Below are 60,948 nucleotides of genomic sequence, written 5' to 3'. Positions count from 1 at the left end.
ACACATTTTTAGACCTGCTTGCCAAACAGCTTGCAAGTCAGTCAGAAGGTCACACCAAGCAAACAAGGGTACACACCACAGATTCACATAGAGTCAAAACTGTTGTAGCGTGGGGTTAGTGATTTCAGTAAGTGATTTCAGCTTTCTGACATAGCAGACAGGAGACAGCTTCTTCATGTAACACTCTTTATTCAGGCAAACAAGACTAGAGACTGAGGAGAGGGAAGCTACATTTATAGGGACAGAAGACGGGCTAGAAAGGATACATTTTGGAGGGAACAATCTCAAGCAATCACAAAGCTGCCTTTTGGTGCGAACTAATAAGACTGAGGATCCAAATACAGCAGCTTAAATGAACCAATAGTAGCTGTTCCTTCTGCAACAGAAAGGCAGTTACTTTACCCTAATGCGAATACAGACAATAGTAATACAGATATAAAAAACATTGAATCAATACAGAACAAAACCCCATTGGGTTCAATGGCAGCTGGGATTGCTAAAGTCACTTTCCACAGATTCCTGCCCACTTTTTGTTTTTTGCCACGCACATACCGGTAAATTGCAGGCTAACTGTACTTGTGTAATCTCACAGAGCAACATTAGTGAGTTTTGTAATTTTTGGTGTTAATTTCAGAACACAGAGCATAATTTCAGAACTTCAGAAAATAATAATTTCAGAACTTCAGAAAACATAGCAGTGAAGGAGGGCTTCCAGTAAGAAGGGAGTAGAGCTTTAGGCCTTGCATAATTTGCTGATTCTTCCATCACAATTCTATGCAATTCCACCTTTAATCCCAGCTTTTAAAGCATTTCCTTTCAACATGTGTCAGACATAGTAGGTATCCTATGACCACTAAAGAATTTCTATTGTTTCTGAAAATGTAATTTGGAAAAATCGAATTCTTTTATAAGTTACTGGAAATGATATGATTATCTCATGAATCCGGCTTCCTAGACAGATTTGTGTTGATTAGTTGAGGTGAAGTATCTCAAATACTTGGTGTAGCTATTGATGTCGTTTTTATATGCTTTGTGTCTTAATATCATTACAATAAAATAATGGGGAAATAATATTCAAAGCAGCCGGTTGAAAGGAAGCTGTAATCAAATCATACATATTAACTCTTCCATTGTCTCCTGAGGCAGATGGATGCCAACCACATAACAAATTAAGACATGTGTTTTATTATGTACAGCAAGTCCATATTAAATTGTTATAATTTTGATAAAGCATACTTGTTTCTGCTTCACCAGAAAGGAGCTAGATGCATCTGACAAAGTTCTCTCACAGACCTCCCTAACTGCTCCCAGGTTAGAGGGTTTAAGAGTCATTTCTTGCTCCTATGTGAAATAAACAAAATAAGGTCTTATATATATAATACCTGTTCATCAATGTACAAAGCAGACACGTATACAAGTGTATGGGCCCACATGTGTGAAGCAGCACAGGAGGACAGGCCTCAAAACCATTTTGACTCTCAAACTGACAAAATGTTTCTCTGCAAGCAGGGAGGGGGTGAGAGAACCTTCCCATTGCCTCAGGAATTTAAATGATTACCATCTCAAAGGAATGGCCAGACAATCAGGCATTATCACATAAACTGGCAGACAGAAAGTAAACAAGGGCACTCAGATTCTGTTGAAATTGTTGGAGACCGCCTTTTTGTGTGATGTATCTGTGGGGTGGGCTTTGGGCTGCACATCTTCTGTGATGTATGTGTGTTGCTTCTGGGGGTGGTCTTGAACTCCAGTGTGGGCAATTTCAAATTTCTATATAAGTCCAGGCGTTCCTTTGTTCGCAGTCTTTTTCCTGCTCTCCTGTATGTGGGGAAAAACGCCCTGTTGCAACACCTTTAGTAAAGCTTTAGTCAACCTTACTAGCTGCTTTGCTTCTAAACATTGGCCTCTGTTATTTACTCCTACCGATGGAGAACCTGCAAAGGACTCTATGAGGGCTCTTCTTGTGTACCCCATAAGGGAATAAGAGCAGATTTTGTTTATTACATATGCTTTCTGAGTCTTGCTTTATTTTCAGTCCTGGGTCCAGTTCAGTCTCCAGTTCTAATAGCAGAGATGAAGGAACTTCTTGCTGGGAAGTCAAGCAGCGGAGGCGACTGAGGCAAAAATCAAGGGGAAAGGCATTGGGAAGGATAGGGAAGGCAAGTGAGTGTGGGAATGGGAAGGCAAGGGAGGAGGAGGAGGCAAGGCAGAAGAGGAAGCTGCTGTTCCGCTGTTCCATTGCAGCTCTACACGGCAGGGTTGTCATAACTGCTGTGTAAAGTGATGGCAGCAGCAGGGCAGTATCTTGCTGCCTCCCGGGCGCTTGGCGAGTAGACCAGTAAGCCTATTCACCGAAGCCACTCAGAAGGGCAACAACTGAAAGAGGAAGAGAAGCCGCTGCCACTGCCCCTTTGCACAGCAGCGATAGTGACCCTGCCTTGTAAAGCAGCAGTAGGGCAGCAACTTTCTCTTCCCCATCAGCGCTGCTTCTTTCGATGTCAGAAGAGGCTTAACCTGTTGAATTTCTGCCTATAAAATATGACAGAGGCGGGACAAGCGCATTACTGTATAAGGAAGAAAAAAGCAGGGATTCATATTGCCATGGAATAGTGAGGTGTGGAGGCTTATTGATATTAAGTGCACTCATCATCACAGGGAAGCCCACAATGCCCCGTTTGAAGTTGCTCTTCAAAGTATCAGCCTAAGGGCCTTTCCAAAGCACACCTATTAGAGAGAATCTTAGCCTTTGGCTTCCATCTGGTGGCTGTGTGCAGTAACAACCACTATGAAATCAGGCTTATTTCTGCCCTTGTAAATTCATCTACCAAAATGTTGTTTTCTTATGGGCAGAAAGCTGAGACTTACATGTTTTGGGTTCTGTTTGAGTCAGCGGGCTGCAGCGGGCCTTTAGGAAGCTGTGACGGGCCCTGGCAGGCATACCCATAGCCAGAGTGGGCCTCGCAGGGCCTACCCACAGCCACTGTGGGCCCGGTGGCAACCTTTGCCCATGTCAAACAAGGCCGCCTCTGCGTCGATCGAGCTTCCAGCTCCCTACAACGCGAGGCGAAGCCTGCCGTCTTCTCTCCCCAAGTCAAGATCAAACATGCCTGCCAAATTGGACATGGCACAAAGAGATAGAAAAGTGACCAGCGTTATTACATTATATAACAGACAAGGGCGAATTCATATAATGACATAGAATTATAACAAACAAGAGGTGTGGGGAGCGGTGTTATCAGTTTGCTCTGGTTCTTATTGTGTATTTTGTGTCTGTTATCTTGTATTTTTATATTGTGAACCGCCCCGAGATCTACGGATGAAGGGCGGTACACAAATTTAATAAATTTAATAAATAACAACAACAATGGAAAGCCGCCGCTGACCATGGCGGAACCATTAGTGCCCTTTGACCATCTGACGGTAAAAGCGTTGGACTTTGCAATGTATACCGGAAAGGCGTAGAGAAGAGCGCGTCGGGCGGAGGCCCTAACCGCCGCCGGAAGTGACGCGAGAAAGAGGATGTGGCGGTTCTGACCGTGGCGGCGGTAGCAGCCGCAACAATATCAGACGCCGGGCAAAGAACCTAGGGAGGTTTCTGTCGCGCTGCATGCCGGGAGACAATGGACTAAGTGGGAGTTGGGCTGGAACAAGACGCTTCTTTGGAGAGGGGGGGCATCTCTGGAGTGAAGGAGACGGAGGAGAGCGTCGAGAGGCGCGGGGGGGAGTTCCAGATGGATTCGCCCTGATGGCGGTTGCCGCGGGAGGCCCCGAGTAACCCTCCTAGCCCCGTCTGGCCTGGCCATGCCCGGCCCAGCTGCCCCTGTAGGAGGCCTGAGGTAAGAAATGCCGCCGCCGCTTCCGCCGTTGCCGCTCTCGGGTCACTCCGGGGCTCGGCAGCCGGAAAGGTAAGGCGGAGCCTCCCAGCCCGGCGGCGTCCGCCGACCACCCCACACTTCCCGCCCTCTTTCCTCCTCATTTCTCTGGTCTCTTCTTACCCCCCCCTTTATTTACCAGGCACACTTCTCCATGGAAACGGGCCCCCTCCCGTCCTATGAAACACGGGCCCTTGGGTCTGTTTCTTCTCCCATTAAAATAAAGGGGCCGGTCGCCATGAAAAGGAAGCGTCTGCCGGGTGGGGAGTTGGGGGGAACTTCGTAACTTCTCGCCTTCTGTGGGGATTGTGTCCTTTTGACGTGTGGCTTGGGGAAAAAACATGAGAGGAGGCGGCGGGGCTGTGTGGGCTAAGAAAGAAGAGGTAAGGTATTTAAACACTTACTTTCCCCCTCAGTTGATGCTTTGGGGGGAGGGAACACTCACACAGATATACCCCCTCTCTCTGCAAAGTTAAAAGTGTGAGAGAAGGTGGTGGGAGAAAGAGGAGGTAAGATAATGAAACAACTTTTCTTTTCCCCTCAGTGAGGGACCATTCCCCCCCCCCCCCTTCCAATCCTCTGCAAAGTTAGGGGAATGAAACCACAAGGATATTGTTACCACTCTTAAGACTCCTAGTTCAGATAACTTTCGTTGTGTATTAGCCCCATTTGATGTTGTGATTTGAAGAACTTCATTCAGTATGGTGCTTCTTATTGGCTTTTGTGATAATGAGCCCTGAAGAGCATAATGGAATGCTATAAAACTATAATGACTCTGGGTGTTCCAGTTTTCAGGGTAGTGTTTTTGAAGTACAACAACTGTTAGGTTTGAATAGCTTTTATATCTTACTCCAGTCCATTAAATGACATTTATATCTTACTTCAGTCCATTGTTCTTTAAGATTTTGATTTAAGTTTCTACTTGGGCTAAAACATGGCATTTTAATATTTCTGGCCACTGTAAACAAAGGAAAAAAGTTTTTGTCTCTTGGTAGAGAACAACATGGCTGTCTAACGATCAAATTTCCTGTGAAGTACACTTACGTTTTTGTTGACAACAATAATTCATTGTTGGGGTTTTGAAAAGCTGGTCTAGGTTCTTTTCTCACCACCCTGAGGTTTTTTTTTTAAAAAAAAACAAAACATGCTATTTGTATCGATCACACACACACATAGAAAGAGAGAGAGAGAAACACAAATACTTAGTTATATGGCAGAAAGAATTCACATGTGAACTTGCTGTAAGAGATCAGGCATTGTTTATACTGTGTTGTTTGTTCTAAAACCTTAATTTGTGACCAAAGATGGAGTATGAAGAATGTAATAAATATTGCCATAGTGTAGGTGTAACAACCAAATTATGACTAACTTTTTTAATATGACAAAACTAATCTCTAATTTAGAGGCATGTGAAAGTGAAATGGATGCTTCCAGGTCAACAATAGAAAAGTTCCAGCATGAATAATGTGTAAGAAGGCTTTAATATTTAAAATAGGTAAGGACACTCCAGAGCACTTGGTATGCCATTGGGCTGTGAGGCTGACATAACACTTACATGACTTTGTCCTAGTGGCTTGTTTTCTTTAATGTAACACCTATTGTTATTTGTTTACATAAAATCTACTTTATAGCTGTACTGTCGTAATATTGTAGGGTTTTTGTTTATAAGAGAAAGAAGCTTTCGAACACACACAACCTCTCTTACTAGGATCAATTTCCACAAATGTGTTTATTTTAAAGATTTTTTATTTTAAATGCTTTTCAGGGAGGGCAAGGGTCCTTTCAAGATAGCTCACAGTCCATGTACTAGAATACAGCAGAATAATTTTATCAATATAAGCATTAAAGCCACTTTTTAAAAACAACATAGAATAAAAATAGATACAGTGAGAATCAAGATAAATATTCCCCATAATTGTTTCACATTACCTGAGATAGTGTTTACAATTTGTTCTTGGATACTTCTCTGATGGCTCAAGTGGCATTTTTAATTTCTTGTGCTTAAGTAAATATTAAGCATTTGCAGTTAAGTACATGCCCATATGATGTGAAACTCAGTTTTCCAAGAAGAAAGTTTCCACATGGGACCATTTGGCCCTTATCGCTTGGCCCTCCATCCAGACATAGTGGACTGCTGCACTCTGGACTACACTGGTTCTTTATTCAAAAGGTAGTGAACACTGTGCACTGTTTTCAGTTCCCAATGTCAAACAGGCATCGGAAAGGGAGTATTATGAGAAAGGAGAAAGCCTACAAAATTCTAAGCTATTTCCTTCTCTTTCATGCTATACCGCAGAGATAGGCTGAATTTAGTTTTTCCATTCCAGCATTCTGATATTACAAAGAGCCCTTCTAGAGCAGGCCAACAGGTCCATCAGCTTTAGCATCCTGTTACCATAGTGCCCAATCAGGTGCCTATGGGACAAGCAGGATGTGAGCATAAAAGCACTGTTCCAACTTGTGATTCCCACCATCTAGTACTGAATGGCATACTGCCTCTGACAGTGGAGATAAGTCATAATCATCCTTATAGTATTTATGGCCTTGTTATCCAAAAATGTGTCTAATCACCTTTTAAAGCCATCCAAGTTGGGGGCTATAACAACATCTTGGTGGAGTGAATTTCATAGTTTCATTATGTGCAGTGTGAAGAAGTGCTTTCTTTCGTCTGTCTTGGGTGTACATGGTATGACTTGAGGCCTCTATTATTAAGCTTCTGTGTCTGACTATTGCCAAGGTAATGGCGAGTATCCAACTAAACAGTTCTGCTGGCACAATAACTTTTGACTTCACAACAGAACTTCCTTTTCTCTTTCTGCATATCCCCTAAATATGTTCAGGGGCTTTCCCCAACCCTCTGTTGCTGATTTAAGTGACAGCAAGGGAAAGTTCCATTGTACAGCCCAAAGTACTTGTGCCAGTGGAGCAGTTTAGTTGGAAACTAGGCCTGGGCAATATAGCGACATCTCGCCCAGGACTGGTGTGAGGGGCAGACCGTGATGACAGCTTCACTCAGCTGTCGACTGTTGAGCAGGTCATGCACAGTAACAGAAGCATCTGCGGTTGAATACTGATAGCTTTTATTGAAAGATACAGATTATGTACAAAAACAGAAGCCTTTCACTTTGTTCTACCCACCACCTTGCTATACTCTTACTGCAGATTGCTCTCACTTCTCACTTCAGAGTGCAACTGCCTGCTCCAAACTGAGAGCAAATTGCTTTTATCTCAACTCAGCTCCCAATGTCCTTGAACCTAGACACAACAACAGGTGTATTTGCCCTGAGCCAAGTACTCCCAATTAACTGTTGCTGAAGGTGTGGTATATTGCTGGTGAAACCATCACAGCTCCTGAGTCCATCTCCCTCCAGTGCCCAGCCCTCTGAGAGAGAAACAAGCTGTAGCCAGGCGCTGCAGACAGATGGACTCAGGAGAGGCAGCGGTTTCACTAGTGATGTACTGCTGAATGAAACCATCTGAAACCGCCATTGCAGTCTGCCCTCATACTGGCAGAGGGAGAAACAAGCTGCTTCGGTGAGACACCGATACAGCTTCTTCCTCTCTCAGTTTCTTTAAACTGCTTGGGTAAGGAGCACGCTGCTGCCCTTGCCTGAGCCAAGCAGTTTTATGGAGCCCCCAAACCACCACTGGCTCTCACGAGCCAGCGGTGTGGTGGGGGCTCTGTTAAAGTGCTCCCCCCAGCTGAGAGATCCCCAGCCCTGCTCCTGCTTGTATGCATGGCTGCTCAACTGAGGAGGTGTGGACTCTGACACCCTTTTCCATTGAGGGGTGCACTGCTAGCCGCTCTCTAGTGGAGAAGTTTAAAGGAACCGTAGGTGAGCAGCAGACTGGTGAGAGCTGAGCCAGTTTTTCCCTGTGCCTCCCAGGCTGGAGCCAGTGCAGCTTGTTCAGTATCGTGATTTATCACCAAACTGTGATGTTTGGCTGATGATAAATCACGATGTTGAAAATCTAACGTCGCCCAACCCTATTGGATACTGCCTGATACTTTTGTATAGGTAGCTGCCCCATACGGTACACTGATTTCTATCCCTTGCAAATAAAACGTGTTTTGTACAAAAATATAAGGGTTTTGTTTTTGCTGTTTTCTCTTGTTTCACAACTACACTTACAGTAATCGATTTTTTTTATATATCGCAGGACAGCGTTGCCTATTAGGATCACTTGCTCACATTCATTGGTAGAAGGAAGTCTTCTTCTACAGCAGTTACTTGGGGGGAATAATTATCATAAAGCCAAAATTGGCTACTGATTCCTGCCAGTTGCATATTGTCATGGGCTCTGCCTGGATGTAGTTTGTGTGGCTATAATTCCACAAGATGTTCCACTTTAAAATGGAACGTTGTTGAACTGAAGCAGACAACCGCTAAAGAAATGTAATATCCTGTGTTCACATTTCCATTACAAGCGACTGGAGGACAGCGGTAATGATTTCAACACTTCGAGCTTATACAGTGATGGTTTAGATAGAATCTAGTGATACATTATAGATGAGGTAAGCTTATGCTGGCTAAGCTAAGAACAGCATGACTTGTTTCTTTGTATATGTAAAGGTAAAGGGACCCCTGACCATTAGGTCCAGTCGTGGCCGACTCGGGGGTTGCGGTGCTCATCTCGCATTACTGGCCGAGAGCCGGTGTACAGCTTCCGGGTCATGTGGTCAGCATGACTAAGCCACTTCTGGTGAACCAGAGCAGCGCGCAGAAACACCATTTACCTTCCCGCTGGAGTGGTACCTATTTATCTACTTGCACTTTGATGTGCTTTCAAACTGCTAGGTGGGCAGGAGCTGGGACCGAGCAACGGGAGCTCACCTCGGCGTGGGGATTCGAACCGCCAACCTTCTGATCAGCAAGTCCTAGGCTCTATGGTTTAACCCACATCTAAAACTTAATAAATTGAGAAGTAAATTTTAAGCCTTAATGTCTGTCAAAGAAAACTTCTTTAACCCATCAACATGAATTTTTGCCAAATTATGTTGCGAAAATAAGCCATTGGGACTCAATTTTCTCGCCTCTCGATCCCTCAGCAAACCTTGATACTCCCCCTTCTCTCTCCCCCCTTCCCTCTCCCCCCCTAAAGTTTTTTGGGAGTGTGGGAAGACATGAGATACCAGTACTTTTTCTTATGTGTGTGTGTGAAAATCACCTGAAGGGACTGGTGAGAATTGTTGTTGTTCACCCTGAGACCTCTGGGAACAACAACAACAACAACAATAATAATAGGATTTTGTCTCATGGTAGTGTAAGGATAATCAGTTCTGTGGACTGTAATTTTGAGTCTGAGCTCCAGCAAAAGTTTGTACACGCTAGGACCCCTTCAATCTATTTCTGATGCCACAATTTCTGATGCCAGTATGCTTCTGCTTTAAAGCTGTTTAGGGTACAGAAGTGCTACTGTATAGGAAATAGCTGCAATAACTCAGATGCATACCTGTCTGTGAATGAGGTGTATTTGCATGGATACATTTGATAAGTATTGAAGTTTGACCTTGGTTGACTATGTTTCCACTAGAGGGGTAATGCAAGAGAATAAATTATGTAAAGCTCATCTGAAAACTAGTGAATGAAACTTTACAAAAGATTTAAGAATATCAGATTTTATATTAGGTTACTGATAAGACTTGCAATTTTAATATACCTATACTGAAATAATTAATGGTTAATATTGAGCATACTTCTCTTCTTCTGCACTTTCTCACTCCCTCTTCAGCTCCTTGTATCCCATCAGTTGCTCTGGAGGTTTGACAGACCTCCATAGCAGATTTAGAAAGGGGAGGGGGCTGACAGTGTTTGAAATTAGCCAGGTGCAAAGGTGTGTTTTACTACTGGCACGAGTCCAGTTGTGACATAGGAGATTTCTGGGTACCCGGTTGGTGATCACAGTTCAAAAAACTGCCTTACTCGATAGTTAATACCATTTCCATTTCCACTGTGTGTTTCTCCCTGCATACAGGGACAAGTGTAAGATCAACCTACAGTCAAGCAATGTAGTTGAGATCATAGAATTGTAATGTTGGAAGGGACCCCAAGAGTTATTTAGTCCTGGCTAATAGACATTCTGTTGTGGTTACCACAACCTAGATTCAAAGTGCCATTATGTGCCTAGCTTATATACCTGAGTTTCTAACACAGGGGATTGAAGAGTGGAAGCCCCTTGCACTTGCTCTCATGATCTTGATTGTGGCCCACTATTTTATGCAAAAATACTAGGAGATGAGCACAGCAAAATATTTCTATTTAAGTTTTTCTGAAATACTTGTGAAATACAATGTTTATCTGGTACTGTATAGGGAATTAAAGCAAATTAATGTTTAAACCAAGAAGTAATATGTATTACTACATATGGAAAGTGACTTTTAAATCAAGGATACCTTTGTGTTACATGCATTTGAGCTGTTCTGAATGGATTTTCACAGTGAAATTTCCTTGCAGTAGCTATTTCCATTTATTATTGAGTGTGAAGAAATGAGAGCTGTCCAGAAGAAAAACATTTTAATGCTTTAGAGAGATAAGGATTGTTTCTGGTATTTATGTGCAGTTTTAATTTGAAATGGATAAATAAATAAATATGCCCAAGCAACAATTTAGAGGTTGTAAAGGTAAAGGGACCCCTGACCATTAGGTCCAGTCGTGTCCGACTCTGGGGTTGTGGTGCTCATCTTGCATTATTGGCCAAAGGAGCCGGCGTACAGCTTCCATTACCTTTCATTAAGAAGAAAAATGTGAAGCTGCCAGAAATTATTATATAAAAAAGAAATGTATTCCAAAACACAAGAAGTCTGTTATAGTATTGAGATGAGGTTAGGGATGAAGGGGGGTGGGAGAAGAATTTCACTTGTGATCATGTTTAGCTCTTGGCTTTTGAAGGCATATGAGTAAACTTGTTTACAAGTAGCTTTCACTTCAAAGACAGGCACTTTTGTCGTTATTAGTAATTGTAATGCTTATTACATAACTCCTGTGAGGAAAGCATTTGAACAAGTAGAAAAAGATTTGGGGATTACTTTAAGTTGTGAGTTTGCTTTAGCTCTATTATAGATGCATCTTTTGCTGACTTAGTATATGAAATTTTCTACAAGTTGAATTATTGGGTGAAGTCATTAATAATAAGAAGCTTTGATTAACATTAATACATTTGGGGCTAGAGAATCAAGTTAACCATATTTAAATAGCATAACTCAGTGAATTCCAAGAGAGCTCTAGTGTTGCAAAGCATTTCTGAAGAGAACACAAAATTATAGCTTTCAGGAGTTTGGGTCATTGTAACTTGCAGAACTGGGTGGGGTGCTTTGAATTTTAAACAGTTTTTATTTGTCCTTTGTATACATTTTATTTGTCAAGGGATTGGCTCTAGTATTGAAAGTATAAAATGCTTTGAAATGAAATGTAGTGCATACTCACAAGAAATCCTTTGTGCAGACAACATATTGCACAAATTGTCATAATTGGCAGGAGAAGAGAGAACTCTTGCGCTACATGTTTTCATTATCTGAATGAGGTATACCAATGATTTTCTACTGCTGTTACAGTAACCTTATTAAGTAAGAAGGACATGGGGAATGAGTTGCTTTTGTTTATACATAGGGCCTAAACTTTTTAGGCTTCGTAGTCAAAACTAACACCACAGATCTATTGTTGTCAGTGCACAGTTCTAAGGAAGGGCTTCAGCTGTGGTATCCTCCAGAAGGTCTGGCTTATTGTTAACTTGCAAACACAGTCAGTGACAAGAACCTGGGAGAGGAGGATGGAATGTTAGGAAATGGATATGTGTATAATATAAAAATAAAGTAACTTCTGCTTTAACAGGTTAGGGCAAAACAATATGGCAGCCTTGTTTACTTTCTTACAAAATTCTCATTTTTAACACCATGTACTTCAACATTATTTCTGTACGAGCCATGTGTGCTCCAGCAATAGTAAAAACTATCTGTGCTTCTGTTGCATGTATCTTGACTTTTTCCAGCTTCAGTAGGAGCGTGCCTGCCGTTATAGGCAAAGCACTACCACCCATGTGTACAAGGAAGGTAGTGGTAAACTTTTGAACTTCACTGAGTGCAAATATATTATCTTTGGACATTAAAGGTTGAACTGAATCTAATAGTGGATAACACTTTGGAGCTGTTGTAGCTTTAATTTTATCTGTCGTTGCAGGTTGGGCTGAGATAACTTGCAGTACACTTGATTGTTATACCCCTATTGCAGGATGGAGGGCTGTACTGAGAGATAATAGCTTGTAGTAGTAGTAGTAGTAGTAGTAGTAGTTGTTGTTGTTTAGTCGTGTCCGACTCTTCATGACCCCATGGAACAGAGCATGCCAGGCACTCCTGTCTTCCACTGCCTCCCGCAGTTTGATCAAACTCAAGTTAGCTACGAGAACACTGTCCAACCATCTTGTCCTCTGTCGTCCCCTTCTCCTTGTGCCCTCAATCTATTCCAACATCAGGGTCTTTTCCAGGGAGTCTTCTCATGAGGTGGCCAAAGTATTGGCCCTGTCCTTCCAGTGAGCACTCAGGGCTGATTTCCTTAAGAATGGATAGGTTTGATCTTCTTGCAGTCCATGGGACTCTCAAGAGTCTCCTCCAGCACCATAATTCAAAAGCATCAATTCTTCGGTGATCAGTAGTAGTCCACTGTAATACTGCTGTTCAGATGTGAGGCTACCAAAAATACCCCTTATCTCTTGGGTTGCGGCAAAGATCAGTCTGCTTAAATTGTCCCCTTAGGCTTCCTCCCAGATTAAAACAAGTACTCAGTTGTATGCAGAAGCCGCAAGTGCCATTAACTTGCATGCAGAACGGTTGCAGTTTTTAGTCTTCAAACATTTGGGACATAAAGTAAGACCCAAGTGTGTCTTTGTTGGTAACTTGTGTTTTTCCCCTGCCCTCAGCCACGGATTCAGGTAGCACACACCAGGAATATACTGCAACACTTTGACCCACTTGTAGTATCATAAGTCTTTGAATATTATAAATAAAATAACTGAATGAAAGTGTTGTAGGTGGCTTATCTGTGAATTGATAAATTATGTCCCATGTAGTTAGGGCAAGTCTCATATACCAAAGGAATTTGTGGTTCATCAATAGGAATTTTGGGGCAGAGGCATGTTCTTTTAATAGCATCTTCAGATTGGATGTTAAGATGAACAACTAAAGTGAAGTGTTTTACTGTATATTGTAAAACACAGTAAATTGTTTCCAGGTTTCTCTTATGTTATAGTTGACAGCATTTTGAACTCAGCATGTTGAAGTAACTTGCTCCTTTTTTCTTGTAGGTGCAAAGTAACCTTCATAAAAGACTGAACCATGGAACCAGATATCATCCGAATGTATTCTTCATCACCACCACCACTAGATAATGGAGCAGAGGAGGAGGATGAAGATGAGTTTGGTGATTTTGGTGGGTTTTCCGATGCTGGAAGTACTGGAGCCTTTGACTTTGCATCAGATTACTCCAGTTCAAAGGAAGAACATAAACCTTCATGTAACTCTGATTACTCAGGCAGTGTAGATGGCATTATAGCTTTTACTACTGTTAAAGAGTTTCCTCTTGATAGTAACAAAGAAAAATGTGAGTGTAGAAGTTTGGGTACTTCACTTGATGATATTTATGCGGAAGAAGTTAGAACTGGAAAATTAGAGTCGTCATACTCTGAAATTATTTGGACTGATATGAAAGTTTCAAGTCAGGACCACCAAGTAGACAGCTGTAATGGTGAGAAACAGCCATGTCCAGAAGTTCTAACAAATGGGTTTGCAGCACTGGACACAGCAAATTCTCAGGAAGCTGAAGATACAGATGGTATCAGTGACTCAAAGGGATTAAAAATAATTAGCACTAATAGCTCTGAATTAAGTTTGGAGTCTATACCCACCACAGCAGAGGATTTTGCAGACTTTGCCACGTTCTCAAATAAACAAACAAGCCTGGTTGACGAAACAGGAAATAAAATATGCACAAATTCTAATGAAAGAGAAGTGCTTTGTGTACAGGAAAGCAATATTATAAATGGTGAGGGGGAATCTATGAAGAAAGCAACTTCAGATAGAAGCTGTGAATATGGACAGATTTGCATTTCAAAAATTAATTTAGCGATCAATGAAGACTTCAGGGCTAAAGAGGACTGCACATCACTCGAACATAATGCCTTTATTTCTTCCATACACGCAACTGTGAATTCAGTAGGCACAACTGAAAGTATTGGAGGAAGAGAGGAGTGTGACACTGGAAATAGTAAAGAACATACCTTTTTAAGGACCAATGATAATGCAGATACATTAAGCCTTAATGTAGGTGGAGTTCAGAGTCTTGGCTCTCATCCTACAGAAGAGAACGTATATGTTTCCGAAATAGTTAAGAATGGTGAAAGTGACATTGGGCATGCGTCATGCAGTGGTTTAAATGAAGATGATTTTGGTGACTTTGGCACAGTCAGCAATGGATCCCTTGCTTTTACTCAAGTTTCTGCCAGCCAAGAACACTTTCAAAGCCCTTCTGAAGAAACCAGTAAAAGAAGTAATGCATGTGGTGACTTCACAGATAGAAGTGATGTTCACCAGCAATCATCCAAGGGGGCTCCTCAATCAAAAGAGATTTCAAATGAGGAGGAATGTTGCACAGATGATGCTGGTTCTAGCATGACAGTTCAGCCACTTGCAGAATTGGAAAATGGAAATGACAGTGAGTTTGGAGACTTTGGCTTAGGGGTAAAAAGGTTTCCAGACTCTGATGAGTTTTCAGCCTTCAGTTCTGCTGGTTGTAACCAAGCTACAGAGTGGAATGCTTTTGAGGCTGAGCAAAAAGAGAGCTGCTTGTGGGCTGCTTTTGAAGATGAGCAGGTGGTGGAACCTCATGCCAGAAAAGATGTGTGGCCATCAGATAGGACAGACACAACTTTTGATGATGAAGATTCAGTGACTCATACACCTAACAGTGTTTCTGTAGCCTCTCTGCATGGAACCGGTAGTGGGAAGTTGCAGGACTTGCCGGCTTCAGCTCGGGTAACTACCAAAGTTTGCTACTGATGCTTATGATTTGCTTTTACAATTTGCTTTATTATGTAAAATGCACACACTTCATTTTACCTGTTACATTTGCATCCCAATACTATGCATGTTTATGTGGGAGTTAGTCCTTCCAGCAAAATTCCATTTAAGCTTGAGGCTCTTTGAAAGTGCCTCAGCATGCACATGCATTGAGCAGGGGGGTGTTGCCTGTTTTCCTTTCCAGCTGCAATTCTTCACAGGGCAACAAATGCATCTTTAGCAGAAAATCTATTTTCTGCATTAACTCTGGTTGACCCCACAACCTCAGAAGCAGCTCCAGGGGTGGAGCATAAAGTCCAGCAGAAGGAGAGGGGCTAGTGTGGGAAACCTAGCGGGTCTACTTTGAATCATAACTACTATGTTGAGTTGGTTTACTCCCAGGTTGCACCACTACTGTAATTTTCCAAGAACACTAATTTTAGCTATACTTGGGAACACATGCAGCACAGGTGATAAATCTTTGCAGTCCTGATGTCTGTATTAAATCATTAGAATTTTGGGTGGCAAAGATACTTTCAGCCCAGTTTGACTTTCTGTGCTGTTGGTGCAACACACACATACAAAGCTTCTTTAAGTTCTAACTGCTCTGTAACCAGACAATCCTAGTCATGTTTCATGGGATCAATTCCAATCTGTTACCTCCGAGGATGTGGACAGGCTGCTTGGACGAGTGAAACCAACCACCTGTCTCCTTGATCCTTTCCCATCCTGGCTAATAAAAGCGAGCTGGAAAGGGCTGGGCGATGGGCTCCGTGGGGTGGTGAATGCTTCCCTCTGCGAGGGAGTCTTCCCGACCCACTGAAAGTTGTGGGGCTACCTTTGAAGGTGACCCGGAAACTACAACTAATCCAGAATGCGGCACTGCGGCAGCTAGACTGGTGGCTGGGAGTGGCCGCCGGGACCACATAACACCGGTCCTGAGAGATCTACATTGGCTCCCAGTACGTTTCCGAGCACAATTCAAAGTGTTGGTGCTGACCTTTAAAGCCCTAAACGGCCTCGGTCCTGTATACCTGAAGGAGCGTCTCCACCCCCATCGTTCAGCCCGGACACTGAGATCCAGCGCTGAGGGCCTTTTCGGTAGTGGCGCCCACCCTGTGGAACACCCTTCCATCAGATGTCAAGGAAATAAGCAGCTATCCTATTTTTAAGAGACACCTGAAGGCAGCCCCGTTTAGGGACATTTTTAATATTTAATGCTGTATTGTTTTAACATTCGTTTGGGAGCCATCCAGAGTGGCTGGGGAAGCTCAGCCAGATGGGCAAGGTACAAATAAATTATTATTATTATTATTTATTTGACGGAAGGGCATTTGATAATTTGTGATTTACTTTTTTTGTTATATACAAATAAGGATGCTCTTTCATTTTAAAAACTAGCCAAGTTTTGAAAGCATAGCAGATAGAGGTTATGCAGCTTAAAGTTTAATCAAGCATCTACGTGAGAGCCATTCAAGGTAGAAGCAAGCTATAGAACTGAATCTGAAGAGGAAATAGGATTAAAGTTGTGTTAAACTCAAGAGACATTGTGCATAGGAAAAGTGCTGGCTACAAGTGCAAAATTTTCCACAAAAACTTGGATTTAGGGTCACTTTTCTCTCAAAAACCAGTAGTAGAAGATGTTTTCTGCTAGCAGGATGCACATTTTGGATCCAAGCCGTTTTAATAGAATTTCAATTTCCATGTGTTCCATTAGCATAGTAACCTTTGTACATAATTTATTTAGCTGAAAGTCCTGTTTCAGAAATGAAAGACTGTTTAAAACCAGTTCTCTCTCCCTCTCTCTCTCTCTCTCTCTCTCTCTCACACACACACACACACACACACATACACCCTACCCCTCATGGTAGCTGCAAAAATCACTGAGGTCAAGATCCAGAATAAAATATATGAGGAGGAGCAGGAAATTGTAAAAAGGATGCAACCGAAGACATAGCAGTCTAAATTTCGAAGAGAGAGGGAGGTCAGCATAGAGAGAAAGACACGGATAGTGTGAGAAGCTGGTGGTCCCTTACTCTATCTGTCTTAATCCATGCAAACCACTCTCAAAAACCTGAGTTGCAACAAGTTACAGTGTTTTGTGTTTATCTGTTGCTTAACTGAGCTCTGGGTATACTTCTATGGCATTTACAGTAGTACTAATCAATAAAATAAGTCCCATTTTATCATTGTCAATTTATTTTTATACCACATTTTCCAGAAGTAAATTTGTCCTAAAAACAGTTCACACAAAAATTAAAGTCTTAATGCAGTAATACAATAATAACAATACATAATAAGATATACAGCATCACTGCTACATAATTAATTACCAACAATTTACAGTTCATTTAACACACATAAACATTTAAGTAAGTCCTGTATACAGCTTGCCAGTAAGTCAAGTCAAAGTATCCATTAAGCCAGAGGTTCCCAACCTTTTTGGTATAGTGACCCGCATGTCCAAATTTACTCAGTATAGTGACCCATTGATTTATTGCCTCCTGAATTTTGGGCTTCCAGAACTACTCATATCATAGTCAATTTTAAATTTGCTCCCTATCCTCCCTCTTCCTGTGCCCCATCCCCCTTTCTATGTTGAATTTGCGATTAACTTTTTATTTAAGGGATTTGAATTTTAAAAAGTTAATAAAAATTAAAAATACATAAAAAATTAAGTGTTTATTTTACAGGTGTTGTTTCATACTTGGAGTTTTTAAGCATTAAAACCAAGGTGGTGAGGCATAAGATAGTAATTGCTGCTGCTTCCCCCCTGCTGCAAAAATCCAAACCCACATCATGCTTACTATGGGAGGTCAACTATGTTCTGCTGTTACTCATTGTAGAGCTCAAACAATATAGATTTTCTGTACAGACACCCACACTTCTTTCTGCTACTTTCTAATAACAGGGTACAATCCCTTGTACTAGGAAAATATAAAAGGTGGCCACATTACTCTTGCATGCAAATAGAGCGCACACACAGGCACTCGCCATATGCATACAGACTGCAGACACACATACCCCCCTCTTTCATATGTTTTTATATATACCTCACATACAGAGAAGCACATACAGTATATGCCTCCCTCTCTGCCCATGTGCATTCATACCCCCCCACACCACACAAACCTCTCCTTCTCTGCCCAAGTACATCTCTTGTCCCCACCGCACTCACATACATACACATCCCTTTCTTTCACATGCACACACGCACCACCAATGCACAATAATTGTGCATACATACTGTTCTCAATCACAAAACACAACATTGCTTGAGAAAAAAACCCCAACCCTGTTAGAAAAGGGGCAAAGGAAGCTCCTGCCACTAGCTGCGCCTGGCTGGCAGCAGCAGCATCCTGAGCATGCGGGGAAAGCCTCACCTCCTTTCCGCCCCAGCCTTCCTTTAAAAAAGTAAGTGGCTGGCAGGCAGCAGTGGCATGAGCAAAGATGACAGTACTCCTCACTGGAGCATTCTGACAGGGAAAAAGCACTGAAACCTGCAACCGATTTGCACTTTCAGTTCATGACCCTTCAGCAACCTAAAGCTGTTCTCTGGGTGTAGACCCTGAATGGTCAGGTTGATCATTCCCCCACCAGCATACCATAAGGGACAAAGATGCCTTGGTATGGGCTGGCCTTGCTTAACAACAGTGGGTTGCAGGCATGCTTCTCCCCCAAAGGATATGAGTAGATGCATATCTACTCATCAGTGAGTCATCACAGCCCTCTTTAACAGTTCTGGTCACTAATTTTGGGGCATGGGTGACCCAATTTTATTTTTCCTCTTTCAAAGCAATTGATCAACTGCTGTCAAATCTGAGAGTCCAACTTCATGTGGCTATCCGATATTGGATTGGGACACTGAAGGGCTGCTGAGACTCGTGATGTTGTCAAGCATTGTGAAATGCTGTTTAGAGAACTGATGAAAGTCAGTGTTGACATGGTGACTGTATGACACCCATATTCTGAGCAAAATGCAGTGCCTCATAAAGCATGGCAGCTGCTTTATCTCAGGCATACATAGTTGTTCTTTACCAATAGTTACTGTAGTGTAAAGCATGCAGAACAGTTAACTTGTGATTGCTTTCTGTTACGCTTATTTAATGCAGAGTGTGATCATTATGAAAATTTGGCCTTTGCACAGTGCACGCTTGAAGTTTGCTGCCTTGACACAAAAGCTAGATGGGATTCTTAAAAGCAAAATAAAAATCTTAATATGGAATCTTTAAAGGAGTAACTTTGTGGCACTGTATTTCCAATTAAGTGGTTAAAAGTTATCAGCCCTTCTAAAGATAATACGGTAATATGATTTTTCTCTTTGAAACTTAATGCATTTTCATCTTTAACCTCTCCCCACAGACATAACGTGATTTCATGAGCAAAGGATGTTTGTATGTCCTCATATCTGACTGAAGTGTTGATGCCAACAACTCTCCTGAAATCAATTTAAGACAGGAGTAAAAATAGGAAAGAGGCAAAGCACAAAGGCTGCTGAGATTATTATTATTAATTATTACTTCTATTATTATTTCAATGCCGCTTTATATTTTATAGAACAAATTTCAAAGCAGTTTACATCACATTAAAACATCAAATACAACAATCTAGGAAAAAACCAAATCCAAGCTTCATAAACTAATTCTGTGGAAATTAAAAGCGTTGTTAACACTCACAGGCATCCACAGAACTTGAATGGCCAAAGTCATTGAGCAAAAAATTGTGTTTGGCAGGATACTTTGTGTCTCTTTGTCCTTGACTTTGCAGTTCATATCTGCGGGTGCAGGTTAGGGGACGGTGCCCTTCTCAACTCAGATTTGGGAGTTGGAAAAGGGGGCAGGGAACTTATCCAAAGTGTGGGAACTCACTTGCCCAACTCTCTAGCTTGAAATGTAGAGAGAGAGATTGCTTTGGTGCTGGGCTGCCACCCCAACAGGTGTGTCTTCACAGCACCAAAATAGGATCTTCATTCTTCATTCCAGAGATGAGTTGCACCTCCAGACTGGAGAAAGAAACGGGGGTTTGTCTTGTTGCCCTCACCAGGGAGCAATAGGGCACATGTGAGTGGAATTGAGGCCCACTGATTAGTTATTTCCCAAAGCTCTATCCATTTATTTGCTTGCTTGCTTGCTTTGTTTGTTTGATCTGTGCTTAGGAAATAATATCTAAAGTTTGTAATTTCATATTCTCCTGACTTTGAAAAGCAGTAATTTGCATAATTTTCAACAAGTTGGTTTTGTCTGTTCTGATGCAGACAAAGCTGCTAAGTCGTCTAGAACGAATATTTGAAGCCTGTTTTCCTCCTGTAACTGTCTCTGAAATGGAAGAGGAGATTGCTCCTTTAAATCTCTTGTTGGAAATGAGTAATAAACCTGGGAGGACAGAGGAGGCCTTGTCACAAAGGTATGGACCATTTTTTAATGTGATAGATACATAGAAGCATGTAAGCTTCCAGTGATGTTTTCTGAGGGTGTACAACAGTAATCTTCTAATGGCTGCAAACATCAGTGGATTTTTAGTTACTGCTTGCATTTTGTTTTCTTTAACAAAGCATAATTCAATGTGGTTAGTTTTTAGTGTCTGCTTTTGCTGCCACAGAATAATCTACTTGGTGGGTTTTTGTTGTACTTTTAAGTGATGTGGAAATGAGGTAGTTAAATAGGATGTGGCTTATTACTTACAGTTATATTATTTATTAATACGTTGAATTCCAAGTAGACATCATTTTGTTTGCTGCAGACATCATTTTCTAATTATAAGTTAGAAAAATAATTGTTCTGAGAACCTTATACCACTGTTATCTCCCTAGAGGTTTGGTGTTTGGGCATGTGTTTAATGGGGAATGTTGTTATATGCCAGTAATTTAAAGATGTGGAATGAAGTGGTTAAAACTGCTGAGTTCTAGCATTTCCCCCTCTTCACTGTTTCACTTGATGTATAACTGACTATGTAGGGAACTGCTAGATGTGTGGACAGAGCTTCAGGATATCCACGATGCATATGGATTGAAATATCAGTGGGGTGGCTCCCTCAGCAACAAAAAACTCCTCTGCTCTCTGGGAATCGACACAAGAAACATCGTGAGTTATCCGCAAAGCCAACTAAGCAACAATTTCTTCCATTCTGTTGGTACACAAAATAAGTGTGCGATATTATTCCTAAGAATGTCGTTGTTTATATTAAAATGTATTTATTCTATCAGTTGCCCAAAATCTCTTACTCTTGCGTGACATACAAGAATGACAAACAATTTAAAATTGTCCATGTAATTTTACATAGCAGCAGTAATCTTATATAGTAGCAGTTATGCTAAAATAATCATTTCTAAATTTGAGAATAAGTCTAAAAATCATGACAAGCAGCAAGTAATAATAACTGCTGCACCCAGTAGTTAGGGACTCTTCAGAGTGGGGGTGAGTGGGATTCCGGAGGCTGATGAGGAAGGGATAGTCTCATGTCATGAGTTGAACACAGCTCACATGACATTGACTGCAACCCAAAGATTGTAAGTTACTGCATGAAAATGGCTAACCATTGACCCAAAATTGAGTTGAGGCTAACTGGACTTCACAAATAAAATGTTTCAGTCTAATCAGATGGAAATTTCTTTTGTCTTAGCTCTTTACAGGTAACAAGAAGCAACCTGTTATAGTGCCCATGTATGCAGCAGGATTGGTAAGTTTTAACTATTTCAGGCAGTTTCCTTCGAAAGCCTAGAATTATCTATACTTTCTTGTCAGAAGTAATTGTAGATTTGGTATAATACCTACAGCATGTTTTATAGTCCATAAAAAGAATGATCAGTATTTCGGTATCTTAGCAAACTAGATATATCTTAATTTAAAGGCACTAATATCACCCACTTTGACTGTGGCTGGGCAGAAATGGGTAACAAATTCCTTTACGTTCCCTCCCTTATAGCCGCTTTCAACCGTTTGTTCTTTTTTATCTTTTTAAGTTATGTATGGCATAATCACCTTTTAATTATTAGTTTTTATCCCTTATCTGTTTTAAGTCTTATGTGTTCAGTTTATCCGTTTGTTTTATCTTATGCTGGTCTGTGACTAAAATAAAGTTTGATACTGATACTAACAAATTTATAAAATCATTGTACGGCGCTCCAGTGTCACATGAGCAGCAGTTAAAATAAGGCACATTGAAATGAAGGGGTTAACAGAAATAAGGTGTTGGCTTTTTGTGCTTATGTGGGACCTGTGTTTTCTCTTGGTTCGAATATCAAATAGTTCTGAACTACAATAAAATCAAAATAGTTCTGTAATACAGCAAATTTGGTTAGAAAATCAAAAAGTTCTATACTCCAGTATTTTGTCCCTAAAACAGATTAAGAGTGGCTTTTTGTCATTTCTTTAACATGAATTATAAAAGTCAACTTTAAATAATAATGTTAAGTAGTCAATCAGGGGAATATACAAAAGTGAATCCAGCATTATTGTTGGAAGAATAATTGTTTGTTTGGGGTTTGACTAATTTTTGTGTTTCCTAAAGGGTGGTATTTGAGCAGATTCTGTGATGTCTTAATTTCTAGGGTATGTTAGAGCCTACAAAGGAACCCCTGAAACCAATATCTGCTGCAGAGAAAATAGCTTCCATAGGACAGACTCCACTTGCATCACCAGAGATGAATATATGTACAACTGATCAGTTCCAGGTAAAAAATAACAATGTTTTGCGGCATTGATTCCACCATCAAAGGGCTCTGGGCATATGCCTGTTCAGAACTCATTAATTTGGGGTGGGCGGACTGTTGCTTCTCTTGACAACTTGTATAATGCACCAAACGTCCCCACTCCACCCTACCTTGAGGTCTTGCCCTCATGCCTGAAGAGCCTCATAGCTACATCTCTGGCTGACTGCCAACAGAGAGGAGCCTCAACACTTTGTAATATTCTATAGCGAATGGGCTGTCCTGACCATACAATATACCTAAATAACAGCTTCCAGGAGATTAAAATGGTTATTTTCCTATACCTCTTCTTACCCTTTTCAGTTTTAAAGCTGTTGTGATACTTATAGAAACCACAGGCAAAGATTTTAATCCTTTCCCTATTGCTTTTAATCCTCTTGTGCATTTGAAAGAAGTGCCAGAGTTTATAAAATAACACATTCTATCCTTGAATTTTTTCCCCTCTCCTGCATTTAGATATAGATTATCTTTCCTAGTCCTGTTAAATTCCAGATGATTGGAAAAAGAACAAGTGATTGGAGGAAGTGATCTATAATCTACTTGTATTGAGATTTTGAACATAACCAAAAAGTATAATTGATGCCATTTATTATGTCGGTTTACATCTCTTGTGTTTAAAACCAAAAAAGGGTATCCAAACAGTAGGACGATCAGACTTGCTTCTTTCTACAGGAGTAAGCAAAATACTGAATTTTGCAGAACATGCCTCTAGAGCAGGCCTGCACACTGTACATGGGCCACTTGCAACCCTCCAAAGGATTTTGTGCAGCTTGCAAAAAATGCTTTGTCCATGCCCTTTTGGCCCTAATGGGGAGCTGAGCACTCATCTTGCCTAGCCCCCCTGTTGCCCACCCTACCCCTCTCTCGTTGCAGGCAACTCTCCCTCTCCCCTCGCACTTTCCCGTCAAAACCAATCTTCAGGTCTCAAACAGGGCCTGGAAAAGCCCCCTTGCTGCACAACACTAGCCCTCCTCATGAATCCTTCCTGAGCCCCAACGAGGAAGGAAGGAAGGAAGGAAGGAAGGAAGGAAGGAAGGGGAGCTCCCTTCTGCCTCCAGCTGAGCCCTCCACAGACCTTCCATAAGCACCCCGAAAGATCGACAGGGCGGGGGAGAAACATGGCACCCCAAGAGGACCCACCACTGGGAAGTGTGAATGTTGTGGCCGTGCCAAAGAGGAGGCCACTGAGGGGCAAGAAGGTCACTGAGGGGCGCTGAGATGTTGAGCCACAAAGAAGGAAAACCTGCAGGCCACTAAACCAACCAACTAACAGATTCCCACCTTCCCTCCACAGTTGAGGTTGCCCCCCCTCCAAGAAACAACAAGAAGTCCAAGTAGATAGCAGGGGCACCAAGAACGAAAAGGGGGGGGAGAGATAGAGAGGAGGCAGAGAAAGCAAGAAAAGTACCAACAACAAGAAAAAATAATTTTATTTTTCATTATTACCATTTTTATTTTACATTTTTCTAGCCTCCCCCCCCTTTTCCCCAATCTGTGGCTGAAATTTAGCCTGTTTTAATTTTGCCCCTTCCTACTGCCAAGTTGTGCAGGTCTGCTCTAGAGGTAGATCTGATAAAATATTGCTATTTTCCATTTTATTCCCATTTGGAACAAACATGACAACAATAATTTTTGCCATGAAACGTTAACATTAAAATTTTTTAAAGTCTGATAACTAGAATTAGATCTACATAACAAACTGCTTAACTCACCCTACCTGATTCAAAGCATTGTGTTGAAATTACGCATGATGTATGTGTTTTCTTGCCAGTTTTGGATATGCTCAGAATATCTAGCGCTGGCACATAAATTCTTCTAGTTGTCACCAAATGTTTCAGTAGATGCGCAGATCACTGAACAGATTAGATGAATGGGGTGTATAGACTGTGTGCCTCTCAGCAGAGGACAGACTGGTCATCCATAATAGCAGGTTGGGAAATGTCTTCGTGATTTCTGTGTGTGTATTTCAGTGGCTAGCCCCTTGGTAAGTTAGAGCTCTAGTGTTTGATAATAGTAAACTTCAGAACAAGCTCACATGCAAGTCTTAGAATCTCTCCTAACATAATTGAAAATTTGTGTAGAATGGTCGGAAAATCTCCTCAGCTGCCCTTTTGTCCATTGCACTTGCATTATTTAGATTGTTCTCTATGCTGTAATCATTATGAGCAGCAGCAACAAAAGATGTAATGAAACAATCTGTTGGTACACTTTGATCCGACCTTGCTTTGATGCCTGTTCAAAAAAAGGTGATGCTACAGTTCACTATGAATGTATAAAAGTAGAGGTAGCAAAAAGTAGACGGGCAGCAGAAAATAAAGAGAGGCAAGCCTATTTATGTTAATAATAGAAGGCTTATTCTTGTAGATAAAAAATAATGAAAACTGCAGATAAAAATTACCTATGAAAATTGTCACTTTATTAGGATTCAAAGATACCACTTCAGAAAGAAATCCCAATAAGAGTTTTTGCCTTTTTTAAAAAAAGATTTAAGTATAAACCAGCTTATGGATCTCCTTTTGCGTAGAGAAATCAGATAAGTACCTTCAGACAGCTTTGCCCCCTCTCATTCTTGCTGCAGCTTCCACACTTCAGTCCCTAAACCAATAGATTTACTATACGTGTCTGTTGATTATACAGGTGAAACTCGGAAAATTAGAATATCATGGAATAGTCAATTTATGTAAGTAATTGTTTTCATTAGCTACTGGAGTTTAATATATGAGATAGACTTGTGAAATGCAAAGCGAGATATGTCAAGCCTTTGTTTGTTATAATTGTGATGATTATGGTGTACAACTGATGAAAACCCCAAAGTTGAAATTGTTAATTTGGGGTTTTCATCAGCTTTATGCCATAATCATCACAATTATAACAAATAAAGGCTTGACATATCTTGCTTTGCATGTCGTGAGTCTATTTCATATATTAGTTTCACCTTTTAAGTTGAATTATTGAAAGAAATAAACCTTTCCACGATATTCTAATTTTTCGAGTTTCACCTGTATATGCCTGTTGATTTAGGTTTGCCCATTGGTGTGCAACCAAATAATACTTTTAGTTATTAATAACTTAACAATTATTTTAAGATTAAATAATTATTAAAGAGCATCCCACTGAGCCAGTTTTATCTGTCTGAAGTTGGATATAACTGTTCAGTTGCATTGTAAGTGACTTTAAGGGTTTTCAAAGCTGCAAAACTGATGATGCTGTTACAGGCAGGGGAGTTTTCAGATGGAAGTCACCGGAACTGAGTTCCAGCACCTCTTTGTAGCATACTGGTAGCTGTATAGAGGCACAGTGCCCAGAGCTATGTGTCGGAGGCTTCAGCAGCATGGTGCTTGTGGCTTCGTGTTGGAGGCCATGGGGCAGCGCATCAGAGGCAACATCGTAACGCATCCACAGTGCTCCCCCCAAAAAAAGAAGTGTTCTTCTCACTCTAAAAAAAAGCTCATTAACTTAGGGTTGTCCATCAAAAAAATGGGGAGTTCCTGCACCTCTTTTTCTAGGAAAAAAAGCACTGGTTACATGAAGTTCTGTTTCTGCTGCCCTGATTTTAATCATTCCTGCCAGTGTTAGCTGCCTCTAGTGCCAGAGTGATAGCTCTGCAATGCTGGCATAATATAATGGCCTGTTTCATTGTATTTTGGAAATATTTGCAACACCGCATAAAAATTTCCAGACCAGGCATTCTAGGAACAATCTGTAGACCATAGTTATTCTTAGGTTACATGAAACACTATTTTTATGACTTCTGGCTCATTGTCCTTTGGCTTTTCAGTTGTTGCTTTTTTGCTTGCATGCAAAAGAACTTCATGCGACACATTTTGTTATGCTATGACCTGACTGTAAAATTTGATTTCTGACTTTTCAACTCTAGGAATCTCTACCACCTGTCCAGTTTGACTGGAGTAGCAGTGGCCTTACTAACCCTTTAGATGGTACGTCTCTCCGTAGAGCCTCTAGCACAAGAGCTAGAGTTAAGAAACCTACAAAGTTCAGACAAACATCTCTCTGCTGATTTATTTTATATATATCTGTGTTTGTGTGTGTGTAGGCACACACACACAAACCCCTACACACACACACACACACAAAATTTCTTAACTTTGGGAATTCAGGCTTTCTTTCTGTTTAGTTATGCACTATTTAAAGCAGTCTGTAGTGTTTAAGAACAAGGTAATACACCATTTTGCTAAATTTGTGTTGCATACACGCAACCACATTACATGTTCTACGAATGGAATAGTTAAACAATTTTTGTTTAGTTTACATCTCTCACCTCAACAAACCCTTGCCTGTTTAGACTTTTGTAAAGTTTGAAATGGCATAGTCAAATGTGTAGTTGTGCTTGCTTTCAAGCACAGTTTTTAACATAACCTGTTTGCAAAAGGAAGAGTTTTTAAATTTTTAGTTTTAAAATGTGCATATATTTTATCAAAGCTTCAAAATCTAAAAGCCTCTAAATTTAAACTAGGGCTAGTAGATAGTGACATAGTTTCCTAGCCATTTGTTGAACTTGTCATAATTACTGGCCATACCAGTGACCTAAAAACACTGCTATACAATGTTTAAAGATGTAACCACATTTCGGTCCATATCATAGTGCTGAAGGAAAGCCTGGATGGACTCTCTTGCTGTTGTCTGGTGTCTTATTACTGCAGTCAATTCATCTTGCTTTCTTTTAACAATTTCTTTAAAATGTGTATATCTGATTTTTCTGTTTCAGTATTAAAGGGGAACAATGTAGTTTGCCACCAAGGAGCTGGATGTAATGAGAACCATTGTTACCAATATTCATATTTTGTTTTGCTAACCTACTGACAATCTGCTACTTTAAGCTATAGATACAATTTGTCAGTCTCTTTAAATTATGTAGAGAACATAACATGATTTTGAATTAGAAGAATTGTTTGGAATTTTAAAAAAAAATGTTTCCCTTTAATTAATCCCTTTAATCTGGATCTCTGGTTCTGTCCATTTTTCTAAACAATGTTGGCTACTTTTTAAGTTGTTAGTGTTGAATTCCTTGCTGCATTTGTACATTAGAATGTACACTGACTTGTTAACATCTTTAGAACCTACAAACTAATATTGTAAGCACTATTATGTGAATTCTTTTTTTATCAAACAAAACTATGTAATGAGTACTAATTATAACTGGCATGTTCAAGTGTGTGTCTTACCCCCTTTTTACACATAAATCCCTCCCTTGGCTTACCTTCTATATGGCTGCCTACCAACACGGTCACTGAATTTCAAGCTAGTGGAGGTTCCACTCTTCTGAACCTTGATTTCTTTGGGCCCGTGGATGACAGTAGCTCTAGCACCACCACCACCATCCCAGGTCAGCAGAGTGCTACACTGCAAATTTAATCTCTTAACATTCTTACTAAAAGCATGAGCCGCACTATGTGACTTTCCTACAAACAAGAAGAATGTCTGTGCTCCAGTTTTCTTTTAAGATGCCCGCCTTCAATAGTCCCCCTTTCTATCATTTGCCTCCAGTAGTTAGTTAATACTATTTGGTTGGTACTCTAGAATGTTGAGCAAAGAATGGATTCTAAGAAATTTAAGAACTTGAAATGCTTCAATTTTAATTGTGGGCTAAAATCTTGACGTATCCCACTTGAAAATGCAGTTGGAATAAAATCCTAGTATTCCTGAGAATATGTTGCTCACTTGAAAAAATCTTAAAACTATGATTAATGCACTTGCTCAGGGGTCTCATTAATCTTAGTACTTAACATCTTAAGATAACCAGTAGATGGCTGCAATTTCTTCTTGCAGTAATGAAGTTTACAAACAAGATCTTACACCTAGCTATTTTATAGATAAGCTTTGCTGTTGTCATTTAAGGCAGTATAAATGTATGGTAGTTCTGCATGACAATGCCTTAAATACTGTATTTTAATCTTTGAGTTGAAAAAAAACTGCAAATTTAGAAGAAAAACCTGATTAGTTATAGCATATCTTTTTACAGAACAGTCTGCTTCAGTTTAATTCTCTTGAAAGATAAAGCTGTTTCTCACTTTACCTTGAATTATTAATCTGTTGGGAAATCAGAATGCAAAGAGATGTGGTTACTAAAGGAGTGGCATCTAGTAAATCCTGCAGCTGCAGGATTATTGAACAAAGGTGGGGGAACCTGTGTTCCTTCTGATGTTGTGGTTCTTTCAACTCCTATCACTCCCAGCCTGCATCACCAATGGCCAGGGATGATGAGAGTCATAGTTCAACAACAACTGGAGGACCACAAGTTAGTCACTTTGGAACAGAAGGTGTGAACACACTTCCCATACCCTTGTACAGCCCTCTGCTTGGAGTTCATGTTCCTTGATAGAGCAGAGTTTGCCCATGCACTTACGGGGTGGGGAGAACAGGACTCCATTATGATCTGTAGAGATTTTTTTCATGGGTGGAAAGATCACATCCTTGATTTTTTTTTGTTTGTGTGTGAGGGTTCTTATATGTCATTGTCATGATTACTTTTTCACTTCTAGTGTTTATGTTTCAGAACTACTTGATCATATTTTCTGGAAGTCAAAAGTACAGTAACTTCTTGAGTTTTGTATGGTAGTTTGATATAAAACTTCACACACAACTTTTAAATCCATCTATGCATTCCACAGTATTGATGATTATTAGTAGACATTTTTGGCATCTAGTAAAATAAAGTTTGACTACTTCTGATACATTCATTTGGAGTGATTATAAAGAAGGCACCTTATCATTTATTATGGGTTTTCATTAGAATATTGTCAGCAAATTCGCAGATGTCATCATTGCCTGTAGGTTTTCTGGCTTGTTTCTTGGAAAGTCATTTGCTTCTAGCCTGCAGCTCTCTGTGTGGGTTATGTATGTAATTGTGTGTGGTGTGTGTATGTTTTGCCTAAGCTAGGCGCTTGATCTAAACTTGGTTGCCTAAATTTCCTCAATCTCATTAAGGTTTTTATAAATATACACACTTCTATGAAAATCCTTTTCTTTTGTTAGCTGCCTTTTAATCATTTTGGTGAAAGGCGATTTTTTTTTAAATATATGCATTTAAAATATATGTATATATTCTTTATGGGTATTAGTAGACACTTTTAGATGATATTGATCTATGGCACCAGTTTTTTAAGCACTTTAGTGAAATGATTGCAGTATCAGAACATGTAGTAGTAGCAGTTATAATAATCATATGCTAAGGTAATAAATTTTGCCTAATGAGTGTAGTTGACAAATGGCTTGAAAATACAAAGTGGTGCAACATGTTACAAATCCATCTTACATATTGGAAATTTCATTTGTGATTTTTAAAATCTTAAATACTTACAGCTTTATTCAGTGGCATACCTTAATGGGATTTCTGAAGCTTTGTTTCTTGTAATGTTATTATTTCTGTATGTGACTCTTCAGAAGACCTGGGCCTGTTCTATTTAAGAGTTCTGTAAACATCTGACAGTATTTCAAATGTATTCTGTATTTTAATTTGAGATTTGAACATGGGACTGTTTCAGTTGAATTGATCGCAAGTTTGAAGTGGATATGAGATGCAAGTGCTACTCCATCTTTGCCTTAACTGAAGGATTTTCTACTTGATCACACTACGTAACAGATAGTGTCACCCTTTAACCTTCATATGAATAATTTCTGATGAAAGTTTTGTTGTGGTATATCTTGGAGTCCTCATCAAAATGATTTTTTTAAAAAATGGGTGGGTGTCTTCCCATTTTTGCCATTTTGAACTCCTAGGTGTCTCAGCTTTAAAAACTGAATTCCATCAGTTTGTCCAAATTATATTACATATTTCTAAAAGCTTGTTTTGAGATATTTCATTGAACCCTGAAATCCACTCTTTCCATAATTGTGTCCAAATAAAAGGTGAGAAACAAATAAGAAGATTGAGAAATTGTTTATACTTTAGTGAAGAGAAAAAAATTGCATGAGGACTTCAAATACTCTCTACTTGCACGTTCTACAGAGACAGTGGAATGGAAATAGAAGTTAAAGAATCAATGTGTAGCAATGAAATAATGTTCTAAATAATAATGTAAAGCCTTGGAGGATTTTGGTATAAGAAGAAAATGATTATTCAAATTTGCTTTTCACTCCTGCCCTACATCTTGTATGCCAGTTTTATCTGCAACTCCAATTCTCTGAGTAGTGCATGATGAAAATTAGCAAGTTGTATCTCAATCACATATTAGACATTTAAGTAGCTCAGATGTTTACAGAAGATGGAAATACAGTATCCTAAATTGCAGTTGAACATGTGACACTTGTTTCCATCTATCACTGATTATAATTTTATGCTATAAGGTGTGGATCCAGAACTGTATGAGTTGACAACTTCAAAGCTGGAAACCTCCAACTCCACCAGTAAAGTGACTGATGCATTCGCAAAGCTAATGTCCACAGTAGAGAAAGCAAGCACATCAGCAAGGTAAATCACTCTGATTAGTGACCCTTATTATTGGAAGTTAAAGCTTGTTCAGTAACTACAGCTCAAATATCACCTAATGCATGATGATAACTTCAGTTTCATAATAGATCTCCTTAGATCTCTATTGCTGTACTACTAGTATATATTTTTCAGAGATTCTGTTCTACTTCTAATGTCACAATTAAATCCATTGGATTGAAATGAGTTGTCAGAACTGTTGCTTTTAAAGTTTTCAGCCTATCCACAATGGTATGCAGCCTTCTAGTGGCTCATCTGCGCTGCTGAAAGCTCACTTGTAAGCCACAAAGCTGACATTTCCCATGTTATAAACGGTGAGTGACAGCAGGAACGTAGCTTCTAGTTGAAAGCAGAAATTGCCTTCGATGTGAAATGCCTTGACACTTTTGCAAACATGCGTATACTCTCTCTCTTTCACACACACACACACACACACACACACCCCTCAGCTACTGCATAATCCCCATTTTTGTGCAAACCCTTATTTTCTGCATAGCATAATAAGCAGCCATCACTTATTGACTAACTGTTTCTAGGAATCTAGAAACAGAATCTGATTTGTTCCCATGTAGGGGATGGGATGGAAGACTGCAAGTAGACTATCTAGTAGAGTCCACTGGTCTGTAATCTGAAAGTAGGATAATGGACTTTGCTCAGGCTATGCTTATATGCATCACACAAATCACATCTGATTTGTGTGTTACGCCTATTTGTTAAAACATTTATATCCCACCTGTCCTTTAAAAAGCAAGTATGTAATATAGAATAAAAGTACAACAGAGACATTTCAGATTGTGAATATGGTAGCACTGCTTCCCTAGGAATGTGTGGCACTCTTGTGAGTTGCACATTATGTAGCTCCATGCACAGATACAACATGTGAGATGACTGTGCTTGTTGACAGGTGCTTGGATACTAAAGTAGTGAGTTGTGCCAACTTGCATGTGCTGTGAATACTCATTTTAGTTTTGATCAAACAGCAAAGATTTGAGGTGATGCAAAACATTGGTTTTCATTAAGTCAGCTCACAAATTCAAAAGTAGCAAGTTGTCATGAGTTAAACGGAAAGTATACAGAGAACAGCTGTAGCATGGAATGCATGAGGCTCTTACAGAAGTTAACAAATGGTATGTGTGTAACTATTATTGCGAGAGCCCTTTACACACGTAACATTTACTCCTGTAATGGCCTCATTTTCAGAACTATTTCTCTGCTGTGTTACATTCAGCTGTTTGCCACTAGGGGGGAGTGCTAAGCCTTAATGAATCTTTGCTCAGGTCATTTTCAACTTTGCTTTTCATCGGTTTTGATATAAGAAAAGTGAAAATGCAGTGTGTCCTCCTCCTGACACTTTTTATTTTTTGTTTTATTTTTACTTACACTGTAGCCTTCAAAATAGAAATCTAAAGGCTTCAGTCTTTCATGCCAGAACATTCCTTGCCTCCACTACTTCTGTACAATGTAGAGATATTACCCCCAAAAGCTTAACCTCATAATATTTTTGCCAAGTGCATAGGGAGTTGAAGACCTCTTTATTTATGCTGACTCTTCATAGGTTTGCAATGACCTGGGTTTTTCTGACCTGGTAGAGATGGACAAAGAGAAGGGGGGGGGTAAAATGTGAGTGAAGTACCAAAGGCAGGAGGTGGGCAGTGAGAGATCATCTTGGTACAAAGATACAAAATTAGCATGAATGCTGCTCTTCCAAAGTACAAGAATTGTTTGTTGTAAACATAAGTGTGATACACTATCCTGTGAATGTGTCCTTTATGTTATATTGTCTAATCTACTCTTAGGTGTGAGTTGCACATAACATAGATGTTGTACATGGTGGCAGCTGAAGGAGAGTGTGTTGTTGAACCTTGTTAGACCCTGTCCTTTGCTCATGGCACTGCTGGAGGAAATATTCAGGGTGGACAGAAACCTTTTATGAACTGTCCTGCTTAGCTTGTCTGTGTGGGTGGAGTTACTATGGAACAGCTGGGACCACATACAAGTTTCCAGCATTGGGCACATCTCAGTTGCTAAATAAATACTCACTTTGAATTAATGTTTATCCTCTAAACCACAAAAGCAGTAGGGAGAGAGACAGGGGGGAAAAACTATTCACAAGGATGTCTATTTAAGCAGGGGGGTGTACATAAAGCAGACAGAGTTGCCATGTTTAAAATTCCATCTCTCTTAGATTAGAATTGTAATTAAGGCCTCTGTGCTGCTAGTTGAAATGAAGGAATTCTAATATATTGTCTTTTTCACTTGAGGGAAAAAAAAGATCATAATGGCTTATTTCATTTCAAGAATAAATGTTAGAACAGTACTAGTTTTATTAATAGAATACTATGCATTGCAAAATAAGGCCCTTCAATTCTTGGGAGCAGCTTCTTGGGACACATGAGAGGCTGCAATAGGGAAGAGGGCATAGAAGTCCCATTCCACTTACAGTGTTTTGGATCTGAGCTAATGTATCATATATATCAAAGGAAGTTCAGATCTATGATGTAAGTAGAATATGCTTATTAAAGATGACATCAAAACTCACTCAAATGAGGTTTGTTCAGTCCAACCATAGCTGAATGTGACAAAAAATACTGTATTCCCCCCTTTTTTGGACAGTAGGAATTGTGGATGTTCCATACAGCCTGTTTATTCACACTGTTTGGTTCTTACCCTTCACTTTCTAGTGCTATTATCTGTTACTTATTTTCTAACCACAAAAAGTCTAGCAAGGAAGATGATGAGAAATCCACTGGAAAGTGCATGATAATAACCGCTAGTTGACAAGGTCACATCTAACCTTCACATAATTTGAGATTTCAACAAGGACTAGAACTTCCAGACACTTTTTATATGATTTGGCATTCCTTTATGATACCTACCATCCTTTTCAAGAGCCTGGGAAATCTGGAACTGTGTTTGATGATCTGATGAAGTTGATCGTCTTTACATGGACTTTATTATTTTAACTCATGTAAAACTACTCATTCTACATGCCTATTTTATAGTTTTGTTTGTCACTTTTTAATTTTTGTTGTTATAATTGTCAATCCTGTTTTATAAACACTATAAAATGAAATAATAATACAACCTCTGGATGAATATATCCAGATGAATACTTAGTAAATAGGCAGCATTTTATAACCCCCACAATCTTTTTGTGAACATAATACACTTGAATGCTCAGAAAATAGCTAGTCTGGAGGCTCCCTGTGTTCACTTTTTCCATGTTGTGCCTCTTTACTATGCTGAAACTTTACCAGTCTGTCTGAGCATATTACATACTATGCAGCTATCTGCAAACAAGACAGCCTGGATCAAAGATGTCTGCCTGCCTTCGTTAAAACTATTATCGACAGTTTGTAACTATCTAGGTAACTTTCCTTTTTTGGCTTCTCTCTTAAAGGATAACTATCTGGAGTCCCAGGGGCTACATTTCAGCCCCCTGCATAGCTTCTAATTCCATTTTGCCCAGAACAAAGTAACACAATAAAATCATATCTCCCAAGTCCCCGCACCCCCAGAGTAGAAAGTGAAATGTCCTGTATGTCCATATATTTCAGGGGCCTTTGTTAATAGGCTGTCTAAAATATAAGACTCATTCCCTGAATATGTAGCACAACTATATTTATTGTGCATAATCAAGGTACAGGAAAAGGGCTCCTAATACCTCAGTGTGAACAGTGAAGGTCTGAGCAGAATTCACCCTTCTTGTTTTACATTCCTGTCAGAAAGTCAGACCTTGGTGTTTGACATCCTCATGGTGTAAAGTCCTCTCAGAGCAGTGTAATTATATCCTCTTGAGCAAAGAAAGCGGGGTTAGAATCATTGCTTTGGAGCCATAGCCACAAGTTTATGGTGGTTACAACGCACAAGTTTGCAATGCAAACCTGTAATAAATTTGTTTCTTTGCACAGTAGCTCTATGCATTTAGGTATCTTGAAGTGTGCATTGATGGCAATCTGCAGAAATGCAATATTTGTTAGTCTTAACCTGCACTACAGAACAAAGATGAGCCCTGAAGATGTCACAAAAATAGAATGGGGGGGGGAGTTTCTTGATTTGTAGTAGACAAAATTGCATAACAGTTGTACAATGGATTCTTTGACTTGGCCCAGAAATCATAAGAAGCCACTCAGTGAAAAAGTCCCTATAGTTTATCTACTGGGTTGTGCATAATGGGAAATGAAATGATCACTGGCAACAAGTAGAATACATTTGCCACATTGCCACCCCCTCTTCCTCATGAAAACTGGAGGAGCGGGGTGTACTACAACTACCGATGTGATCCTGGCTCTGCAAATAAGTGTGAATAAATATTTATAGATTGCATTTCTACTGTACAGTTGGTTACATGTTTGTAACAAGTATGTGGTATTGGGTATGCTGGTGGTTGCTGAAAACCAGATAATGTATAGATTAAAAAAAAAATCACAAAAGGCACTCAGGCACACACAAATACATATAAATTGTGTTTTTACTCTTACACTGCCACTTTAGAAATAATCCCAGTCTTAATTGGCTTGCACTCTGCCATCAGAATCTAGTAATCTAGAATCTAGTCCTCATCAAACTCTAGTAAAGGGAAGAGGTATTCAAGCATTCTTAGCTGAGTGGCGCAAGCTTTTGTGTAATACTGCAATAAAGCACATTGGCACTTCAGAAACTCTCATAAAGTTATTCACTGCAATCCCCCACATGACCCATCTGTTTACAATGTCATAAAAGGGGCCCCCATCCCTAAAACCTGGTCCTCCTCAAAGATAGTCTCAATTCCAAAGCTACTCAAGGGCAGCCGTAAGGTAGGACTAGACACTGAAAGGACCTATCAGAAGTGAACATAGACCGCTGGTACCAAAATATATGGGAAAGTTAGCCAACCAACTCAAACTAGCACAGGGACAAACAAAGGACACCTTCACCCTGGTGTGGCTCAACAGGACAATTACCTATCCCTCCCTCCCAACAGCATACAAATCAAAATGGTGGCTAACCTGACCCAACAACCTACACCCCCCCACACACATACAAACAAGCCACACTGCAATCAGCTGAACACAGCCAACCAAACTTGGGACCCCCTGACCCCCTGCATTATCAATAAAAAGAAATAAATACATAAAAAAGGCCTAGCCACAGGATGCTGATACAAACCCTCTACACTAATAATAGGCAACAGACCAAAAGAACAATACCCCATCTCTCTTTCCCAGTTCCCCCCAAATGCAAGACGTCTGTGACAAAAGTGTCTCACACTAAATGTAAACGAACTGTGAAAAAGACTAGGAATTGAAAGTTGAGACAATAGATGTACCTTTCCCTCTTTATCTGTTCATTTTGTAACACAAAAAACTTGTAATAAAAACTAATTTAAAAAAATTATTCAGTATATTCCTTAGATATATATTTTGTGGGTAAACCAAGCTAATGAAAATACAGTTCTCTCCTGGCATTGTTTAGGAATGTGTTCCTGCAGGTATACAAGCTGGTATTATACAGCAAAACTTTATGTGTTGAAACAATTAGAAGAAAAGAGACATTTCTTCAGTATTGCAACTATATGTAAGAGGTTATTACTTGAAGAAAGTACAGGCTAGATTGGTTCATAGACTGTATCTGTGTAGCCTTGTACAAATAGTAAACTTTTGCCCGTGGGGCGGGCAGAGCAAAATGGGCAGTTATTTGTGGTATCTTGAAATCAACCTTTCTGCAGTCACCTGTGCTGACATTTCCCTTCTGTTCTGTGCCATGTCCATTTAAGAATTCCTTTGCGAGTTGTGCTGCAAAGAGTCTGCACTTCTAAAATTGTAAACTAAACACAAGATTCTAATGAAATAGGGATAACTGATATCACTTTCTTCTTTAGAAGTCTGAACTTTAGGGACTTTGGGGGTTAGAGTGGACTGCAAGAAACACCAGGTTCTAGTCACAGTAACATGCTCTCTCTGTTTAGTGTTCATGAATTTCAAAAGTAGAGATTTGGGGGGGGGGGGATTGTCTCACGTAAGGTTTTTTTTGTATCCTCACTTCCCTGTTCAGCCATGGTTGAAAGGTATTTCATCCTCTTAAGCTCCTGGATATGCTCAGGTACAAATTCTGTATCTTCTATAGGGAAACATTTGGGCTAAGATGACTTTCTCTATTCAGGTATCTTTCCACAGTGATGTTAACAAACATGATATAAAATTCAAGAGTTCAACAGATTTCAAATTCTATTTCCTTTCACTTGTGGATACAGTAACTTAAGGGTTTTGATTTCATATTTAGTTAATAGGTAGTGGGATTTGATCCTCTAGCAGTTGTGTTAAGGACCTGTTAACAGTTCAGAATGAAGCACTGAATTTACATGAAGTTCTGGATGTGAGGAGAGAACCAGTTTCCCCATTGCCAGGGTTGTAATAAGCCCCATATACTAAATAGCCATGTGAGGCAATATTGAAGTATATGGCGCAACTTTCCTTCAGAGAGGTTGCCTTATGTGAAGACCTTTCTCTAGCAATTCTGAGTAACTTTTCTTTTAACTTTTTTTTTAATAGAAAGCCCAAAAAGGAAGAACAACTCAGTGAAGAGGCTGCCAAGGTGATTTCTAGCCTTCCTGACTTATCTTTCATGCATGCCAAGGTGTTGATGTTCCCAGCCACATTAACACCTTCAACAAGTTGCCAAGGCAAGGTAGACTAAGGTGAAGTGAATTGGACAATTTCCATTGATTCTTGCCCTAGCCCCCCTTTCTGGGCCCTATTGAAGTGATCTTGCTTCAATTAAAAATTATTCAAGTTCAGATGATTTGTTGGTAAGCAGCACTAGAAAGGTATACATACTTATGTATATTTATTTACATATTGGAGTCCTAAATTTATATTAGACAAATGTAAATAACTGGAGAGGATTGAACCTTTTTTGAAGATTTATCCTTTTTTGTTGTGTTGGGGTGTAACCATTTTGTCTTTGTGGAATACACTGGTAGTGTCCTTCTTACAAAACTTTCTAAACAATTTTTAAAAATTGAAATTTCCAACTTTTGCTCTTCATGAAATTTCCCTTGCCTCCCACCCCACCCAATTTAATAACTCACCCTTGATGAAAATCCTTTTACTGAAAGCTTTAAACCTTATGTTCTTTCAGTAGTTTTCTTTTTTGCAGGGGTGGGATGGGGCTAAGTGGTTGATTTTTTTTGATTTTTAGCTTTTTGACTTCTAACAGTGTGGATTTATCATCATTGCCTTTCAAGAGGTTTGCTGTCAATTCTCTTTAGTTAAGTGATCACTGCCTAAGCACTTGATTCTCGAGATCTATGTGTTAATCAATTTGGTTTGGGATGGAAGGACCAAAACTGTCTAAATGTCTTACACTGAAATATACCTGTTACATTTTTGTTGTTGTACCACTATCCCTATATTTTGATTTTGCACAGTGTAAATTTGACATAATCATAGATTGCTATGGTTTAGGCTGTATGTACAGTAAAACTATGGGTTGTAAATGTTTGGGGAAATTCCTATGGAAAAAAAGAGAATGCTATGTAGAACAACCTCTAACAAGGTTTATGTGCATGCCTGAGGTCTTTTTGAAATTTCAGTGTATAAATTTCCTCTTAGCTTACACAAAATAAAAAATAAAGTTATATAGTCTGTTAACGTGTGTAGTAATATTGTTTTTCTTCCTACTTTTACAGTACTGCCAAAGGCAGTAGGAATATCACATTTTCAGAGAGAAAAAGTCTACTTGCAGATTATTAACTCTGTACCTTAACAAAAAGCACAGGGTTGGGGTTTTTAAAGAGCCAATAATCTCTGGGTTATTTGTGGGGCATAGGAATTAGTTCATATTTTCCCCCCAAATATAGTACGGCCCCCCACAAGGTCTGAGGGACAGTGCACCGGCCCCCTGCTGGAAAAGTTTGCTGACCCCTGGGCTAGGTCAAAGAGGTTGGTGGTCACTTGTAGGTTGCTCACACACTTCAAAACTCTCCACATAAGGGGCACACTCATTGTGACATACAGTATAATCTATAACACTTCTACCTTGTGCAGAGAAAAAGGTAAGGTTCCCTGCTAACTTTTTCTGTCCAGTGCCATTACAAATATCCTTTCATAGAGCAGTGCTTTGTAGTTTCTCATTTTGCCTTTTCCCCTCTGGATGCTCCCTAAAAACCCAGACACATAGTGATGTGTTACAGTTATGCTTCAAGACAGTCTAGGCAAAAACATTCCTTTTTAAACCAGGCCTTTGACTTTTAACAATATATGGCCTTTTAGAATGGGTGGCGTGTTTTAATGTATTTTTTTCTCCTGGTTTTTAATGTATGCATTTATAAAAAGTTGTTTTGTAAGTTGCTTTGAGTTGTTGTGGTATAAAAAGAGCTACTGATACCTTTAATTTATAATTATAATACTTTGTTCTGTCTTAACACCATACTCTCTATAGTGTTGATTGCTTCTCAATACGGAATGAAATTTTTGGTCAGAATTTTGCATTAACAATGTTTTGTTAAGATATTAACTCTCTTAAATACCGGCTATACAGGCACAGCCTTCTGAATGCCAATAACAGCAACATCAGATCATCTTATTTTATTTCCATTGCATCTCTTTCTTGTGTCCCAAATTGTTTTGCCTCTTCATATTCCCACCAATTGTGAAAATAGCTACCCATATAAGCCACATTTTCTAATAAGTTGTGGCCAGTAGGGCAGTGTTAATACAAAGCCACTATGCAGGAAACCCCTGCAGTGCTGAACTCACTCTTGTAAAAAGCCCACCTGCTTTAACAATTTGTGGAATATATTCTCTATAAAGCTGATAATTAATTAGTAATAATGTTCTTCTTTCTTCACACTTCTAACACCATGTGCTGCATGGTAAAAATAAGTGCTTTTGTTTCCATGCCCTAAAATATTTGGTAAAAAATAATTCACCCTAGTGGTATAGTTGCAGAAAAGAACTATATAGCTATTGTATCAGGACGGTGGTTGAGAGTTAACTCAAGAGTCAAGGCTAGTAGGATAAGCTATTGAAGGCTTTCCAGGAGGGGGATGGAGTAGGAATGCCAGCTGCAAGCTGAGAGCTTCTGTCTTCACACAATTGCCCTTAGTGGCAGCTGCCCATTTGTCTTGATGTGCAAGGGCTGGTGCTCCAACAGAAAAAGGAAGGAGACAAGGAGAAGGAGGTTGTCTGATAACTAATGTCCAAACACAGACTGTTCGCTTCTAGTTAGCTATCCTCTTTATCATAAGTCTTCTTTTTTGTAGTTACCTTTCCTCACTCCGTCCTGATAGGACAGAAATCATGGTCAACGTGTCCTTTTGTTTTAAGCTTGGTTACAGGCTTTCTCTTTATTCTTACGCAGATTCTCTCTTTCTCTCTCTGTTTAATATGTTTAATATAGAGAAAGAGTGAAAGTGGTATAGGACAGTGATAGGCAACTCAATCCAGCCCAATTCCAGAAACACCTTTGCCATACAGCTCAGGTGCTATTTTGCATTCAAATGCGGTCAAGGCTCTGTAGATGAGAGCTAAGACCTTCAGAAACCTCTGCTTACTATGGCCACAAGCGCTAATTTTCTTCTGCAGTAGGAAGTGCTAATATTACATCAAGCTTCATGTGATGTTTCTGTTGGTTGGCAAGGAAAAAATACGTATATGAAAAGGAGAATTCCAGAATGCCAAGTTCCAAGTTTGGGGCCATTACTCTTTGGTGAGATAACCCCAGCAGAGATTTAAATTCTCAAAATATGCAGCAAAGTAAAGCATGCAAATATAGGCTGTTAGACCTTTAAAATAAACCTTTTATGTTGCTTCCAAAGTTCTCTCTCTTCCCCTGGTATGGAAAAAGACCACATGTTTGGTAAGTTAAGAATGGCTTACTTACAAACTCTTCAAAGGTCTGGTTCATGTGCTCATCAGTCAGGCAGTAAAACTTGGCTTAGTTACAGTGGTGAAAGTTGCTAAATTATTGGCATAGATACTCAAGGAAGGATTGTTAGAGCCATGCAGTCTGAACTTGGAGCAACCATCTCAAACCTTTTTACACATTGCACTTCTCTGGTAGACTGACAATAGGCTTGACTAGCTTCATCTCAAGGTGAGAGGTTATGATTTAGCTATGCCTATGGTGTTAACCCCTTCATGGATCACTGCCTTGTCGTGGCGAAGGGGCTTGAATTACTCAGGCAAGCTATGGACAGGTCAAGATGGACAGGTCATAGCGGAGAGTTTGGACCAAACGTGATCCACCTGGAGAAGGAACTGGCAAGCCGCTCCAGTATCCCTGCCAAGAAAACTCCATGGACAAAGACAACAGGCATATAAAAGATATGACGCTGGAAGATGAGCCCCTCAGGTCGGAAGGCGTCCAACTTGCTACTGGGGAAGAGCGGAGGACAAGTACAAGTAGATCCAGAGCTGATGAAGCGGCTGGGCCAAAGCCGAAAGGACGCTCAGTTGCGGATATGCCTGGAAGCGAAAGGAAAGTCCAATGCTGTAAAGAAAAGTATTGCATAGGAACCTGGAATGTAAGAACCATGAACCTTGGTAAGCTGGATGTGGTAAAAAATGAGATGGCAAGAATAAACATTGACATCCTAGGCATCAGTGAACTAAAATGGACAGGAACGGGCGAATTCAGTTCGGATGACTATCATATCTACTACTGTGGGCAGGAATCCCGTAAAAGAAATGGAGTGGCCCTCATAGTCAACAAAAGAGTGGCGAAAGCTGTACTGGGATGCAACTTCAAAAATGATAGAATGATCTCGATACGAATCCAAGGCAGTCCTTTTAACATCACAGTAATCCAAGTTTATGCACCAACTACCAGTGCTGAAGAAACCGAAATTGATCAATTCTATGAAGACTTACAACACCTTATAGAAATGACACCAAAGAAGGATGTTCTTCTCATTATAGGGGATTGGAATGCTAAAGTAGGAAGTCAAGAGATAAAAGGAACAACTGGCAAGTTTGGCCTTGGAGATCAAAATGAAGCAGGGCAAAGGCTAATAGAGTTCTGTCAAGAGAACAAGCTGGTCATCACAAACACTCTTTTCCAACAACACAAGAGACGACTCTACACATGGACATCACCAGATGGGCAACATCGAAATCAGATTGATTATATTCTCTACAGCCAAAGATGGAGAAGCTCTATACACTCAGCAAAAACAAGACCTGGAGCTGACTGTGGCTCAGATCATCAGCTTCTTATAGCAAAATTCCAGCTTAAACTGAAGAAAGTAGGAAAAACCACTGGGCCAGTAAGATTCAATCTAAATCAAATTCCTTATGAATACACAGTTGAAGTGAAGAACAGGTTCAAGGATTTAGATTTGATGGATAGAGTACCTGAAGAACTGTGGATGGAGGCTCGTAACATTATACAGGAGACAGCAACGAAAACCATCCCAATGAAAAAGAAATGCAAGAAAGCAAAGTGGCTGACCAATGAGGCCTTACAAATAGCGGGGGAGAGAAGACAAGCAAAATGCGAAGGAGATCGTGAAAGATACAGGAAATTGAATGCAGATTTCCAAAGAATAGCAAGGAGAGACAAGAGGGCCTTTCTAAACGAGCAATGCAAAGAAATAGAGGAAAATAACAGAATGGGAAAAACCAGAGATTTATTCAAGAAAATTGGAGATATGAAAGGAACATTTCGTACAAAGATTAACACAATTAAGGACAAAAGTGGAAAGGACCTAACAGAAGCAGAAGACATCAAGAAGAGGTGGCAAGAATACACAGAGGAATTATACCAGAAAGATATGGAGGTCTCATACACCCCAGGAAATGTGGTTGCTGACCTTGAGCCAGACATCCTGGAGAGTGAAGTCAAATGGGCCTTAGAAAGCCTGGCTAACAACAAGGCCAGTGGAAGTGATGATATTCCAGCTGAACTATTTAAAATTTTAAAAGAGGATGCTGTTAAGGTGCTGCACTCAATATGCCAGCAAGTTTGGAAAACTCAGCAGTGGCCAGAGGATTGGAGAAGATCAGTCTACATCCCAATCCCAAAGAAGGGCAGTGCCAAAGAATGCTCCAACTACCGCACAATTGCACTCATTTCACACGCTAGCAAGGTTATGCTTAAAATTCTACAAGGCAGACTTAAGCAGTATGTGGACCGAGAACTCCCAGAAGTGCAAGCTGGATTTCGAAGGGGCAGAGGAACCAGAGACCAAATTGCAAACATGCGCTGGATTATGGAGAAAGCCAGAGAGTTCCAGAAAAACATCTACTTCTGCTTCATTGATTATGCAAAAGCATTTGACTGTGTCGACCACAGCAAACTATGGCAAGTTCTTAAAGAAATGGGAGTGCCGGATCACCTCATTTGCCTCCTGAGAAATCTCTATGTGGGACAAGAAGCTACAGTTAGAACTGGATATGGAACAACTGATTGGTTCAAAATTGGGAAAGGAGTACGACAAGGTTGTATATTGTCTCCCTGCTTATTTAACTTATATGCAGAATACATCATGCGAAAGGCTGGACTGGATGAATCCCCAACCGGAATTAAGATTGCCGGAAAAAATATCAACAACCTCAGATATGCTGATGATACAACCTTGATGGCAGAAAGTGAGGAAGAATTAAAGAGCCTTTTAATGAGGGTGAAAGAGGAGAGCGCAAAATATGGTCTGAAGCTCAACATCAAAAAAACTAAGATCATGGCCACTGGTCCCATCACCTCCTGGCAAATAGAAGGGGAAGAAATGGAGGCAGTGAGAGATTTCACTTTCTTGGGTTCCATGATCACTGCAGATGGTGACAGCAGTCACGAAATCAGAAGACGCCTGCTTCTTGGGAGAAAAGCAATGACAAACCTAGACAGCATCTTAAAAAGCAAAGACATCACCTTGCCGACAAAGGTCCGTATAGTTAAAGCTATGGTTTTCCCAGTAGTAATGTACGGAAGTGAGAGCTGGACCATCAAGAAGGCTGATCGCCGTAGAATTGATGCTTTTGAATTATGGTGCTGGAGGAGACTCTTGAGAGTCCCGTGGACTGCAAGAAGATCAAACCTATCCATTCTCAAAGAAATCAGCCCTGAGTACTCACTAGAAGGACAGATCCTGAAGTTGAGGCTCCAGTACTTTGGCCACCTCATGAGAAGAGAAGACTCCCTAGAAAAGACCCTGATGTTGGGAAAGATGGAGGGCACAAGGAGAAGGGGACGACAGAGGATGAGATGGTTGGACAGTGTTCTTGAAGCTACTAACATGAGTTTGGCCAAACTGCGAGAGGCAGTGAAGGATAGGCGTGCCTGGCGTACTCTGGTCCATGGGGTCACGAAGAGTCGGACACGACTGAACGACTGAACAACAACAACAAATGGTGTTAACCCCTTCATGTATTGATTAGACTTAAGCATGTTGGTTATATGAGGCTAGTTATCCCAAAGTTTCCCATGTCTATTCCTCCACGGGGGTGGGGGGGAGAGATAATTTTGAGTGAATGGAATCATAAATAGGAAAAGAGTTGAGCAGATCCTCTCCCTGCCACTCATTCCCTTCACTCCTAGCTGCCAAAACTGCTTTGGGAAGGAAAGAAAGAATCATTTAAACCTCAGGTATACCTTCCTCCCCTTTAGAACACTTCAGCTGCTCACTTGCATTTCCCACACCCACAGAAGTGATAATGGGAGGACCCTACCAGTCAGTCCTATCCAAAAGTAGCTAAGGGGGAAAGTCCTTGCTGCTAGCACTACTACCGGTAGTAACTTTTAGGGAACAGTGCCACCTAGAGACTGTATCAGAATATATTTATCTAGCCTGCACTTGATTAACTTTAAGGTTGCCAGTGGAGATTCATTAGAGCATACAAATTAATATGCCTTTCCTATGTGCAGCTACCATTCAGTGGAACATGCCCTGCATTATTTGCCTTCAAAATCTGATGTTTTAAGGTTTCGTGCACATGGAACAGTAGTACACCCTTGCTTCTTGGAACACTTATTATGGCAGAAAAGGTATTGGCTTTACTTCTTTCTTGGTGTAATTAATATATACATTAACAACATGTGAAGTTGTGTTCTGCCTTAATTCACTTTTTAACCTCAGAGTTTGATGATCTTTAATTTCAGCATTACTACCAAGGAACATGGTGCTTCAGAAACAGAATGTCTGCTCAAATGTGGCTACTGTACGTACAGTCAATGTAGTGACTCTCTTGGGGGCTGACTTTTATATACTTTTGTCACTGTCACTATATTAACTATTCTCTATAATAGTTAAGCACTTTCCAGGCACATGGTTTGCAAAGCCCCTTGCTTCCCAATTGCCTGACAACCAGCTGACTGCCAGGCATTTTGAAAGCACAACACATTGACCCATGTCAATCACCAGATGCCATTATTATGTCAGATAATGACTGCTTCGTGCTACTGCTCACTTTTGAAAGTTGACTTGTAGGGGTGGCTTGCCCCTCTAAGCCAAAAACGTTTCCTACCCCATTTACTGCAGTGAATTATGTGCAACTAGTTCCTTTTGTGCAATCCGCCTCAAGACAGGCAAACAAGATTACGTAATTCTGCCAATTATATGGATAATGGAAATATTCCTATATCGAAGAAATATGTCTCATTTTTCTGTATTAAGAAATGGAACAATCAGACCGTTTTACTTGGCCGTGGTTTTTTGTTTTTGCTTTTTTATATTTTGTTAAATCAAATAATTTATGCTTGTTGCCACACAGAACAAAAGAGGGATGGGAGTGTTCTTAACTAGCAACACATCTTCACTGGGAATTTGCAATGTAATTTTTGGAGATTAATAAAATTAGACATGTGGTTCTGTTTAGCTTTATTAGATTCTTCTTACTCTTGTTTGTTCTTCACTTCTGCCTCATTTATTTTAATCCTTCGTGACTTGCCTACAGTAATCTTCCTACTCCCAGTTGGTTTGTGCTCATGTCACTAAAGTTTGGCCACTGGAACCATTCAGGGGTGGTTTGACCCTGTCTGCAGCTATACTGCACTTAACGGAAATCTCCTTTATACAAAAGGGCTTGGAACTAGTCATACATTGCTTCTCTGAATGGGTTGTTTGGCCTGTAGCCAAAGCGTACAGCTTTCAGTCCTCACCCTTCCTCAAATATTACACAATACTGTAATATATTTGGATCAGGCTAGAGATGTACGGTCTCTCCTTGGTTCCCACTAGATTGGCTCAGAATCAAGATGAGCTGTTTACTCCAAAATTGGTAAGTAATTGCCGAACCAATTGGGGCAGCTCCTGAAAGCAGCCCACAAGAAAGCAAAGCTGCTTTGAAGAGCTGGCTTTGGGAAAACTCGAGGTGGTTCCCTGTGAGGTTGAGCTACTATGGCTCCCCAGCTTTCATGGGGTATCTTTTCAAAACAGCTCCCTAGCAAAGCCATTGAGTAACATTTTCTTAAGGAGCTACTTTGAAAAAGGCCATAGATCAGTGATATAGCATCTGCTTTGCTTGCAGAAGGTCCTATGTTTAATGCTCCACATCTTTAGGTAGGGCTAGGAAAGAACCCTGCCTGGAATCCTGGAGAGCTGCTTCAAGTCAGTGAATACAACACTTAGCTAGATGGACTAATGGTCTGGCTCTTTCTAAGGCAGCTGCCCCATGGAAAACTAATGCTACACCTGTGCCATACCTTTAAACAACCACTATATCACTTTTAATGGACGCGGGTGGCACTGTGGGTTAAACTGCAGAGCCTAGGGCTTGCTGATCAGAAGGTCGGCGGTTCAAATCCCCGCGACGGGGTGAGCCCCCGTTGCTCAGTCCCTGCTCCTGCCAACCTAGCAGTTCAAAAGCACAAAGTGCAAGTAGATAAATAGGTACCGCTCCGGCGGGAAGGTAAACGGCGTTTCCGTGCACTGCTCTGCTCTGGTTCGCCAGAAGCGGCTTAGCCATGCTGGCCATATGACCCGGAAGCTGTATGCCGGTTCCCTCTGCCAATAAAGCGAGATGGACGCTGCAACCCTAGAGTCGTTCGCAACTGGACTTTACCTTTACCTTTACCTTTATGGAGGATTGTATGCTCAATTCCTCTCTCTCCTTCCTTTCTGGAAGAATCAAGCTGCTTTTTAAAGCAATCCCATTCACTCTCCATGGATGGTGAAGGGGAAGCGTGCTCACCTGCTCCACAGGCACAGGGAAGGCAAACAGCTTGAGGCGTGAATGAAAGTGGGCTTTAAGCAAATCACCCTGCAAGAGTGGCTTTAGCGAGGGTTTTCTTTTTCTTTCTTTTTTCAGCATGTGGTCATGTTACAGGGCTGGAAATGGTTGTCTCCATTGTGAATAGCTCGTGTAACATGGACAATAAATTATCCCTTCACTCAGCCTACACTGAAATAGTTTAAAAGAGACAGCCTGACAATTCAGAACTGCTGTTGTGAAGGTGGCAGGTTTAAAGCTACACCGCGGAGCGAAGGCTGGAATTCTGACAAACCCAGCCAGCCATTTCTGCCATCAAGCACTTTAGCATTTAACTTTTTCTCCTCTTCCTTTCTCCCCTTCCTGCCCAGCAACTTCCTCCAGCAACTCACTGTGTGTGTGTGTTTTATCTATCTGGAGTTGTCCCTCTTGGCTGGAAGAAAGAAAGTGATGGGGAGAGGAGACGAAAAGCAGCAGGCTGGCAGTGTGAGCCTGTGTACCAGGAAGGCTGGATTTTCATACAAGAAGCTATTCCTCCTTAGACTCTGGAGCCCAGTGAGTGAAAGAAAGCTCCATGGACCAGGTGAATGTGATCTGGAAGTTCAGCAGGAACTTTCAGTTCAAACCTCTGGTACCTAATAAAAAACTTAAAAATTGAATCCCTGCAACTTGTGGAAGGGGCCCCGTGTGTTTCCATTATGAGGCAAGCCAAGCTTGTACAATTGACGCCCTTCACTATGATTACTTCCTTGGATCCTATTGAAATTATGCAATAGATATGAATCCTTTCCTTTTCACTAAACGCACCATTACCCAAGGAAAGAGCTATTATTTACCTGTAGATAGGGATCTCAGTTCAGGAAAATGTTAGGTTTAGTTCGTCTTGAAAGTAATGTGAAATTTTAGTTGTGACTTAAGTCCCACTGAAATCAATGTAAATTAAGCATAACTTTCTTGGACTAAAATCTATCACATTCCAGTTTTAAAGAACAATGCTCTGCTTTATTTGTCTTCACTTACAATTTACAATTGTGTACTGAAGATGATCATAAGATTAACACTCAATATGTAACAAATGTAAGCTAATAATTAGTATATTCTACACTGAATACGATAACACTGAGATGATGCAAGAAAGGAAGAGAGATCCAAGGTTGCTAGCATGTCTGAAATAGATTGCAATTTTTAAAAAATCAAAATTTTAACATTTTCTTTTATACTTAAACATTATAGGAGTCAATTGTTCATGAAGCTTCCCCCCTTACTCATTAATTAATTTTCTTATGATTGAAATACAGTCAATAGTGTGTGTGAAACACTCAAGAGTATAATGAGTGTTTCTCTGCCTTTGCTGATCCTTGCTGGGTGGCGAGTTTTATCTCTCTGCTACATTATCGCGAATCTGGCCTGCTGGAATTATTCCACTTCCTCGCAATCGCAATCCTCTGTTAAACAAGTGATGCATCTATCCACCACTGGCCTGCATCATCCAGCTGGCTAAAGATGACAAAGCTCCACTGCTGCCTTCAATAGTCAGGCTTGCTTGCATCATTAGAAGATCTGGTCTAACAGGTTTGTCTGTTGTGAAATGGAAGAGTAGACTTTAAACTACATAAGTACAGTATGGCTGCCAACATTCCCCCCCCCTTCCAATTCTGGCAGGACTCCTGTGCCTCTCGGCAGGCAGAAACTTAGCAGGGGGAACATTTTCTATCATTGCATCAGATGTGACCTGCTTTATTTCTGTTAGGCATTATTATTATTATTATTATTATTATTAACGAGCCCAACCAAATTCAATCAATCACTTTATTTCAGCTTTAAGCTCATATAAAACAATACTAAGACAAATACAGTAAATTTAAAAATTAATGACAATAAAAGCCTTAATAAGGATACAAAAGTAAATATGGGAATTACAAGGAAATAACCAAATTGAAGACGGCAACTCTTAATAGCAATCATAGAGCCCTTCACTCATAGGAGAGACAGAAACCAGCTTTTAACATGTAACTGATGGGTTCAAATACTCAGCATTCAAAGACAGGCTGCCCTGGGTGGGAAGAAAGGGGGAGCATAGCACAAGGAATCTGATTTTTCTTTTAATGCTTTGTGTGTCCACATCTAATCTTGTGCCTTTGTTAAATTTATTTATTGGTGTGTGCTTTTCATATCTACCAAATCTCAGGACGGTGGCGGGTGTGTGTGCTGTGCCCTGTTCTTGTAGTGGTGGTGGCACTTGCCCTCCTTCTGATAGGAAATGCTATGGGGGGCACACACAAAAATTGGGGCCAAGGAGCGTCAGTTGGTGGGGAGTGAGAAATGTCTCTTTTTATCTGAAGAATGTTGGAGGGTATGCATACAATAAATATTAAAAATACTGCTTTATTTTATTTCACATACATACAATTTATTGGCTGCCCTGTAGCCAAAGTCTGCTTGCAGCTCACGGAGAATAAAACAAACAAAATTAGCAATCAGGCAGCAAATTTTGCAGCAGCATCTTCATTTAAAGCAGGGGTTTAAAGAGAGCTCTCAACTGTTTGTTTTTGTTTGCTGGAAGTCAAGGGTGCTGTTGGGAATTGAGCTATTGCCTGAAGGGTGAGGCTTCAGCATGGAAGTACGGGTGTGCGCGTTGACAGCAAGTCAAGAGAGGGAGAACGCAAGTCCACGGTCTCTGAATGTGGTTGCCGGTTATGGTTTGGTAAGGCTGCGGGGTTACTATCTTGTGTGGCCCAAACAATTCACCAACAAAAAGGAAAGAGGAATTAGGTGGGCAAAGAGGGTCCAGCAACCCCTATGCCAATGGAAAATATTTTTCGTAAAGTAATGGAAGCAGTTACCCTGATGAATAGGAAAGCGTCGTCGTGCTCAAATGCTGCTCTGGGAGGAACGCGACCCACTCTTCTCTCCAAAGAGGACACGGGGGTTCAGAATCTACCTCCAATCCCCAGCCGGATGCCACTTTCCTTTGCCAGAACCAGCTCCAAACGCCTGCATATCCCACAAAAGACGAAGCTCCAGGCAGCTGTCGAAAAGGACACATAATGATGGAAATCAGCAAGTGTAAAAAACACACATTTTATTCAGTGTCAGCAGTGATAATTTAATCTGTACTACTCACCACCACATTCAGCCAAGTTATTCCATGTTCTCTATCAACAGGTATCTTAATCATTTAAGATTATTATTATTATTATTATTCAAATAAAGAGGAATGATCACTCTGGAGCTTTGGTGAGCACTTGTCAGCTTTGTTTGCTAAGGCAGGAACCACCTCTAGCTTCCTGCTTTCCCTATGATATTTTTCACTTGCCTCACAAAGAGATCATCTCTTGCATGTATGTCATCTGGGAGGGTAGAGGGGTAACTGCAGATGTGTATAGGTAAAAACAGCTCCAGGGCAAGAGGCAAAGTTGAGTGTTTGTATCCAAATCCAGTGGTGTGGAATCCTGTCATTTGCAAATCAGATTTCAGCTGTGATTCTGCCCCACTTCCCCACCAAATACTTCTTTTTCCCCACACTGGGGATGAATATACAAGGTGTGGCAGTAGAAGACTTGAGTAGGCTTTCAGTCTGTTGCCAAATCATTAACTAAATCTTATTACCTTGACCAAGACTTGTAAGAATCCCATTCAGAGACTGTAGGGCGCTTTTAAAAGTGACTCTCACAAGAGTCAGTGATGGTTTAATGGCAAATTAATGGAGGAGAGAGCTATGGATGACAGCTAGCCAGTTGCTGAATACCAGTTCCTACGAACCATAGCTGAGGAAAGTACTTGTGCACTCAGATCCTGCTTGCAGGTTCCCTGCAGGCATCCAGTTGGCCACTGTGAGGATAGGATGCTGGCCTAGATGGGCTCATTGGTCTGATTCAGTAGACTTCATATGTCCAAAAGCAGTACTAGCTTTATTGGTAAAAATTATTTCAAAATGCTGTGGGGTCCTGTGAGCAATGTCACTGTTGTTCTAACCACACTCATTTCTTTTTTTTAAAAAATAAAATAAAAATCTCAGCTGTACATTTCTTCCTTGCTGTGCTATGGTGTTGCCATAATGAGATGGACGTAACCTAGAATGGTTAAGTGTGACTCCTGGTGTGCAAGATGAACCTTGTAAAGTACTGGCTATGTGGCTTGAGTAAGGTGCTTTTCATTGGTAATTTGATGAGTTAAAGGTAAAGGGACCCCTGACCATTTGGTCCAGTCGCGGACTACTCTGGGGTTGCGGTGCTCACCTTGCTTTATTGGCAGAGGGAGCCAGCGTACAGCTTCCGGGTTATGTGGCCAGCATGACTAAGCCACTTCTAGCAAACCAGAGCAGCACACGGAAACGCCATTTACCTTCCCGCCAGAGTGGTACCTATTTATCTACTTGCACTTTGATGTGCTTTTGAACTGCTTTGTTGGCAGGAGCAGGGACCGAGCAACGGGAGCTCACCCCGTCGCGGGGATTCAAACCGTCGACCTGATCGGCAAGCCCTAGGCTCTGTGATTTAACCCACAGCGCCACTCGCACCCCTCATTACGGTTAGGTGAACATAATAAGAAGCTTGCTGGATCAAGCCAATGGCCCATCTAGGCCAACATCCTGTTCTCACAGTGGCCAATCAAATGCACACGGGAAGCCCACGAGCAGGACCTGAATGCAACAGCGGTCTCCTCACTTGTGATTGCGAGCAATTGGTACCGTATTGGCCCGAATATAAGCTGCACCTTTAAAATTCAAAGGGGGGTGGGGAGGGGGAAAAAGACAATACCCGAATATAAGCCGCTCCCTTAAAATTCCGCAGGCGCTCAAACCCGTTCCGTTTTACTGTATGTCTGTTTCAGCAGCGATATCATAAAAGCCAACTTTTGTAACATCGTGAATTTAAGCTGCACTTTTAACTTTTCACGGTCGGAATTTGGGGGAAAAAAGTACAGCTTATATTCGGGCCAGTACGGTATTCAGAGAAGAAAGAAGAAAGAAGAAAGTAATTTTTAACCATGTTTTGCAAACCTTTTTCAAATACTTGGTTCGCACTTAACCCAGAGGTGCCATATGTCTGGATTTTCCTGGACATGTCCTCTTTTTCAGAGGTAAAATCACCATCTGGGTGGATTTTTAAAATTTTGCAAAAATGTCCAGGTTTTTAATTTTTGTACCATTTATGACACCGGCAGCCGGCTGAGTGAGTGACGTTGCGCAAACTGGGGCGACCTTCCCGTGGCTACTCTGGGACTTGTGGCGTCTCCACCGGCTGCCAGGCCTGGACTGGCCTTCCATGGGCCGCTCTAGGCCTCGTGTTGTTTCCAGTGGCCATGAGGCCTGAGGTGGCCTTCCCACCTGGAGATGCAGCGTCTAGTGAGCAGGAGGTCCAAGATAGCAAAGGTAAGAGAGGGGAGGGGAGGAGGGGGCAAGCAGGCGGGCGAGGAAGGGGTTAGTGGCAGGGAGGGGCGAGCAATGAAGATGTAGGCTGGTGGGGGGGGTGCCCCGAATTTTTCCTCACAAAACGTTGGCATGTCATTTCATTTTTAATTGCCATTATTAAATATTTCAATACACTTTTCCCTCTTTTACTGCACACGCACTATTACTACTGTTTTTCTTTCTCCCCCCTCCCCCCCCCAGCCCACCTACAAATGTGTCCGGCCAAATGCGCCCTCTTTTTTGCTCTTCAAAATATGGCAACCCTATTGAACCACTAGCCTGCCTTTGGATTTGCAGGCACTATCATGCATTTGCATACAAAGACAAACCTAGGATTTGTTGTCATGTCGTAATGAGATTAAAGGACCAGGAAGAAGCAAAGCAGCTGTGAGCTCCTCTCTGAGACTCCCCCCCCCCCATGCAGGGTCCCGGTGAGCCATAGCTTGGCTGACCATGTCCTGTTAACCAGCCCAAAGGAAGGGGGGGGGGAAGTGGCACAAAATTCAACTTCAATAAACTGATGGGAGTCTTTTCTAGCTGTGTAAGGTTTTCATTGGTTGCCATGTGTATGACATCTAAGAACTAGACACATGGCCAATATGAGAACATTTTCCAACGTCTCCCTCTGAATCCTGCTGCTTGGGGTGTGAAGATAGCAGGGATAGGAAATGTCCCCACTGTTTCTCCTTAAAAAAAAGCAATAGCAATGCCCTTTATCTCCCTCACCCCATTTTTAGTTTGTAATGCCATAGATTCAACCATTCTTAAGGCTCAGTGGAATTCTAGTAAATGCAGGTGAACAACTCATTTCCCTTAAATGTTCGCAATAAATAAAAATTATTTCTGCACATTGTGCCTGGATGGTATAGTGACCCTCAGACCTTGTGGGAGGCCGGACTATATTTTTTTTTGGGGGGGGGGGAAATGAACGAATTCCTATGCCCCACAAATAACCCAGAGATGCATTTTAAATAAAAGGACACATTTTACTCATGTAAAATTACGCTGATTCCCGGACCGTCCGCAGGCCGGACTGAGAGGGCGATTGGGCTGGATCCGGCCACCGGGCCTTACGTTTGCCTACCCATGGACTAGGATGAGCAAATCTCCACTTAGCCTTGGTGCTCCCTGGGTGCCCTTAGGCTGCTCTCGCTCTCGTTAATAATAATAATAATAATAATAATAATAATAATAATAATAACCACCTACCTCAGTTTAACCTACCTCACATGGTTGTTGTGGGGATGACAGGGTGGACAATCTGAGCTCCTCAGTTTCAGGGCAGGAGAAACGTAGTTAAATATGCAAGCCAGGCTTTTGCATGTACAAAATGTAAATGACATTTTCCCACTAACTGGAATATTGTTAAATGCAAGGGGCCTGGATGGGTGGGTTGGATTCCCCTCTCTTCTGATTTCTCTTCCCTGCTACCACAATAACCACCCCAGGAGAGTCATGGCAGCTCATGCCATGAGATAAAGAACACATTCAAGCTGCAAATTTGGAATAGTTAAAGCAAAGCCAAGTTTGGTGTTGCTGGGTTGTCCTTTTAGCTTTTTAAATTTACTTCAACATGTTATTTACCATATTCATGACATTTTGCAACCTACAGTGGTTTGGTCTAGCTGTAGCAAAAACAAAAGGAAAAAAATCTTTTCCAGCAGGGATATATTCCATGCAGGATAAGTGGCTATAATATTGTTTCCAGGTTTATGTAAGCTACTGAGACAAAAACAAATTGTTGGCTCTTAATTGTGTGTGCCTACTCCAAAAGCAATGATGTTTCCATTTCAACTGCAAAAGAAAGACAAATGCAATCCATTTATAACTAGGGACGCTGACACTACCACATGGCCAGCCTTCCCCTCTCCTTGCCCCCCCACAACTTCTAGTGCTCCCAAATAGATGCTCCAACACACCTTAGGTAATTTCTTAATAAACTGGTGTCCTTTCCCTATTTACTTAGAGGTTTAAACACTACGCTAGCAAAAAAACTTGTTTTACAAAGTCCTATGAGTACACAGTCAGTGCTAAGCAGGCAAGCTTCAAGACAGGGGTTGCCAATGGGTGGCCTTTGGATGTTGTTGGACTACATCTCCCATCATCCTTGACCATTGGCCATGCTGGCCAAGGCTGATGCGAGTCAGAATCTAGCAATATCTGGAGGGAAATCAGTGCTATTTTTCTTGGAAAAAAGGTGCCGGAACTCACAATGAACACCTCCCTTGTTCTCTTATAATGGCAATGGCACTCACCCTGATTTCTCAGACCATCTCCCATCATCCTGTTCCCCAAAGCAGCCCATTGAATGCCCCCAGGAAGCCCACAAACAGGATATTGGGGAAATGGTCCTTGCTCCCCAGTGTCTGGTCTTAGGGGAATGTTGCTTCTGATTATATTGCCTGAAAGCATTATAAAGCCATTATGACCAGACCCTCCGACTCTCCCTATTTTCCAGGGACAGCACCAGATTTACAGAGTCTGTCCCGGTTTCTGATTTGACCCCAGAATGTCCCACTTTTCCTTAGGATGTCCCCGTTTTCATCTGAGAAATGTTGGAGGGTATTGAGTTATGCAACCCTCAAGCCAAAATGTTAAGTAACTATGCAACCTTTACAAGACATCCAAAGACAGCCCTGTATAGCTTTAATATGTTTTTATATATACTGGAAGCTGGCCAGAGTGACTGGGGTATTATTATTGTTAATAATAATAATAATAATAATAATAATAATAATAATAATAATATAGGACATCCCTATTTTCACTGGAGAAATGTTGGAGGGTATGCATGACTACTAACCATTGATAATTTTTATCATATATGAATTGGTCTTTCAAAGCCATCCAAAGTTGGCGGCCAAAACTTGATCTTGTGATATGCTTGTGGTGTATAGCTACTTTGAAATATGCTCCAAGCACAGATATTTCCATTCTTATTCCATTATGAATCTGTAATACAGAGTGCAGAAGTAAAACAACTGCTGCTATCACAAACAATGGACAATTTAGCACAGTGAACTTTTCATTATTATGAAGCCGTCCTGGATTTATTGAGGTCAGGTGGTGTTAAACATTGCAGCTGGACAAGATCTCCCATTGCTAGACCAGTTTGAGAACTATTGATCAGGTTTCATGCACACTATGGTGCTGTGGGTGGGGAGGGGGGATGTAATAGATGCATCTCAGGATTAACACAACAACACTTACAAAAGCCTTAAAAGTTAGGTCAGTATTATTATCCCCATTTCACTGAGAGGGAACTGAGGCTGAGAGAGAGAGGACCTAGTCAAAGCTATGGCATGGGCCCATGGTTGACCTAAGGTTCGAAACCAGGATGTCCTGCTATAGTTTATGCTTTTAACCACTGTCCCAAGAAGCTTTGGGGCTGCTGGAGAAAGGCTGGGTTAAAAATCCAGCTGAGATCCACACACCCCTTTCTTGGACTGCACTTTTGCCTTGCCTGGTCACCCACACTAGGCCTCTCCTGCTTCCAGGAAGCAGTAGGAGGGGGAAACAGCTCCATATGTCAACAGCAAGGGCCTAGGATGGGAGAAAAATAAATAAGCAAGGAGGGCAGCACCCCAGATAGGATAAAGGGGCAAGCGGAAGGCCCTCTTGGGATTTGTGGCTTTGAGCAGCTCTGCCCTGAAGAATCTGCAAGATGATATAGAGCATGTTGCTTTGTGGAAGGAATACCTGCTCCCTGCTGCAAGGCCCATTTCCAGGTGGCCTAGGGGGCAGAGCCCAGACTCACCCTGGGAGGCCGGAGGGACAGTGCTGGAACAACTCATTGGTTGGGGCAACTGGCTAAAATGTTTTAATTTTGTTTCCTCTGTTTGGTTTTTGTTGGGTTGTGATTGGTTAAACGTTTAGTTGGGGTTGGCGGTTATTTTAATTTGGGTATAACTGTAAACCTCCTCCTCCTCCTCCTCCTCCTCCTCCTCCTCCCCCCCTTGTATGATTGCATGGTTGATGGCTCTAGTTTTCTTCTCCCAGAACTACAGTTACCGGCACCCTCAGCAGGCTAGTGTTCCCATGATTTTAGAGGGAGAAGTCATAGAATCATAGAGTCTGAAGGGATCCTGAGCATCCCCCAGTCCAGCCCCTTGCAATGCACAGCTGTCCTATATGGGCATCTAACTGAGCCATCCAGGTGTTTTGTGCAATGTAGGGTGTGGATCTGGCACCTGGTTCAGTCAGTTAAAGCATGAAATGATGCTTTTCATTGTACAGTGGTGCCCCGCTAGACGAATGCCTCGCTAGACGAAAAACTCGCTAGATGAACGGCATTCGCTAGCGGAAGGCTGCCCCGCAAGACGAAAATGTCAATGGGGCTGCCTCACAAGACGAAATTTCTTTTTTTCTTTTTTTTTGCGAAAACCTCCACGCTGCATTGCCGCTTCGCTAGACAAAAAATTCGCTCCTGCCAACGTGGCAGTTCAAAAGCACGAAGTGCAAGTAAATAAATAGGTACCGCTCCGGCGGGAAGGTAAACGGTGTTTCCGTGCGCTGCTCTGGTTTGCCAGAAGCGGCTTTGTCATGCTGGCCACATGACCCGAAAGCTGTCTGCGGACAAACGCCGGCTCCCTCGGCCTATAGAGCGAGATGAGCGCCGCAACCCCAGAGTCGTTTGTGACTGGACCAAACGGCATAGCTGTCAACTTTCCCTTTTTTGTGGGAAATTCCCTTATTCCAGCGCCGTTTCCCAATGCAAAAAAAGGAAGGTGGACAGCTCTGCCTAACGGTCAGGGGTCCCTTTACCTTTTAAGGTGCCACTGGACAATTTATTTTTATTTTTATTTTATATTTTGACTGCGTCAGACCAACACGGCTACCTACCTGATTGATTCCTGACACTGACCAGATAAGGTTGTTTCTAACCCACGAAGGCCTGAAATCCTTTGAATGAGGTTGCTAGCCTGTGGTCTGCCAGGTGTTGTTGGACTACAACTCCCACAATTCACAGGCAGGGGAAGTGCTGTAGCCCATTGGTGGAGCCATGAGGTCTTAAGCTCCATCCCCAGCATCTCCAAGTACGACTGGGAATTTCCCCCTGCCTGATAACCTGGAGATCCACTTTGAGTTGGAGAATACCGCTACCTCAGACAATACTGAGGTAGATGGGCCAGCGCTCGGTCTCAGTATAAGGCAGCTTCTTGTGTTCTCATGTCCCTGCCCATGGGCCATGCTGGCTAGGACTGGTGCCAGCTGGAATCCAGCAATATTGGGAGAGACAGAGGTAGCTGCCCCTGTGGATTCATTTTTTAAATCTGCAAATACAGTAGAACATTGACTTACGTACGATTCCAGTTACGACCTTCAGTAGGTGCTTCGACTTATGAACTTTCCTCTAGATATGAACAGAGGCCTTGCCAGCAGCCTGGAGCTCGCCCGGCCGGCTGCGGGGCAGCGCTGAGGCCTCTGCCGCCTGGGAGAGGGCCCCCATCCCACCCCCAAAGCTGTGGAACCCAAACCCCGCTGAGGAACTAACCTGAGGAAGTCCAGAGAAGCACCTGGCCTGGCAAGAAAAAAAAGTGACCCTGGCCAAAGTGAATCAGCTCTTTACTGACCCTTGTCCCACCCTCAGCTTGTAGCCAGGTAAGCACACCCACCCTCAGTGCACGTAAGAAAAATAAATGTTAATTTTTTTCATCTACAATACTGTCTTATTTATTTTATAGTACTGTACATTGATTATTGCCTTCATTTTATAGATCTATGGTCTCAGACAGTAAAATCCGTGCCTTCATTTTATAGATCTATGGTGTCGTTAGACAGTAAAATCCATGTTAAATTGCTGTTTTAGGGAGTGTTTTTCATCGCCTATAACGGATCAATTCACTTTTCCATTACTTTCTACAGAAAGTACGCCTCTACTTATGTAAGTTTCTAGTTATGACTGGACCTCCGGAACGGATTCTGGTTGTAAGTAGAGGTTCCACTGTATAACTAAAATAGGGCCCATGTGCACTGTACATTTAAAGCAGCATCATACCACTGTAAACAGCCATGGCTTCTCCCAAATAATTGTGGGAACTGGTTTGTTAAGGCTGCTGGGAGTTATCTGGAGACCCCATAGTCCTGTCACAGAGCTACAGTTCCCAAAGTTCCCTGGGAAGAGGGATTGGTTGTTAAACCACTCTGGGAACTGCAGCTTTGTGTAGGAAGTAAGGAGTCACCTAAAATCCTCATTTAAATGGGCTGCAGTTCCTAGGATGCTTCTTAATATGGTACAATACTGCTTTAAATGTATAGTGCAGATGGGGCCCTAATCACTCTGTACACACTATGCCCTTAAAGCACATTTGAAGCACATTCTTTCCCTCAAAGAATTCTGGGCGCTGTAGTTTCTCAAGGGTTGCTGGGAATTGTAAATCTGCGGGGGTAAACTACACTGCCCCTTTGAGGTAAAAAATGCGTTTCGTATATGCTTTAAAGGCATTGTGCTTTTGGGACTGCAGCACTTTTGCCTCTGTTACAACATATGCCACCCACGTTGCCACAATAGCGTACGGCCGTTTTCTTCAAATCAGGAGACTTCTATGGTATGCCTGTTTTGAGAGCGAGGAAGCAGGGAGAGATCGGGTGGTATCATGTTTACATGAATCACCATGGGAGTGAATGCCATTGGAATTTTTGCTGCTTTGAGGTAATTCCCGATTATACTTCCTCCTACAAGGTCCTTTTACCACATGGTGAAGGATCCTAGATATCTAACCTGCACCAACAGTGTTTTAATTTTGTTTTGTTGTTATGAGGGCTCATGTGGCTGTAGAAGAAGAAGAGTTTGGATTTGATATCCCGCTTTTCACTACCCGAAGGAGTCTCAAAGCGGCTAACATTCTCCTTCCCCTTCCTCCCCACAACAAACACTCTGTGAGGTGAGTGAGGCTGAGAGACTTCAGAGAAGTGTGACTAGCCCAAGGTCAACCAGCAGCTGCATGTGGAGGAGCGGAGACGCGAACCCGGTTCACCAGATTACGAGTCTACCACTCTTAACCACTACACCACACTGGCTCTGTAGGGTGGTATGCAAATGTGAATAAATGAATGGATGAAGAGCAAGCCTGATGCCACTCCTGAAAAGGGAGGATAGAAAATTAAGCTACACTTGTCACTTTGAGATTTTGGTGTGCCTAGCAATGTAGCCTGAGAGAAGTGTAGAAGCAAGTCATCCCAGCCTTAGCTCCTTTCACTCTCCACTATTAAACACTAGCAAGCCAGATATTAATTTTGCCCCTTCAAGGCCTTCCAGAACTGAACAAATATGCTACAGTTCTCAAGGATTTGTATGTAGATTGAAACCATAGGCAATATAACCACTAGTCATGTTCTATTTTTAATCACAGAAGGAAAGCAAGAAGGATGAAGTCTTGCAAGATCCCTTTTGGTTAACGAGCTTTGGTTATTTTGATCTCTGATGATACCTCTGAGCAAATAATAATAATAATAATAAATAATAATAATAATAATAATAATAAATTTATTATTTATACTCTGCCCATCTGGGGAAACCCAGCCACTAAGAGAATTTTCTTCTTAAAGTCTGCTGAGATGTAGTCTTCTGCTGTGAAATGATGGTTATTCTGTGAGAGAGAGAGAGAGAAGTTGTTTTTGGATATTGTCTTGATTATTATTTTTATATAGGAGAAGATCTTGGTGCTTGGGGAATCACACTAACACCCAGATATTTCTTGAGTTAGTAAATAGTCCGTAGCTTTTTAAAACATCAGAAAGTCAAATGGCACCTTAAAGACTAACAAGTTTATTATGGTGTAAGCTTTCATGGACCAGCATCTGCTTCATCAGATGCATGGGATGTTAATTTAATTTGGCAGGTATTACATACACATGTGCATAAAGAAAAAAAATGTTTGTAGTAAGGTCCGAAGGAAATGAAAGGGAAGAAATACAGATTGAGTTTATTGCCTTAAATAGTAAACGTATATAAAATAACTACAGTGTGTCCATTCACAGCACTCAGTTGATGACAACAATGACATCCTGGCATTGGTGAGCTAATTAACACTTGTAATTAGCTGAAACCCCAGAACCTCAATTAAAGCCATAAGCAACAGACCTAATTTGTAGGCTGCTAACAGTGAAATTCTATACTGTACATGTTTCCCTAGAATTAAGTCCCACTGAGTTCCATGTGTCTTGCTGCTAGGTATGTGGATATGGTAATGCAAACTAAGGCTGCAAACCTAACCCACAGCTGCAGTTTGATGGAGTGATACAGCCAGTAACAAAACTTGGTACAGTGGTACCTCAGGTTAAGAACTTAATTCGTTCTGGAGGTCCGTTCTTAACCTGAAACTGTTCTTAACCTGAGGTACCA

The 60,948-nt window shown here is 41.1% G+C and overlaps 1 protein-coding gene across 5 annotated transcripts; it reads left to right on the top strand.

The window, feature by feature from the left end:
• The first annotated feature begins 3,695 nt into the window (after positions 1-3,695).
• On the top strand, positions 3,696-38,698 carry AFTPH (aftiphilin). 5 transcript variants are annotated; one of them, XM_033142736.1, is made up of 11 exons: positions 3,699-3,836; positions 5,276-5,367; positions 13,167-14,892; positions 20,171-20,319; positions 20,870-20,996; positions 21,535-21,591; positions 22,463-22,585; positions 26,499-26,559; positions 27,882-27,965; positions 30,926-31,049; positions 37,598-38,698. In XM_033142736.1, the coding sequence occupies exons 3-11, from the start codon at positions 13,198-13,200 to the stop codon at positions 37,740-37,742; spliced, it is 2,565 nt and encodes an 854-aa protein (XP_032998627.1). In that variant the 5' UTR covers positions 3,699-3,836; positions 5,276-5,367; positions 13,167-13,197; the 3' UTR covers positions 37,743-38,698. The 5 variants fall into 5 exon arrangements, 4 of the variants coding, with proteins under 4 accessions (XP_032998626.1, XP_032998630.1, XP_032998627.1 ...); XM_033142735.1 differs by lacking the exon at positions 5,276-5,367 and having other exon boundaries at positions 3,696-3,836; XM_033142738.1 differs by lacking the exons at positions 3,699-3,836; positions 5,276-5,367 and adding an exon at positions 4,233-4,255.
• Positions 38,699-60,948: the final 22,250 nt, after the last annotated feature.

This window comes from Lacerta agilis, chromosome 3 (genome assembly GCF_009819535.1).
Source record: "Lacerta agilis isolate rLacAgi1 chromosome 3, rLacAgi1.pri, whole genome shotgun sequence".
Taxonomy (NCBI): Eukaryota; Metazoa; Chordata; class Lepidosauria; order Squamata; family Lacertidae; genus Lacerta; species Lacerta agilis.
This window is presented reverse-complemented; position numbering and strand designations above follow the sequence as displayed.

Excerpts from the sequence above, each read along its gene's own strand:
- AFTPH (XM_033142735.1), top strand. The coding sequence starts at position 13,198 with ATGGAACCAGATATCATCCGAATGTATTCTTCATCACCACCACCACTA. Across the intron at positions 21,592-22,462 it reads CCATGTATGCAGCAGGATTG|GGTATGTTAGAGCCTACAAA; the intron begins GTAAGTTTTAAC and ends CTTAATTTCTAG. Across the intron at positions 26,560-27,881 it reads CCTTACTAACCCTTTAGATG|CTAGTGGAGGTTCCACTCTT; the intron begins GTACGTCTCTCC and ends CTGAATTTCAAG.